This window comes from Rutidosis leptorrhynchoides, chromosome 1 (genome assembly GCF_046630445.1).
Source record: "Rutidosis leptorrhynchoides isolate AG116_Rl617_1_P2 chromosome 1, CSIRO_AGI_Rlap_v1, whole genome shotgun sequence".
NCBI lineage: Eukaryota > Viridiplantae > Streptophyta > Magnoliopsida > Asterales > Asteraceae > Rutidosis > Rutidosis leptorrhynchoides.
The window spans coordinates 640,291,290-640,363,378 of NC_092333.1; the positions used below are offsets into that span (position 1 = coordinate 640,291,290).

General features: G+C 34.8%; 2 protein-coding genes and 1 long non-coding RNA gene across 14 annotated transcripts; 2 read left to right on the forward strand and 1 right to left on the reverse strand.

The window, feature by feature from the left end:
- The first annotated feature begins 6,283 nt into the window (after positions 1 to 6,283).
- LOC139849279 (uncharacterized mitochondrial protein AtMg00810-like) lies at positions 6,284 to 6,769 on the forward strand. The gene has a single exon (XM_071838939.1). The coding sequence runs from the start codon at positions 6,284 to 6,286 to the stop codon at positions 6,767 to 6,769; it is 486 nt and encodes a 161-aa protein (XP_071695040.1).
- Positions 6,770 to 31,455: 24,686 nt separating this feature from the next.
- Positions 31,456 to 38,416, forward strand: LOC139885697 (uncharacterized). Of its 12 annotated transcripts, XR_011772042.1 has the most exons (13): positions 31,456 to 32,120; positions 32,367 to 32,452; positions 32,591 to 32,673; positions 32,885 to 33,027; positions 33,969 to 34,077; positions 34,167 to 34,291; positions 35,114 to 35,178; positions 35,738 to 35,878; positions 36,022 to 36,279; positions 36,629 to 36,711; positions 36,837 to 37,140; positions 37,618 to 37,678; positions 37,762 to 38,416. It is a non-coding gene; the product is annotated as an uncharacterized lncRNA (long non-coding RNA). The 12 variants fall into 12 exon arrangements; XR_011772038.1 differs by having other exon boundaries at positions 34,167 to 35,178; positions 35,738 to 36,139; positions 36,226 to 36,279; XR_011772039.1 differs by having other exon boundaries at positions 34,167 to 35,178; positions 35,738 to 36,139; positions 36,238 to 36,279.
- Positions 38,417 to 41,802: 3,386 nt separating this feature from the next.
- LOC139849287 (kinesin-like protein KIN-14I) lies at positions 41,803 to 49,961 on the reverse strand. Its single transcript, XM_071838946.1, has 17 exons — positions 49,895 to 49,961; positions 49,526 to 49,692; positions 49,293 to 49,430; positions 48,623 to 48,847; positions 48,473 to 48,544; positions 48,253 to 48,357; positions 46,764 to 47,558; positions 46,184 to 46,265; positions 45,658 to 45,930; positions 45,466 to 45,572; positions 44,548 to 44,726; positions 44,297 to 44,443; positions 43,980 to 44,215; positions 42,978 to 43,189; positions 42,238 to 42,350; positions 42,039 to 42,154; positions 41,803 to 41,959 (listed from the first exon to the last, which is right to left on the reverse strand). Exons 1-16 carry the CDS (start codon positions 49,959 to 49,961, stop codon positions 42,052 to 42,054), a joined length of 3,021 nt encoding a protein of 1,006 aa, XP_071695047.1. The 3' UTR covers positions 41,803 to 41,959; positions 42,039 to 42,051.
- Positions 49,962 to 72,089: the final 22,128 nt, after the last annotated feature.

Consider the following 72,089-nt stretch of genomic DNA (forward strand, 5'->3'; position numbering starts at 1 on the left):
ATATATTATTGTTATTATCTATAAAAAAAAACTACTACTATCAAAATATAAAATACATAGCCTCCTTATAATTAAAAAGTTACGGAGTACAACGTACAAGTGATAATTTGAGAGAGTTTTATTCATAATATATTTCTAATAAAGTTTAATTTGTATCCATAATTAATTACATTAACTATTATTAGAATTACAAGTTATACTTATTTTTTAAACAATATATTGTCATCTCTTGAATTTTGGTATAAAAATTTAAAATTAATTTTAAATAATTTATATATTATATATAATACTATCTGGGACGAATATTTAATGGTGGCCACGGATGTATTAGAAACAGTCAGAGAGCAATCATGTTGGGTTGTGTACATCAAAGCATGAGGTCGGGTTACTCGTCCCCTCGAGTAGCCCGAGAAGCAATGCTAGCGAATTCGTATTCCATATATAACTCAATAAACATATCAAAATTAACATTCTAATATAAGTATAAGTGTATTGTATTTATTCCTACAATTTTTGTATTTATTTTAATAAAATCGTTGTTGGTATGAGCCCTCTAGTTTGATTATGGTTTAAACGCTTAAAATGTTATGGTGTGTTATTTAAATTTTTAACAAGGGGCATATTTCGATCATCTCCCACTCGGCATCCAATTTCTTAGGACCGGCCCTGTCCATGTCTACCTAAATGTGGATCCTTCTCCAAATGTCCAAAGTTGTTTAGCATTCGGAGAAGACATGGTTAGTAGTCTCGACATTAAAGTTGCATGACACACAACCAATTTGTTTAATCTCTACACACTGACGGAACAAATTTAGACGAGTCGGTAATCTGTCTAAGGCCAACCTCCAAAGGTGAATATTAATCTTACGAGGAATACACTTTACCCACCGGGTGTAAGGTTCAACAGACAGGAGCTGCACAATGTCTATATATACCCTCGTACATGCTACCGAATACTCATTATCTTCGCCCACTTTCCAACACCGTGAGTCTTTAGATTACAATAAGCTGATGTTTCCGATCAAGTAGACCATGTCGTTAAGTAATTTGTTATTCCTTGTGCACCTACATCATCCCGATTCTAGCACCAAGATCACGTTCCATTTACCAATCTATCCACGATTCTACACTCTTTTTGCGATTCGAGATGATACAAACGACGAAATTTATCTTTCAAAATTCCATTACCCCGCAAATTATCTAACCAAAAACGGGTATCTTGACCGTTACCAAATTTAACGCATAGTACATCAGGAGGTAGAAGACCTATTTGCTTGTACTTATAGAAGCTTGCAATTAGATTCACTTCCTTTACGTTGGAACCTGTCCACGAAAGGAATTGATGTCATGTCTATAATTTGTCCGATTTGCAATAATGGTGTTGAACATCAACAACATTTATTTTTTGAGTGTTCGGTCGTTAAGGAAATATGGAGAACTGTTCGAGTGTGGTTAAATTGTGGCATGCCAATTTTTAACTCATGACCGGACGTTCATACTTGGATTGAGAATGTGCAGATTTCTACTTCGTATGTGACGCGTATTACCACGATCATTGTTACTATTCTTTGGGTCCTTTGGAGATTTCGGAACGGCATAGTTTTTAACGATATAGTAATTCGTAGATGTAGTATAATTGATGTTGTTAACTTGTTTGCTTTTCGTTGACTTATGAATAGAGGCAAGGTAGTTTATAATTGGAACTCCTGGCTTCAACAGCCTTTGTAATGTTTTTTCTCTCTTAGCGCTTTGCTAGAGAGCGTTCTATATTAATGAAATATGACTGCCGTTAAAAAAAAATAGAAGCTTGCAATTATATTTGACCAAATCCGTTTTAAACGTAAAATGGAGTCATAAATTCTATGAGTAGCTACATGAATTACCTTCACCAACGTACACCAGATAGAGTCCGGATACATTACAAACACCATATCCATTTACAAATAAGGGACACGTTAAATGCTCGAAGACTCCCAATATTTAATCCACCTTTATCACGCGATGCAAGCACTTGATCCCACTCTATCCAATACATTTTACGGTTGTTTTCGGATCCACAAAAAAAAAAAAAAAAAACGAGCCCAAAGCATCTCAATCTTGTTAATCATCACTTCCATACACCGGGATAAAGAAAGGTAATAAATACCAATACTACCCAAAACTGACTTAATAAGCGTCATCCGACCCCGATTGAAAGAAGATTTGCTTTTCACCCCGATAATATTTTAAGAAATTGATCCTCAAAATTTTTCCAACATGACACCAAATTCATATATATATCAACGCCTAGGGGAAGACCCAAATATGAAAAAGGAAGCTATCCTCTTAAACACCCGAAATCGTTAACACACATATCAATAACCTCGCCCGGAATCCCAATGCTATACAAGTGTGACATTGCTACATTTATTTTCAACCCCGAATACCAATAAAAGTCATTAAGATGGAAAATTGTATTCGACAAACTTACTTTATTCCACTCGGATAAAATTATCGCATCATCCGTGTAAAATAAATGAAAAAAATTAAACGAACTATCACCAATCTTCACCCTACTAATTGCCCCCGAATCCACTTTATAAACATAAATGAAGCATTTTCATAATGATTAAAAAATAAGAAAGGGCTTAGTGGATCACCTTGTCGTAAGTCTCGATGAAGTCAAATTCACCCGTAGAACTCCTGTTGACTAGCACAAGGTTCGAGCGTTTAGAAGGTACATCCGGATCCATGCTCTCCATTGATCTCCAAAACCAAGAATCGCGAGCATATAATCAAGAAATTCCCAACTGACAGTATTGTACGGTTTTTCGAAATCAAATCTCGCTCACAATCAACCGACCATGTAAAATTTGTCCTCCTTTGATGAAAGCGGACTGAACATTACTAATTACTTTATAAATAACCGAAGCGATTCTAGTTGCAAGAATTTTGTAAATTATTTTGTTTTGTACCCCAATTAAGGAAATAAGGCGATAATCCTTAATGGTGGACAGATTCGTGAATTTCGGGATAAGAGTAATAAACACCGATGATGCACCTTTCGGTAATCTACATGTATTAAACAACATGAGTAATTAATAGAGATACGATTGACTTTCATTATTGAGATAATATTATATGTAACTAACTTTTGTAAAGTGTAAGGAATGTATATCCTCTCCTAATTTATAGGATTAAATGCCAGAATAGAGGTTAGGGACTTTTGTATATATATCTCTAAATTCATGGAATACAATCGATGATTCAATTTATCATGGTATCAGGCTATATTTCAAACCCATCATGTTTACTTTTTCTTCTACTCTAAACCTTCACGCCATTTTCTTTTTCCATAATCCTCTACCTAGAATTAAAAAAAAATGTATTTCATACTCACATCCCTCTTTATCTAATTCTATAATCTGAATCATTATTCATACCATCCACATGTTTGTTGATGTCTCATTGAGGTATATTGGTTTTGTGATTGATCGTTACAACTGGTCAAGTTTTATTGGTTATTGAAGTTGTCTATCTCAATATCTCATTATCATCATGATCAACAACTCTCCTATACAGCCTGCTTCTACTCATTCTACTCGTGTCAACTACCAGCACAATCGTGGACGTGGATACAAAGGTGATTCTCGTGGTCAAAGCTCTAATGGACGTGGCAGGGGTCGCCGTTACTCGCCAAATAATTCTTCTCAACAGGTTTCTCCTTGGCCTTATAACCCATGGACTTGGCAGCCACTTTATTGGGCCTCTGCCCCATGTCCATATCCTAATACTACTTGGCCCAAACAATCTGCATTAGGCCCATCTCAGCCCGGTATTCTTGGGCCTCGCTCACAGGCTTATGTGAACTCTGTTGTATCGTATACTCCTACTGACATCGAGTCTGCGATGTATACAATGAGCCTTAACCCTCCTGATGATAATTGGTACATGGATACGGGTGCCACATCTCACATGACAGCTTCTCAAGGTAAGCTTATGTCTTATTCTCAATCTAGATGCCCAAAATATATTCTTGTTGGCAATAGACATAGTATTCCAGTTCATGGTTCGGGCACTTTATCTTTTCCTACTAAATCTCGTCCTCTATTATTATCTAATGTGCTTCATTCTCCTTCTCTTATTAAAAATCTAGTTTCTGTACTCCATTTATCTATTGATAACCATATATCTATTGATTTTGACCCATTTGGTTTTATTGTAAAGGAATTTTCAAAAGGGACCCCAATCATACGATGTAATAGCACCGGCGATCTCTACCCTTTTCATCCATCTGTGTTGCGTCAACTCAATTCCTCGTCCACAACTCCGTCTGCATTTACCATTTTATCTCAAGATTTATGGCATTCTCGACTTGGACATCCAAGCGTTCATGTCTTAAACTCTCTTAGAAATAAAGATTTCATTTCTTGTAATTCTAGTTCTAGTAATAAAGTTTGTCAATCTTGTGTTTTTGGCAAACAAACAACATTACCTTTTTATGCTTCTAATTCTACAACTTTTGCTCTCTTTGATATTATACATTCTGATTTGTGGATGTCTCCTATCTTAAGTACATGTGGACATAAATATTATATTCTTTTGCTTGATAATTTTACGAATTATTTGGGGACTTTTCCTCTTGGCCATAAGTCTCAAGTGTTTTCTGTTTTTCGCAATTTTCATACTTATATTGCAACCCAATTTAATTCTTTCATTAAAAGTGTTCAATGTGATAATGGCACCGAGTATAATAACAATCAGTTTCATCAATTTTGTTCCAATCATGGCATGCGTTTCCGTTTCTCTTGCCCGTACACCTCATCTCAAAACGGGAAAGCTGAACGAAAAATTCGTGCGATAAACAATATAATGCGAACTTTGCTAGCTCACTCTCAAGTTCCCGCTGAATTCTGGCATCATGCACTTGCCTTAGCCACCTATCTACTCAATATTTTGCCTACAAAAATACTTCAAAATCGTTCCCCCACCTAAGTTCTTTATCACCGCACTCCCACTTATCAACATCTTCATGTCTTTGGTTGTCTGTGCTACCCTCTCCTTCCGTCTACTACAATCAACAAGCTTCAACCTCGATCTACACCATGTGTATTTCTCGGTTACCCACCAAATTATAGAGGTTATAAGTGCTACAATCTATCTACTAAACAAATTATAATCTCCAGGCATGTTGTTTTTGATGAAACGTCTTTCCCGTTTGCTTCCGCATCTACGCCCAAAAAGGATCCATATTCTTTTCTTCATAATGGCTTTCATCCACTTCACTATCTTTCTGTTAATTATACTCCACAGCCCAACTCATCAAATGAGCCTACATCTACTGTTGGGCCTAACTTGTCCTCATCTCTTCTCTTGGGCCTGATCACTACTCTCAAACGCCTAACCCACCATCTGTTATTAATAATTCTACTTCTCATTCCATGTCTACAAATAATACGTCCAATTCTCAATCCACATCTCCTTCTGTGTCTAAAACTAATATATCCCATTCTACTTGTTCCAATAACACGTCAAATTCTAATACTCCAGATGTTACTTCTCAACCCGCTCCCATTCGAACGATGACAACTCGTAGCATGTCCGGTATATTTAAACCTAAAGCTCCATATAACCTCTCTGCTACTTCTAATAACTACTCTATTTCTCCTCTACCCTCTAACCCTAAAAGTGCTCTAGCTGACCCAACTGGAATCGTGCCATGGTTGATGAATATCGGGCACTTGTTAATAATAAAACATGGGTTCTTGAACCTCGTGAATCTAATATGCAGGTTATACGCTCAATGTGGATATTTCGACATAAAATGAAATCGAACGGATCCTTTGAAAGCTACAAAGCTCGGTTAGTTGGTGATGGAAGTTCACAACAGCTTGGTATTGACTGCCATAAAATGTTTAGTCCTGTTGTCAAACCCGCAACAATCCGTACCGTGCTCAGTATTGCCGTCTCTAAATTATGGTCTATTCACCAACTTGATGTGAAAAACGCTTTTATTCACGGTCATCTTAAGGAAACCGTTTACATGTATCAAACGTATGGTTTTTGGGATCCTACACATCCTAATCATGTGTGTCTTCTAAAGCGGTCACTTTATGGATTGAAGCAAGCCCCTCGGGCTTGGTATCAACGATTTGCTGAGTTTGCTACTATTATTGGTTTTACACATAGCAAGAGTGACCATTCTTTATTTATCTATCATAAAGGTCATGAGATTGCATATCTTCTCTTGTATGTTGACGACATCGTGCTCACTACATCTACAACAGCCTTATGAAGTCACCTTATGTCTCTTTTCTCACGAGAATTTGCGATGAAAGATCTTGGTCTGTTGCACTCATTTCTTGGTATTCAAGTGACTCGCCAAGCTACTGGACTATTTTTAGATCAGAGGGCATATGCTAAAGACATAATAGAAAGGGCGGGATTGAGTTCATGTAATATGGTTCATACTCCAGTAGACACACAACGAAAATTAAATAGTCAAACTGGTGATCCTTATCACAATCCTACTGAATACCGAAGCTTGGTGGGTGCATTGCAATATCTAACTTTTACTAAGCCCGATATATCGTATGCCATTCAACAAGTATGCTTACACATGCACGCTCCTACCAACATTCATATGATCGCTGTTAAGAGAATTATTCGGTATATTCAGGGGACGTCACACTTTGGTTTATTTATTTCAAAATCTACAGCCCACAACTTGGTCTCATATACGGATGCCGATTGGGCTGGATGCCCCGACACGCAACGATCTACTTGTTAGGATATTAGGACCCAAACAACGCAAGTAATTCTACAAGATTACTTGCCGAGTAGTGATACTATCAAGATCACTCAACCCACTTAATGAACGAAAGATTAAAATGCAAGAAATGTAAGAACGACACAAGATATAACGTGGTTATATGCAATCGTTGTGATTGCTTTAGTCCACGGACCAACTAGAGATAGTTTATTTACTGAATATTTGAGAGTGGTGTGTTACAATTGCATACAATGAGTTCTATATATAGGAGAAGACAAGAACACCATGACAACTAGCTAGGAATCTTCATCATGTCAAGTAATCGTCTTGTTTACCAACTAGCCATGCTTTCCACCTTGTAATGGCATGATCACATCCCTAATTTTAGGTGAAAAGTGTTCAACTTTGCACCTAAAGTGAAAGGTAGACAAAGCATGCTCGTATACCACTTGTGCAAGTTGCCAAATTGCTGTCAGAAGGGTGATGCGCCGCATCTGAAAGTGATGCGCCGCATCACTTTGCCTTTCCACGTTTACAGATTCAAAACTCGACTGTAGGTTCAATGTTTCAGCTCCCAATGCGCAGCATCGATGGAGGATGCGCCGCATCCCTCCTCTTTGATGCGTCGTATCCCTCGAAAGCCCGGCATCTAAAACCTTCGGCATAAAACACTCCATGAATGCGCCGCATCCATGTCATGATGCGCCGCATCGATGCTCAGAACCATGCTTCTTGTTGTTTAAACGTCTCCATACTCCAACAAATCTCCCACTTGGAGACTTTGAACAAAACGCCAATTATATCAATGAATTAACCAAGAACATTAAACCACCTTCGATTACTGCTAAATACTATTTGGTACACGCATGCTCAACACATACTTCGGATGAGTAGACTTTCGATAAAAGGTCTTCAATACTACTTGTTAAACTTGTAACACCATTCAAATCTCTAGTTGGGGTCTTCTCTCATCAAGTCATGAGAAGACCAATTGAGGTAATACAAAACCTCAATTTCTCCGTCGTAACCACCTTAGTAAACATATCGGCAGGATTCTTCGTACCAAGGATTTTCTCCAAGAATAAAGTGCCATCATTTATATGTTGTCGAATAAAATGATACCTTATCTTGATGTGTTTCATTCGACTATGAAACACCGGATTCTTCCCAAGATGAACTGCACTTTGATTATCACAATACAAGACGCAATAGTCTTGTCTTTTACCTAACTCGCCTAAGAAGTTCTTCAACCACACTAGCTCTTTAGAAGCTTCCGCAATAGCCATGTATTCGGCTTCGGTGGTTGACAAAGCAACACTCTTTTGTAATGGAGATAACCAACTAATCGCCGTCTTCCCCATTGTGAAAACATAACCCGTAGTGCTTTTCCCCGAATCATAACATCCACCCAAATCAGCATCTGCATAACCTCTAAGTATGAGATTGTTCTTAGAGAAACACAATCCCATATTAGAAGTACCTTTCAAATAACGAAGCAACCATTTGACCGCTTCCCAATGCTCTTTCCCGAATTAGACATATAACGACTTACAACTCCCATTGCTTGAGCAATATCGGGTCTTGTACAAACCATGGCATACATAATACTACCCACGGTCGATGCATATGGAACCTTTTTCATATCCGTCTTGTCTCTTTCCTTTTTTGGTGATTGACTCTTCGATAACTTTAAGGTGCTTCCCAAAGGCATAGAATGAGCCTTTGAATCTTCCATGTTGAACCTCTCTAATACTTTCTCAATATATTTGGATTGAGACAAGTATAGAGTACCCTTCACACGATCACGTATAATACTCATGCCAAGTATTTGCTTAGCAGCACCAAGATCTTTCATTTCGAATTCTCAGGAAAGTAACCCTCCAACTTGTTAATTTCAGACATGTTAGAACCTGCAAGCGACATGTCATCAACATACAACAATAAGATTTTGTAAGAAGACTTGAATTTCTTCAAGTAGCAACAGTGATCCGCTTCACATCTTAAGAAACCAATCTTCTTCATAAACTCGTCAAATTTCAAGTACCATTGCCGAGGTGCTTGCTTCAATCCATACAAACTTTTCTTTAGCTTACAAACCCACTTCTCTTTACCCTTTACCTTAAAGCCCTCGGGTTGCCTCATGTAGATCTCTTCAACAAGATCACCATGTAAGAATGCAATTTTTACATCTAGTTGCTCAAGATGTAACTCTTCGGATGTAACCATAGAAAGTACCAAACGGATAGTAGTCATTTTAACTACCGGTGAAAATATCTCTTTGTAGTCAACCCCTTCCTTTTGTTGAAAGCCTTTGACTACCAAACGAGCCTTGTACCTTCTCTTGCTATCTAACTCATTCTTGATTCTATACACCCATTTGCTTTGCAATGCCCTTTTATCATGAGGTAACTTCACTAGTGACCAAGTTTTATTCTTCTCAAGTGACCACATCTCTTCTTTCATGGCAAGCTCCCGTTGTATGGATTCTTTTGTCTTCCTTGCCTCAAAGTAACTTTCGGGTTCATCAGTCTCGTTATAGAGCAAGTAGTTTGCTGATGGAGAATACCTAGGATTAGGTTTGGGCACTCTAGTCGAGCGTCTTGGTGTAGGAGTAATCAGAATGGTTGGACCGGTTTCATTTGTATCCTCCTCATCACTAGAACTCGCACTATGTTCGGAATCATCACCGCTTTCCAAACTATCTCCATCATTAGTATTTTCTGACACCTCACAGTCATTCGGCAATTCATTGTTTCCCAAACTCCCACTAGAACCTGCAAGATCATCAATAGAAACATCGTCAAAAGTAACTTGACTCGGTTTAGGACTCCCCGTTTCCGGTTTGCCATAGACCGAATCTTCATCAAAAGTAACATCTCGTGAACGAATTACTTTTCTAGCTTCGTTGTCCCAACAATGATAGCCCATTTCATTCGACCTGTAGCCAATGAAAGTACACTTTTTCGACTTAGCCTCAAGTTTGTCTCTATCCGCATCTTTGGTCTTGACATATGCATTACACCCAAAGACCTTTAGGTGACCATAACTCACCTTTTTACCTTGCCATTCTTCCTCTGAGATTCGGAAACCCAACGGTGTTGAGGGTCCCTATTTATCAAATAAGCCGCCGTATTAACCGCATCCGCCCAAAACATCTTAGGCAAACTGGCATGTAGTCTCATACTCTTAGCCCTTTCATTTAACGTACGATTCATACGTTTGGCGACCCCATTGTGTTGCGGTGTCTCCGGTACCATTTTCAACATTTTAATACCGAGCATTGCACAATGGTCTTTAAACTCAAGACTACCATATTACCCTCCATTATCCGACTTCAAGCACTTAACCTTCAAGTTAGTCTCATTTTCTACCATAGCTTTCCACTTCACGAAAGTATCAAACACGTCAGATTTAGCTTTAAGAAAGTAAACATATACCTTTCGTGTGGAGTCGTCAATGAAGGTGACATAATAGCGAGAACCTCCATGTGATTCTACATTGGTTGGACCAAACATATCCGTATGAACGAGCTCCAATTTCTCCAACTTAGGTGCATTCTCTGATTTCCCAAAAGTCACCTTCTTTTGCTTCCCATATACACATGGTTCGCAAAACCCAAGTTCTACCTTTTTCAAATCCGGAATTCTCCCACTCGAAACAAGCATCTTCATACCCTTCTCACTCATATGCCCGAGTCTTCGGTGCCATAGAGTTGATTCGGACTCAACATTAACCGTAGCAACCACCGTGTCTTCATCAAACACTTTAACCATATAAAGAGTTCCCCTTTTATGTCCACGAGCCACTACACAACTACTCTTAACCACCTTCCATTGGCGGTTTTCAAAAGTAACCGCGTTACCTTCATCATCTAATTTACCAACCGGGATAAGCTTCCTTTTTAAATTAGGAATGTACCTCACGTCCTTCAAAGTCCAATTAGAACCAAGAGTAGTCTTCAATACAACATCTCCAATGCCCTCTATATTAAGTTGTTTGTTTTCGGCCAATCTCACCTTGCCTTGATATGATCGAAAATTATTCGTCATGCTTTTGACATGAGTAGCATGAAATGAAGCTCCCGAATCTAAAATCCAAGAATCTATAGAATTTTTAACACTACACAAAAGTGCATCATCACTTTCCCCTTCGGCCAAGTTTACACATTTCGCGAAACTATTTTTGCAATTCCTTTGAAAGTGCCCCTTTTGATTACAACCCCAACAAGTAACTTCACTTATATCTTTCGATGGATTCCTCTTCTTAGACTTCTTCCTACCCTTCTTCTCACCGCGTTCAAATTTCCTACCCCGTTTGTCGGTACTTAACAAAGAACTGGAGGTTGATTCTCCCGAGTTTCTCCTACGAGTATCTTCACCAATAATCAAATCCCTTATAGCTTCAAACGCTAGCTTAGTAGTTCCCGTAGAGCTACTAACCGCGGTAACCATACCCGACCTACTTTCCGGTAATAATGAAAGCAAGATAAGTGCTTTTAGTTCATCATCAAACTTAATCTCTACCGATTCAAGCCTTGAAACAATATTATTAAATTCATTGATATGATCCGTTGCACTCGTACCTTCCTTCATCTTACAATTGATGCATGAGAAATACCTTATTTGCAGCGGTTGGTTTCTCATACATGTTAGAGAGTGCTTTCAAGCAAGCAAATGTCGTCTTCTCATTCACAACGTTATATGCAACGTTTTTAGCAAGTGAAAGACGAATAGCACCCAAAGCTTGATGATCCAAAAGTGTCCAATCGGCATCGTTCATGCTTTCAGGCTTGGTCTCTAATAAAGGTTGGTGTAGCTTCTTTTGATACAAGTAATATTCAATTTGCATCTTCCAAAAGCCAAAGTCTCTCCCATCGAATCGGTCGATTCTAAACTTTCCATCTTCCGCCATCGTTCCCTTAACGAAACCTTATGCTCTAGATACCAGTTGTTAGGATATTAGGACCCAAACAACGTAAGTAATTCTACAAGATTACTTGCTGAGTAGTGATACTATCAAGATCACTCAACCCACTTAATGAACGAAAGATTAAAATGCAAGAAATGTAGGAACGACACAAGATATAACATGGTTATATGCAATCGTTGTGATTGCTTTAGTCCACAGACCAACCAGAGATAGTTTATTTACTGAATATTTGAGAGTGGTGTGTTACAATTGCATACAATGAGTTCTATATATAGGAGAAGACAAGAACACCATGACAACTAGCTAGGAATCTTCATCATGTCAAGTAATCATCTTGTTTACCAACTAGTCATACTTTCCACCTTGTAATGGCATGATCACAGCCCTAATTTTAGGTGAAAAGTGTTCAACTTTGCACCTAAAGTGAAAGGTAGACAAAGCATGCTCGTATACCACTTGTGCAAGTTGCCAAATTGCTGACAGAAGGGTGATGCGCCGCATCACTTTGCCTTTCCACGTTTACAGATTCAAAACTCGACTGTAGGTTCAATGTTTCAACTCCCGATGTGTCGCATTGATGGAGGATGCGCCGCATCCCTCCTCTTTGATGCGCCGTATCCCTCGAAAGCCCCGCATCTAAAACCTTCGGCATAAAACACTCCATGAATGTGCCGCATCCATGTCATGATGTGCCGCATCGATGCTCAGAACCATGTTTCTTGTTGTTTAAACGTCTCCATACTCCAACACTACTTTGGGATATGCCGTCTATCTTGGTGATAATCTTATTTCTTGGTCCGCTAAACGACAACCTACGATCTCTCGCTCTAGTGCTGAAGCGGAATATCGAGAAGTTGCCAATGTCGTGGCGGAATCATGTTGGCTTCGTAACTTGTTGCTTGAGCTTAGGCGTCCTGTTGCTAAAGCTACTCTCGTGTTTTGTGACAATGTTAGTGTTGTTTACTTGTCCGCGAATCCCATCCAAAATCAACGCACTTAACATATCGAGCTCGATATACATTTTGTAAGAGACAAAGTTGCACGGGGGAAGTTCGTGTCATGCAGGTTCCTACAAGATTTCAGATTGCGGATATTTTTACTAAAGGATTACCTCGTCTTCTCTTTGAAGAGTTTCGTTCCAGTCTCTGCGTTCATCCGTGAAATGTCCCGTTCTTATAGATTAAAAACGTTCCATATTAATTGATTTCGTTGCGAGGTTTTGACCTCTATATGAGACGTTTTTCAAAGACTGCATTCATTTTAAAACAAACCATAACCTTTATTTCATCAATAAAGGTTTAAAAAGCTTTACGTAGATTATCAAATAATGATAATCTAAAATATCCTGTTTACACACGACCATTACATAATGGTTTACAATACAAATATGTTACAGCAAAATAAGTTTCTTGAATGCAGTTTTTACACAATATCATACAAGCATGGACTCCAAATCTCGTCCTTATTTAAGTATGCGATAGCGGAAGCTCTTAATAATCACCTGAGAATAAACATGCTTAAAACGTCAACAAAAATGTTGATGAGTTATAGGTTTAACCTATATATATCAAATCGTAACAATAGACCACAAGATTTCATATTTCAATACACATCCCATACATAGAGATAAAAATCATTCATATGGTGAACACCTGGTAACCGACATTAACAAGATGCATATATAAGAATATCCCCATCATTCCGGGACACCCTTCGGATATGATATAAATTTCGAAGTACTAAAGCATCCGGTACTTTGGATGGGGTTTGTTAGGCCCAATAGATCTATCTTTAGGATTCGCGTCAATTAGGGTGTCTGTTCCCTAATTCTTAGATTACCAGACTTAATAAAAAGGGGCATATTCGATTTCGATAATTCAACCATAGAATGTAGTTTCACGTACTTGTGTCTATTTTGTAAATCATTTATAAAACCTGCATGTATTCTCATCCCAAAAATATTAGATTTTAAAAGTGGGACTATAACTCACTTTCACAGATTTTTACTTCGTCGGGAAGTAAGACTTGGCCACTGGTTGATTCACGAACCTATAACAATATATACATATATATCAAAGTATGTTCAAAATATATTTACAACACTTTTAATATATTTTGATGTTTTAAGTTTATTAAGTCAGCTGTCCTCGTTAGTAACCTACAACTAGTTGTCCACAGTTAGATATACAGAAATAAATCGATAAATATTATCTTGAATCAATCCACGACCCAGTGTATACGTATCTCAGTATTGATCACAACTCAAACTATACATATTTTGGAATCAACCTCAACCCTGTATAGCTAACTCCAACATTCACATATAGAGTGTCTATGGTTGTTCTGAAATATATATATAGATGTGTCAACATGATAGGTCGAAACATTGTATACGTGTCTATGGTATCTCAAGATTACATAATATACAATACAAGTTCATTAAGTTATGGTTGGAATAGATTTGTTACCAATTTTCACGTAGCTAAAATGAGAAAAATTATCCAATCTTGTTTTACCCATAACTTCTTCTTTTTAAATCCGTTTTGAGTGAATCAAATTGCTATGGTTTCATATTGAACTCTATTTTATGAATATAAATAGAAAAAGTATAGGTTTATAGTCGAAAAAATAAGTTACAAGTCGTTTTTGTAAAGGTAGTCATTTCAGTCGAAAGAACGACGTCTAGATGACCATTTTAGAAAACATACTTCCACTTTGAGTTTAACCATAATTTTTGGATATAGTTTCATGTTCATAATAAAAATCATTTTCTCAGAATAACAACTTTTAAATCAAAGTTTATCATAGTTTTTAATTAACTAACCCAAAACAGCCCGCGGTGTTACTACGACGGCGTAAATCCGGTTTTACGGTGTTTTTCGTGTTTCCAGGTTTTAAATCATTAAGTTAGCATATCATATAGATATAGAACATGTGTTTAGTTAATTTTAAAAGTCAAGTTAGAAGGATTAACTTTTGTTTGCGAACAAGTTTAGAATTAACTAAACTATGTTCTAGTGATTACGAGTTTAAACCTTCGAATAAGATAGTTTTATATATATGAATCGAATGATGTTATGAACATCATTACTACCTCTAGTTTAGTAGGTAAACCTACTAGAAGTGACAAGAAATGATCTAGCTTCAAAGGATCTTGGATGGCTTGAAAGTTCTTGAAGTAGGATCATGACACAAAAACAAGTTCAAGTAAGATTTTTACTCGAATTAAGATAGTTTATAGTTATAGAAATTGAATCAAAGTTTGAATATGAATATTACCTTGAATAATAAAGATAACCTATTGTATATAACAAAGGTTTCTTGATCTTAGAAGATTACTTGGAATGGATTAGAAAGCTTGGAAGTAAATTAGTAAACTTGAAGGGATTTTTGAAGTGTTCTTGAAGTGTTCTTCCTATGATGATTATAGCTTGATTCTTGAAGTGATTTTTGATAAAGATGATGATTAACTACTGGAAAAATACGTTCATAATAGTGTGTGTGTGTGTGTGTGTGTTGAGAGAGAATTAGAAAGAGAATTGGAAGTGAAATGGAGTGAATGATGAGTGGTAATTGGTGAGTGGTGAGTGGGGTTAAAAGGAGTTCTAGTTAGTTGACTAGCTCATGGTAGAAGTTAAAATTGATTAGTCATACATGACATAATCAAGAGTGGAATCCCATGCTAGTTCCTATTGGTATATACCCATAGTAAGTACGTTTTGAAGCTATGTATAATACGGGTAAGAATACGACTAGAATTCTTGATGAAAGAAAAGAATGGGAAAGTAACTGTAACCATTTTCGTTAAGTATGAGTGTTTTGATATATGTCTTGAAGTCTTCCAAAAGTATTTTAATACATCTAAATACACTACATGTATATACATTTTAACTGAGTCGTTAAGTCATCGTTAGTCGTTACATGTAAGTGTTGTTTTGAAACCTTTAAGTTAACGATCTCAATTAATGTTGTTAACCCATTGTTTATTATATCTAATGAGATGTTAAATTATTATATTATCATGATATTATGATATATTAATATATCTTAATATGATATATATACATTTAAATGTCGTTACAACGATAATCGTTACATATATGTCTCGTTTCGAAATCCTTAAGTTAGTAGTCTTGTTTATATGTATATAACTCATTGTTAATACACTTATGGAGATACTTACTTATCATAATCTGATGTTAACCATATGTATATCCATATATATCATCATGTCGTTTTTACAAGTTTTAACGTTCGTGAATCGCCGGTCAACTTGGGTGGTCAATTGTCTATATGAAACATATTTCAATTAATCAAGTCTTAATAAGTTTGATTGCTTAACATGTTGGAAACATTTAATCATGTAAATATCAATCTCAATTAATATATATAAACATGGAAAAGTTCGGGTCACTACAGTACCTACCCGTTAAATAAATTTCGTCCCGAAATTTTAAGCTGTTGAAGGTGTTGACGAATCTTCTGGAAATAGATGCGGGTATTTCTTCTTCATCTGATCTTCACGCTCCCAGGTGAACTCGGGTCCTCTACGAGCATTCCATCGAACCTTAACAATTGGTATCTTGTTTTGCTTAAGTCTTTTAACCTCACGATCCATTATTTCGACGGGTTCTTCGATGAATTGAAGTTTTTCGTTGATTTGGATTTCATCTAACGGAATAGTGAGATCTTCTTTAGCAAAACATTTCTTCAAATTCGAGACATGGAAAGTGTTATGTACAGCCTCGAGTTGTTGAGGTAACTCAAGTCGGTAAGCTGTTGGTCCGACACGATCAATAATCTTGAATGGTCCAATATACCTTGGATTTAATTTCCCTCGTTTACCAAATCGAACAACGCCTTTCCAAGGTGCAACTTTAAGCATGATCATCTTTCCAATTTCAAATTCTATATCTTTTCTTTTAATGTCAGCGTAGCTCTTTTGTCGACTTTGGGTGGTTTTCAACCGTTGTTGAATTTGGATGATCTTCTCGGTAGTTTCTTGTATAATCTCCGGACCCGTAATCTGTCTATCCCCCACTTCACTCCAACAAATCGGAGACCTGCACTTTCTACCATAAAGTGCTTCAAACGGTGCCATCTCAATGCTTGAATGGTAGCTGTTGTTGTAGGAAAATTCTGCTAATGGTAGATGTCGATCCCAACTGTTTCCGAAATCAATAACACATGCTCGTAGCATGTCTTCAAGCGTTTGTATCGTCCTTTCGCTCTGCCCATCTGTTTGTGGATGATAGGCAGTACTCATGTCTAGACGAGTTCCTAATGCTTGCTGTAAAGTCTGCCAGAATCTTGAAATAAATCTGCCGTCCCTATCAGAGATAATAGAGATTGGTATTCCATGTCTGGAGACGACTTCCTTCAGATACAGTCGTGCTAACTTCTCCATCTTGTCGTCTTCTCTTATTGGCAGGAAGTGTGCTGATTTGGTGAGACGATCAACTATTACCCAAATAGTATCAAAACCACTTGCAGTCCTTGGCAATTTAGTGATGAAATCCATGGTAATGTTTTCCCATTTCCATTCTGGGATTTCGGGTTGTTGAAGTAGACCTGATGGTTTCTGATGCTCAGCTTTGACCTTAGAACACGTCAAACATTCTCCTACGTATTTAGCAACATCAGCTTTCATACCCGGCCACCAAAAATGTTTCTTGAGATCCTTGTACATCTTCCCCGTTCCAGGATGTATTGAGTATCTGGTTTTATGAGCTTCTCTAAGTACCATTTCTCTCATATCTCCAAATTTTGGTACCCAAATCCTTTCAGCCCTATACCGGGTTCCGTCTTCCCGAATATTAAGATGCTGTTCTGATCCTTTGGGTATTTCATCCTTTAAATTTCCTTCTTTTAAAACTCCTTGTTGCGCCTCCTTTATTTGAGTAGTAAGGTTATTATGAATCATTATATTCATAGATTTTACTCGAATGGGTTCTCTGTCCTTCCTGCTCAAGGCATCGGCTACCACATTTGCCTTCCCCGGGTGGTAACGAATCTCAAAGTCGTAATCATTCAACAATTCAATCCACCTACGCTGCCTCATATTCAGTTGTTTCTGATTAAATATGTGTTGAAGACTTTTGTGGTCGGTATATATAATACTTTTGACCCCATATAAGTAGTGCCTCCAAGTCTTTAATGCAAAAACAACCGCGCCTAATTCCAAATCATGCGTCGTATAATTTTGCTCGTGAATCTTCAATTGTCTTGACGCATAAGCAATCACCTTCGTTCATTGCATTAATACACAACCGAGACCTTGCTTTGATGCGTCACAATAAATCACAAAATCATCATTCCCTTCAGGCAATGACAATATAGGTGCCGTAGTTAGCTTTTTCTTCAATAACTGAAACGCTTTCTCTTGTTCATCCTTCCTTTCAAATTTCTTCCCTTTATGCGTTAATGCAGTCAAGGGTTTTGCTATTCTGGAAAAGTCTTGGATGAACCTTCTGTAGTAACCAGCTAGTCCTAAAAACTGGCGTATGTGTTTCGGAGTTTTCGGGGTTTCCCACTTTTCAACAGTTTCTATCTTTGCCGGATCCACCTTAATACCTTCTTTGTTCACTATGTGACCGAGGAATTGAACTTCTTCCAACCAAAATGCACACTTTGAAAACTTAGCGTACAATTCTTCCTTCCTCAATACTTCTAACACCTTTCTCAAATGTTCACCGTGTTCTTGGTCATTCTTTGAGTAAATAAGTATGTCATCAATGAAAACAATGACAAACTTGTCAAGGTATGGTCCACACACTCGGTTCATAAGGTCCATGAACACAGCTGGTGCATTAGTTAAACCAAACGGCATGACCATAAACTCGTAATGACCGTAACGTGTTCTGAATGCAGTCTTTGGAATATCATCTTCTTTCACCCGCATTTGATGATACCCGGAACGTAAGTCAATCTTTGAATAAACAGACGAGCCTTGTAGTTGATCAAATAAGTCGTCGATTCTCGGTAGTGGGTAGCGGTTCTTGATGGTAAGTTTGTTCAACTCTCAGTAGTCGATACACAACCTGAATGTACCATCTTTCTTCTTGACAAACAAAACAGGAGCTCCCCACGGTGATGTACTTGGTCGAATGAAACCACGCTCTAAAAGTTCTTGTAATTGGCTTTGCAGTTCTTTCATCTCGCTGGGTGCGAGTCTGTAAGGAGCACGAGCTATTGGTGCAGCTCCTGGTACAAGATCTATTTGAAATTCAACGGATCGATGTGGGGGTAATCCCGGTAATTCTTTCGGAAATACATCGGGAAATTCTTTTGCAATGGGAACATCATTGATGCTCTTTTCTTCAGTTTGTACTTTCTCGACGTGTGCTAGAACAGCATAGCAACCTTTTCTTATTAGTTTTTGTGCCTTCAAATTACTAATAAGATGTAGCTTCGTGTTGCCTTTTTCTCCGTACACCATTATGGGTTTTCCTTTTTCTCGTATAATGCGAATTGCATTTTTGTAACAAACGATCTCTGCTTTCACTTCTTTCAACCAGTCCATACCGATTATCACATCAAAACTCCCTAACTCTACAGGTATCAAATCAATCTTAAATGTTTCGCTAACCAGTTTAATTTCTCGATTCCGACATATATTATCTGCTGAAATTAATTTACCATTTGCTAATTCGAGTAAAAATTTACTATCCAAAGGCGTCAATGGACAACTTAATTTAGCACAAAAATCTCTACTCATATAGCTTCTATCCGCACCCGAATCAAATAAAACGTAAGCAGATTTATTGTCAATAAGAAACGTACCCGTAACAAGCTCCGGGTCTTCTTGTGCCTCTGCCGCATTAATATTGAAAACTCTTCTGCGGCCTTGTCCATTCGTGTTCTCCTGGTTCGGGCAATTTCTAATAATGTGGCCCGGTTTTCCACATTTATAACAAACTACATTGGCATAACTTGCTCCGACACTACTTGCTCCGCCATTACTCGTTCCGACACCATTTGTTCCTTTCGTTCTATTAACCCCTGGTCCGTAGACCTCACACTTCGTCGCGCTATGACCATTTTTTTTACACTTGTTGCAAAATTTGGTGCAGAACCCCGAGTGATTCTTTTCACACCTTTGGCATAGCTGCTTCTGATTGTTGTTGTTGTTGCGGTTATTATTGTTGTTGGGATGATTGTTGTAGTTGCTGTTGTTGTTGTTGTTGTTGTTGTTGTTGGGCCGTTTGTTGTAGTTGCGATTGATGTTGCGATTGTTGGGATAATTGTTGCGATTATTGTTGTAATTGCTGTTGTTGTTGTATTGGTGATTCTTATCACCGTTTTCCTCCCACTTTCTTTTGACTTGCTTTACATTGGCCTCTTCAGCAGTCTGTTCTTTAATTCTTTCTTCAATCTGGTTCACTAGTTTGTGAGCCATTCTACATGCCTGTTGTATGGAGGCGGGCTCGTGTGAACTTATATCTTCTTGGATTCTTTCCGGTAATCCTTTCACAAACGCGTCGATCTTCTCTTCCTCATCTTCGAATGCTCCCGGACACAATAGGCACAATTCTGTGGATCGTCTTTCGTACGTGGTAATATCAAATCCTTGGGTTCGTAACCCTCTAAGTTCTGTCTTGAGCTTATTGACCTCGGTTCTGGGACGGTACTTCTCGTTCATCAAGTGCTTGAATGCTGACCACGGTAGTGCGTACGCATCGTCTTGTCCCACTTGCTCTAGATAGGTATTCCACCATGTTAACGTAGAACCTGTGAAGGTATGCGTAGCGTACTTCACTTTGTCCTCTTCAGTACACTTACTTATGGCAAACACCGATTCGACCTTCTCGGTCCACCGTTTCAATCCGATCGGTCCTTCGGTTCCATCAAATTCCAAAGGTTTGCAGGCAGTGAATTCTTTGTAGGTGCATCCTACACGATTTCCTGTACTGCTAGATCCAAGGTTATTGTTGGTATGTAGCGCAGCCTGTACTGCGGCTATGTTTGAAGCTAGAAAAGTACGGAATTCCTCTTCATTCATATTCACGGTGTGTCGAGTAGTCGGTGCCATTTCCTTCAAAATAGTCAAATGGAACAAGTTAATCATACAGAATATTAAGAGTAGTTAATAGTATTTCGTAGCATAATATGAACTCATTTATAAAAGCTTTTTCTTCATATTAGCGTTTTATAAGTTTAAATTCGGGTAGTACCTACCCGTTAAGTTCATACTTAGTAGCTAATATACAATTCAACTACTACAATTCTATATGAAAAACTGATTATAATAATATTTCGCGTTCAAACTTTTATACAATATTTTACAAACTTACAATACCGCTTATTTTACATAAAGCATGAAATATAGCACACAATAACTTTGATACAAGATAGTTGTGAAGATAATTCTAGCTAGTACACAAGTCGTTCAGCAAAGGCAATAAAGACACGTAATTCATACGTCCAGAAACAAGTCATGCATTCTAGTTTTACTAGGACTACTTCCCATCCTTGGTCTTGTGGAACATAACCGTTATGGCCGTTGATAAGACAGCGTGTTGTAACGTCGTCAAAGGGACGAGGGTTACGTAATGTCCAACAGTCTTGTAATAACCTAAAAACCTCATTTCTTACCCCAATTACCGACTCCGTCACTTGTGGGAACGTTTTGTTTAATAGTTGTAGGCCGATGTTCTTGTTCTCACTTTGGTGAGAAGCGAACATTACTAATCCGTAAGCATAACATGCTTCTTTATGTTGCATGTTAGCCGCTTTTTCTAAATCACGAAGTCCAATATTCGGATATATTGAGTCAAAATAATTTCTTAACCCATTGCGTAAAATAGCATTTGGGTTCCCCGCAATATATGCGTCAAAGTAAACACATCGTAACTTATGGATTTCCCAATGTGATATCCCCCATCTTTCGAACGAAAGCCTTTTATAAACCAAGGCATTCTTGGAACGTTCTTCGAATGTCTTACAAACTGATCTCGCCTTAAATAGTTGTGCCGAAGAATTCTGACCGACTTTAGACAAGATTTCATCAATCATGTCTCCGGGTAGGTCTCTTAAAATATTGGGTTGTCTATCCATTTTGTGTTTTTATACTGTAAAATAGACAAGAGTTAGATTCATAAAAAAAAATACTTATTAGTACAAGCAATTTTTACATATATCATAAAGCATAAGCACACTATATTACATATATTACACCACACGAATACAACTATCTTATTCCGACTCGCTTGTTTCTTCTTCTTCGGTTTTGGTTCGTTTTGCCAAGTTTCTAGGGATATATGATGTTCCCCTAATACGAGCCGTAATTTTCCACATTGGTTTAGAAAAACCTGGTGGTTTAGAGGTTCCCGGGTCATTGTTACAACTTAAGGACTTCGGGGGTTGACGATACATATAAAGTTCATCGGGGTTGGAATTAGATTTCTCTATTTTTATGCCCTTTCCCTTATTATTTTCTTTTGCCTTTTTAAATTCAGTTGGGGTAATTTCTATAACATCATCGGAATTCTCGTCGGAATCCGATTCATCGGAGAATTGGTAATCCTCCCAATATTTTGCTTCCTTGTCGGAAACACCATTGACCATAATTAACCTTGGTCGGTTGGTTGAGGATTTTCTTTTACTTAACCGTTTTATTATTTCCCCCACCGGTTCTATTTCTTCTTCCGGTTCCGATTCTTCTTCCGGTTCCGACTCTTCTTCCGGTTCCTCTTCGGGAACTTGTGAATCAGTCCACGAATCATTCCAATTTACATTTGACTCTTCATTATTATTAGGTGAGTCAATGGGACTTGTTCTAGAGGTAGACATCTATCACATAATATCAAACACGTTAAGAGATTATTATATCACATAATATTCATATGTTAAAAATATATAGTTTCCAACAAAAATGTTAAGCAATCATTTTTAAAGAAAACACGGTCGAAGTCCAGACTCACTAATGCATCCTAACAAACTCGATAAGACACACTAATGCAAAATTCTGGTTCTCTAAGACCAACGCTCTGATACCAACTGAAATGTCCCGTTCTTATAGATTAAAAACGTTCCATATTAATTGATTTCGTTGCGAGGTTTTTACCTCTATATGAGACGTTTTTCAAAGACTGCATTCATTTTAAAACAAACCATAACCTTTATTTCATCAATAAAGGTTTAAAAAGCTTTACGTAGATTATCAAATAATGATAATCTAAAATATCCTGTTTACACACGACCATTACATAATGGTTTACAATACAAATATGTTACAGCAAAATAAGTTTCTTGAATACAGTTTTTACACAATATCATACAAGCATGGACTCCAAATCTCGTCCTTATTTAAGTATGCGATAGCGGAAGCTCTTAATAATCACCTGAGAATAAACATGCTTAAAACATCAACAAAAATGTTGATGAGTTATAGGTTTAACCTATATATATCAAATCGTAACAATAGACCACAAGATTTCATATTTCAATACACATCCCATACATAGAGATAAAAATCATTCATATGGTGAACACCTGGTAACCGACATTAACAAGATGCATATATAAGAATATCCCCATCATTCCGGGACACCCTTCGGATATGATATAAATTTCGAAGTACTAAAGCATCCGGTACTTTGGATGAGGTTTGTTAGGCCCAATAGATCTATCTTTAGGATTCGCGTCAATTAGGGTGTCTGTTCCCTAATTCTTAGATTACCAGACTTAATAAAAAGGGGCATATTCGATTTCGATAATTCAACCATAGAATGTAGTTTCACGTACTTGTGTCTATTTTGTAAATCATTTATAAAACCTGCATGTATTCTCATCCCAAAAATATTAGATTTTAAAAGTGGGACTATAACTCACTTTCACAGATTTTTACTTCGTTGGGAAGTAAGACTTGGCCACTGGTTGATTCACGAACCTATAACAATATATACATATATATCAAAGTATGTTCAAAATATATTTACAACACTTTTAATATATTTTGATGTTTTAAGTTTATTAAGTCAGCTGTCCTCGTTAGTAACCTACAATTAGTTGTCCACAGTTAGATATACAGAAATAAATCGATAAATATTATCTTGAATCAATCCACGACCCAGTGTATACGTATCTCAGTATTGATCACAACTCAAACTATACATATTTTGGAATCAACCTCAACCCTGTATAGCTAACTCCAACATTCACATATAGAGTGTCTATGGTTGTTCCGAAATATATATAGATGTGTCGACATGATAGGTCGAAACATTGTATACGTGTCTATGGTATCTCAAGATTACATAATATACAATACAAGTTCATTAAGTTATGGTTGGAATAGATTTGTTACCAATTTTCACGTAGCTAAAATGAGAAAAATTATCCAATCTTGTTTTACCCATAACTTCTTCTTTTTAAATCCGTTTTGAGTGAATCAAATTGCTATGGTTTCATATTGAACTCTATTTTATGAATCTAAACAGAAAAAGTATAGGTTTATAGTCGAAAAAATAAGTTACAAGTCGTTTTTATAAAGGTAGTCATTTCAGTCGAAAGAACGACGTCTAGATGACCATTTTAGAAAACATACTTCCACTTTGAGTTTAACCATAATTTTTGGATATAGTTTCATGTTCATAATAAAAATCATTTTCTCAGAATAACAACTTTTAAATCAAAGTTTATCATAGTTTTTAATTAACTAACCCAAAACAGCCCGCGGTGTTACTACGACGGCGTAAATCCGGTTTTACGGTGTTTTTCGTGTTTCCAGGTTTTAAATCATTAAGTTAGCATATCATATAGATATAGAACATGTGTTTAGTTAATTTTAAAAGTCAAGTTAGAAGGATTAACTTTTGTTTGCGAACAAGTTTAGAATTAACTAAACTATGTTCTAGTGATTACGAGTTTAAACCTTCGAATAAGATAGTTTTATATATATGAATCGAATGATGTTATGAACATCATTACTACCTCTAGTTTAGTAGGTAAACCTACTAGAAGTGACAAGAAATGATCTAGCTTCAAAGGATCTTGGATGGCTTGAAAGTTCTTGAAGTAGGATCATGACACAAAAACAAGTTCAAGTAAGATTTTTACTCGAATTAAGATAGTTTATAGTTATAGAAATTGAATCAAAGTTTGAATATGAATATTACCTTGAATAAGAAAGATAACCTATTGTATATAACAAAGGTTTCTTGATCTTAGAAGATTACTTGGAATGGATTAGAAAGCTTGGAAGTAAATTAGTAAACTTGAAGGGATTTTTGAAGTGTTCTTGAAGTGTTCTTCCTATGATGATTATAGCTTGATTCTTGAAGTGATTTTTGATGAAGATGATGATTAAATACTGGAAAAATACGTTCATAATAGTGTGTGTGTGTGTGTGTTGAGAGAGAATTAGAAAGAGAATTGGAAGTGAAATGGAGTGAATGATGAGTGGTAATTGGTGAGTGGTGAGTGGGGTTAAAAGGAGTTCTAGTTAGTTGACTAGCTCATGGTAGAAGTTAAAATTGATTAGTCATACATGACATAATCAAGAGTGGAATCCCATGCTAGTTCCTATTGGTATATACCCATAGTAAGTACGTTTTGAAGCTATGTATAATACGGGTAAGAATACGACTAGAATTCTTGATGAAAGAAAAGAATGGGAAAGTAACTGTAACCATTTTCGTTAAGTATGAGTGTTTTGATATATGTCTTGAAGTCTTCCAAAAGTATTTTAATACATCTAAATACACTACATGTATATACATTTTAACTGAGTCGTTAAGTCATCGTTAGTCGTTACATGTAAGTGTTGTTTTGAAACCTTTAAGTTAACGATCTCAATTAATGTTGTTAACCCATTATTTATTATATCTAATGAGATGTTAAATTATTATATTATCATGATATTATGATATATTAATATATATTAATATATCTTAATATGATATATATACATTTAAATGTCGTTACAACGATAATCGTTACATATATGTCTCGTTTCGAAATCCTTAAGTTAGTAGTCTTGTTTATATGTATATAACTCATTGTTAATATACTTATGGAGATACTTACTTATCATAATCTGATGTTAACCATATGTATATCCATATATATATATCATCATGTCGTTTTTACAAGTTTTAACGTTCGTGAATCGCCGGTCAACTTGGGTGGTCAATTGTCTATATGAAACATATTTCAATTAATCAAGTCTTAACAAGTTTGATTGCTTAACATGTTGGAAACATTTAATCATGTAAATATCAATCTCAATTAATATATATAAACATGGAAAAGTTCGGGTCACTACAGTCCGGGCCTCGCTTCGACTGAGGGGGAGTAATAGAGATACGGTTGACTTTCATTATTGAGATAATATTCTATGTAACTAACTTTTGTAAAGTGTAAGGAATGTATATCCTCTCCTAATTTAGAGGATTAATTGCCAGAATAGAGGTTAGGGACTTTTGTATATATATCTCTGAATTCATGGAATATAATCGACGATTACAATTCATCAGTAATCGACGTCACCAGATCAACCTTCAACCAGTCCCAATATTTTTTCAGAACGTCAAAAGAGAAATTGTCCGGACCCGGCGACTTGTCATTTTCGCACTCCCACACGAAGCTGGGGATCTCTTCTTCTGTAACCGATCGTTGAATTAAATAAGTGTCGATTTCTTGAAGCTTCACCATTGGAGCAAAGTTGGCTGCTTGTCCACAATTAACATCCTTGGCAAATTTCGAAGCATAAAATTCCTTAAAAGCATTTTTAACAATAATTAGATCCGTAACCCAAACTTCATTGAACGAAATACGTTTGATATTCTGCTTATTTCAGCAATGATTTAAGATACGTGAAAAAATTTTCAAATTCTCGTCGCCTTCTATATTCCATTTAACTTTCACTTATTGAATCAAATCTTGATCCTCATGTTTTGGGAGATCATAGAGCGCATTTACAAGTGTTTTTCTTTCTTCCGGTTCTTCTATGTTAGCTGCTGCATTATCTACCTTTAATTTAATATTGTTCAGCCTTTCGGCGATAACTGCAGCTCTCGACTTTGCTCCGTGCACGATGGTTATTCACCCATAGTTTAATATTATATTTTCAAAACCTTTAATATATAATTAAAATCCACCTCCTGGAAAAAAAAATTTGAAATATCACCACTTCATTGATAAGGTCATTAAACCGAAAAAAACCATAATTGAAAACAGTTAAAAGGAATTGGCCCAAAATCCATTTTGTTATCGTGAAACAAAAGTGGCACGCGATCCGAAAAACCACGAGGTAACGCATCAAGCTTCATATCCGAAAACATCTCTAACACATTACTTGACACCAATACCCCATCAATCAAGTCGACTCATTTTAGTGACCGACTTATTCATCCACTATACTTATGTCCACCACGGGTTATCTAGCAAATTTGCATTACTCACAAACACGTTAAAATAAATTGGCCTCATCACGGTTGAAGGTGGAAGCAAAACGATCCTCTTCATTTCTAACCTCATTTAAATCACCGAATAACACGAACCTCATTTGAATAAAATAGGAGCATTTTTATCGTTTTATAACAATCAGACAAGAATCTTGAGTCTAAAAGACACTGGCGAAACTAGGATTTTTTCCACGGGGGGAAAAAAAAGTTAAACCGTAGCAATTTTTTTTGACAAAAATTGAAGATTTTGGGACAAAATTTGGAGATTTTGGGGCAAAATTTGAAAATTTTGGGGCAAAAGTTGGAGAATTTGGGGCAAAATTTGAAGGTTTTGGGGCAAAATATGTAGGTTTGTGTGGAAAAAAAAGAAAAATCCACCGGGGACAAAGTCGAAAAACTCAAAATTTTTACACTGAAAAAAACTCCACTGGAAGTTTAGAAAAATCATACATTATTACTTAACCAAAAGTTGACCAAAACAAAGTCAACAGCATCCACTATTAAATGTATCAAAAGAGAATGCAAGTTATTGTTTAACAAAAGCTGCCATCATAAATATGCAGACTCTCTAAGCACAGCGGAAGCAATCAATCAAGAACCTGAGAATAAAACATGCGAGTAACTGTCAACAAAAATGTTGAGTGAATTATAGGTTTAATATTGCAAACAATATTTAATTTAAACCGTAAAAATTTATGTTTGAAAACATAAAAACTCCTTTTTGGACCACAAAAATTATATGCTAGAAAACATATAAAAGCATTATTCCATTTTCCGTGAGCCACCTGGTAACCACTTAACCCTTTATTTACCCTTCCCAAACACAATAAATAATATACACCGAACAAGTGTATCTACAACAAAATACGAAGTACTAAACATTTCGATTATAAATTGCTAGCGCGACTAGCTCGAAATGGGGTTGTCAAACCCGATAGATCTATCCATAGGATTCGCGTTCACCAGTAGAAATCAGTGATTACAGTTACCAGACTAGGGAATATTTTTGTTCAACCCACAATGAATAATTCAAACCAACTTCCACTTGTGTCCAATATGAAAAATAAAATGCATGTATTCTCATCCCAAAAGATTTAAAAAAAAAAAAAAAAAATGGGACTATAACTCACCTTAAAGCAAATGAAGTAACCACACAAAAATGCGAACAGCAAATGAAGTAAAGTGATCAGGAATGATCACAACGCCGACCTATAAATAAAGCAGGTCGATATAAATAACTAACTTAGGTCAAGTCTTAGTATGATAGCTATTGTACATGTTGCAAATAGACGTAGAACAATACTCAATATGCATCGGTTTGATTGGAACAGTGCACGGACACACACACTTTCTATTTTTAGAAAGTTTCTATTTTTAGCATGTTTCTATTTTTGGAAAGTTTCTATTTTTGAAAAGTTTCTATTTTTGGAAAGTTTCTATTTTTGGAAAGTTTCTATTTTTGGAAAGTTTCCAAATTTATAAAGTTTCTATTTTTAGAAAGTTTTAAGTTATGAAAGTTTCCTTATTTAGAAAGTCAAAAAAAGTCAACTGAAAGTCAAAGTCAACCGAAAGTCAACTCAAAAGTCAACCTTGGTCAAACATAGTCAACGTTAATTTTAAAAGTGTAAGTTGTAATAATAATGTAAGTTATAATGTTAATTAAAGTTAAATATGTATAATTATGTCATAACATAAGTTTAACTAAATTAAAATGAATTATTAAAGTTAACATAAGTTTAAATGATATAATTAATATAACATAAGTATTTAATTAATTAATTAAATATTAGTCATAACATAAGTATTATTAATTAATAATAAATTTTAAATCATATCATAAGTATTATTAATTAACAATGAATTATTAATCATATCATAAGTTTCTAATTATAATTATTAAATCATAAGTATTTAATTATAATTAAATAATAACTAAGTCTTATAATAATTAAATAATTAATTAATCCTTATTATAAGTCTAATAATAATAATCTCATAATATAAGTTTAATACTTATCATAAGTAATTAATAAATGATATAATAAATATATATCATAAGTCTTAAATTAAATTAATTACTTTTTATATCATAAGTAATTTATTAATAATGAAAATCATTATTTTTATCATAAGTCATAATTAATAACCATAAGTTTTAATTAAAAGTTCATCGGGTCATAACTTGAGCCCCGGGAATCAGTTTTCGGCGAGTCTTATATATATCTTCGCCTAACCAACTCACCCGAAACCTTAGTGTGCTCAAGAACACCCCAAGAACAGCAAACAAGTCGTGACTTACAGCCACTAATCAGTTTGGATCTTCAATCCGCTCAAAAACGTGTTTTAGTCATAACGGGTGATCCGTGGCTCGGATTTCGATGACCCGAACATGAAAGTTCATCTCATCATCATTCCTAACCCACTAGTACACCCTAAAGACTCTCAAAATGATCACAAAGTCGGACCATACCTGTACCAATTCGTTTTCACAATTTAATCTTAACAATACACCATTTTAATCATATCTTAAGCTCCGGGAATCGAAACGACATGAATCCGAAGTCTAAAATTAATGTCTTGATGAGAGGAGCTCATCTAGATACTTTATTTTAACTTTTATATCAGTCACAATATCAGAAATACATGAAATAGCTGCTGTCCCAATTATATCAAACCGAAAACATGTGTTTTTGAGTAATTCTACGCATACAAACAATATTACAATAACAAGTAATCATCATACTATTAAAATAGACATCAAATACAGAAAAATAAAGAAAAATTAAAAGTTCTAGGGTTAGGGTTTATACCCTAATCAATAATCAACAAGTATAATCGCGTAGAGAACGGAATGAGAAACGCGTTGGTGTTAATTGTTTCTTGATCCAAGCAATGATTTGATGAAGGATGATGATGATGGTGGTGGTATTGGCGACGGTAAGGGGAAAGGGAGAAGAGAGGAGAGAGCACAAAAAAAAATAGTTAGGTTTTGAAATAATGTGTAAATGAAATTTCTAAATGGAAGAATCAAGGGAGTTTACTCCCTCCCCCATGAGGCTTCGACCGAATTTTGTAGTGTGGTGGGCCCCACTTAGCCCAAATTACTTAAATGTTATTTTCTTGTGGCCCGAAAGTCCGATCGAACCCCGAAACGCGAAAACACGCTTACGCGATTAAAAATCCGGAGAGATAACAAATACGCGACAAAAAATAAATATAAATACTATATATAATTATATGATCTTAAAATATCATATTTAAAATAATTAGGATTTAAATATCCCAAAAACTCGACCGTTGGTTTGAAAATCGAAAAGATTCGCCGGATAGAAATCCGCGACACGTAGAAACGTATAACTCAAAATATGAATACAAATATTCACATAACACATAATAATTAATATATTATTATTAAAATAATAATATAGGTCATAGAAATGACGTAGCACAATTAACAGTTAACGGTCGTTAAATAATTAACGGTAAAAGATAACGGAAAAAGTAGGGTCGTGACACTTTCGCCACTGCTAAAAGATATTTACACCATCAAATTATTATTCATATATATATATATATATATATATATATATATATATATATATATATATATATATATATATATATATATATATATAACAACAACAACAACAACAACAACAACAACAAAACCCAATACCACATGAATGGTGTATGGGGGAGGTGAGATGTAGACAATCCTTCCCCTATCCGAGAATAAAGACAAGTCGTTTCTCCACCCAGAGTGACACACTCTCAAGAGTAGAGAAAGTCATTCCTCTCTTTATTCGACGGATAAAGAGATTGCTTCCGAGAGGACCTCCGACCTTTAAGTAGAGAAAAGTTTTTAAAAAAAATTAAATAAAAATATTAAAATAATAGACGCCATGAAAATGGTAGAATCAAATTTTCATAGGTTTTAAATCCTGCTTGGAACTTAATTTAGGCTCTAAGAGTCAGTCAAGTCGCCAATAAATCGACGATTGATGTCGACTCAATAGAGCCATTTATATATATATATATATATATATATATATATATATATATATATATTAAAGTAAACACACAATTAAGTGACAAATCCCCTTAAAAATAAATCCTAGCCATCCAATCTTTTAACCATCTCTAATCACAACCATTCATTTCAAAACCAATCCTTAATCACGTGATAATCCTTGGATTAAGAGATAATCAGACAAAATTAGCCTTCAAAACTAAAAAACGTACTGGGTTTAGCCCTAAAATTAGGGATCATTCCATCTCAAATTCATTTGCAAGCTACGCAGTCTTCTTCAACCCTTCAAAACTCTCTCATCTCAAATCAGTAACACTCAGCTAATCAACAATATCTATATCACTCAGCTAATCAACAATATCTATATCACTCGGTATTCATCAGATTCAAAATCTCTAAATCACATATCCGATCAAACCCGATGAATATCACTTGGGTCTTTTTCAGAATAAAACCACGATCCATTCTTCATCATCAACATACATAATCGATTCAACACCCACTAATGGTTTCTTTAAATCAGTGATACAGGTGGAGTACAACTCCAAACTGAGATGTTGTATCATTAGTGTTTCGTTTTCAATTGTAGAAAGGGTCGACAAAGGGAATCGATATCATCAACAGTTGTACTAATCACTCTGTTTTGAGTACTAATTTTTGTTTAATTCGAAGAACTGGGAGTTTATTTTGATATTGTTAAGTTCTTAATCTTTAAAATTTTCTTTTGTTTTTTGATTAATACGATTCTGTTGTTTTATTGATTAAAATTACAAGGGTTTTATTTATAAATTTAAGTTTTGCATGTTTAATGTGTAACATTAATGGGTTATTTTCTCTTGATTCTTTTGTGGCATGTGATTGAATGTAGATAGTGTAGTGGCTGGAAAGAAAAAGAGTATAGGGTCAGTTTGTTTGGATTTTAATTTTTGGGTTTTCATTGAGGTTATTTGGCATTGATCGAGTTGGAATCGAAGAGGAACCAGCAATGTTCACATGATTTGAGGTGGGCTTTATATATTTGTATGTTTTAGGCTATAACATATACTCAATCATTGCGCCTCTGATTTTTTATAGCTAAAATCTAATTTACTTATGGTCACATTTATTCATAGAGTGTTAAACCACAGGTTTACTTTGTATTTAAAATCATAAATATCCCATTCTTATTGTTATTTGTGTCATTATGCTAATTGGATTTTGTAATTTTTGTAGGGAATATTGATAAATTGGTAGTTTGTTGGGTGTACAGGTTACCATGGCTGTTGGAGGCTACAGTGGCATTCAAGTCGACAATCGGAGATCACACTGTTCTTGTCGATGATTGGTACAAAAGAGGTACCATGTTAACTCTGAAAAACTTAATCTTTGGTAGTCAAAACTACTATATTTGGAAATATAAACTGATTGTTAAGTACTATGAATGTGACATGTGATATTGCTTTGAAACTGATACTGTATGTTTTTGATTTGTAGGATCTTTTGGTTGGTTAAAGGATGTTCATTATGGTAGAGCCTAAATGTCCGTAGTCTTGATGAAAAACTATTGGTCCTCCGATGTAAGTAATCTTTGGGTCTCCTCCTTTTCATATGAATGTTTGAATTTACAACAAGTTTAGAATACTTTTTGTTTGGGTTCTTTGATGTAAGTCCTCAAATGGAATTCAATTTCAACACGATGGCTAATGATTGAAACTGATTTTATTTTTTATTTTATTTTTTTGCAATCTAAATTTTTTATGTTTCTGTACCTAAAAAATGTTGTTACAGACCTAAAATAGAATCAAGCAGGTTGATATTGGTGGAAAAAGTATTGGTACAAGTGGATTCAGTATGATTGATCAAGACGCAGAATTTCTATGATATTTACATTCATGCCATCGACATACAATTATACAAAGAATGAAAGAAAGGTATAATTTTTTTGTATATGGTAATCTTCCAATTAGGGACCAACCCATTGAAATACATGCCTATGGAATGACTTTACAATTACATGCTTAGTATTACAAGTTTTACTCGATGTTCTTTTGTCTCGACTGAAAAAGACCCTGGATGATCTATCATATGGTATCAGTTTAGGGTCATAGGAACCCTACTGAACGCATTCCTGCACCGACAAATTCCTTAAAATATGACTCAAATTTCATTCTAAGCTCATATATAACTGTATATAAAATTTCCCATATAAAGTATGTACTACGTCTTTGTTATCTACATTATAATTCATATTCTTTTGGTAATTATATGTAATTACTTATTACTCCGTAACATTTAAGTGCTTTTTAAAGAGATTGTTTCTGTATCTACCCATACCACATATGACCAATTAGGTAGGTAATATGATGATAATACTACTGTTAAGAAGTTATTTAGTTATTATTACTATATATAGGTAACATGATTATTGGTAAGATGAAGACCTTCATCCTAATGAATTATTTGATTATATTTTCTAAAAAGATATAGTTCATTTTAAATCGTTTCTCAATATATCTTTTACTAAACAACCTAACAAATACTCCGTACTATATATATAATATCATATTACTAGAATAATTCGATATTTGATTTGTACCTTACAAAAACTCCGCAAATTTTTATGTGTGTAATTTATACACCACTGTGGTAATTTATGTGTGTAGTTTATGTCATAGATCTTTATGAACTCAACATTGATGCATGGCCGCTTTCTTTAGACAGGGAGAAAGTGGTCATGCAATGAACATATTAATTGCAGGCATAAAAATTTGTGTACTGAATACATATATATATATGTAAACTTATATACTGAGATAAGGATCATACAAGTGGAAGAAATCTAATAATATCTTCCACTTTTTTTGTTATCAAGCTCGAGGTTTAGGTACAAGGTTCAACCTTCCCAATTTGATTGTGATGATGCTTACTTTAGTTTTGTTTTTGTCCTGAATCGCATTCGTGTTATATACTTCAGGTACAAGGTACAATTTACTTAACCATGAAGCAATTTACATTATATTATATAATAATTAATAATGAATGCTTATATGGACACTGTAAATGGGTGCAGTTTGACTACACTACGTCAAAGTGTAACAGTGTAACGGAATGAATAACAAATCTTAAGATTTGGGAGATTGAAGAGGATGTGTTCTTTGGCTTATGATAGGGGTCTTGATGTTCGTGATGTGTATGGTATGTGTTGGATGTTCTTTACATTATTAAATATCACATAAATTGGTGCAGTTTGACTACGTTATATTTCTGTTACGAACATCTCCGTCTATGGTATGTGTTGACTACATTTTCTTAGCAATTACTTTTCTTTTCAAAATTATTCTTCTATTTTTGTTGTTTTGTTGTTCATCATCTATACTACATATACAAATATATGTTTTTATGTTTAAATTCATGGATTGATCAGCATGGTATGTGACCATAAAGATAAATTTCTCATGATTATGATGAAAGCCTTGAACATAGAACCTAACCTGCTCTATACAGTTTAGGAAAACAGGTTAAACGAGTATCATTTTGACAATTTGAGTTGGTGGGTTGGTTTTTATATAGAAAATGAGTTATTAATTTGTTTCGGGTTATCAGACTATCTCAATAACTCAAACTGACTCAAAAAATAGAACATGTTGGCGGGTGGAGAATCCCAGTTTTGATCCTTGACTTTTTGTCTCATTCATGGTATTGACTTGAGGCCATTACAAAGCTGATTGTTATAACCTTACTATACGATGTTCAATATACATACTTGATACTCCTATTACTATTGAAATTCGGATTTCTAGAATGATAATTTAAACTAATATCAATATCAGGACAGAGTAAGTGATCAGCATGCATTAGATCTTAAAAATGAATCGGTATTGATTTTAATCTGTATCTATTTGAAGAATCCACTAAGAAGGCTATCTAAACTTTTATTAATTAAATTATTGCTATGGATGTGGATTGCTATATAATATTGATGTCGCTTTTCAATTGTGTTGACTTATGTACCTGTAGATTCATGGTGTAAAGTTGTCTACGCAGATTTATAGCTATTACTATGGTCAACAAACATCCTTGAGGTGCTCTGAAGAATATAGATATGGATTATCTTACTTCAAGTTATTGATATGCCATTATTTTTCGATTATGAAAATTTTAAATTGAATATACTAAATTAGTTATATTTTTTATCTTTATTTTTATTTTATGTCTTTGTTTAAATTACAATTCCATTAAATTTTATGGATTTATAGCATTTTACTCTTATACCAAATGATTAGAGGTTTACATGTGCAGATGGGGTTTCTAATTTTGAAAAATTATACTCTCTCGATGCATGTGGGTGAAATGAAAAAAAAAAAATGCTCATGACCATAATTAGTTGCCCAAGTTCTATATTTTAAGTTTAGCAATCCCTGGTTCCATCCAATGCTATACCTATGTCCAATTCTCTAACTAAATGTGATTATCAATGTAATTTTTAAAATGAGATAGTTGCTGCTAAGACTATGGAAGAATGAGTCAGTCATATTTGTTTGGACCATTTTTGCACTTTGTCTTAGTTGTATTTGGGATTTTTATAATTAAAGGATGTGTATTAATGTTGATCGTTATATATAGAAATCATTTTAAGCGTAGGTGTCAATATGGGTCAAACGACAAGGAAACTTATTGACGAAGATCACGGTGTCACCAAAGAATTTCTCACACTGGCTCCTTCTAAAGCTTCACGCTTCAACTCAGCCGCATTCGAGATCAAAAGATTTTTCTCCTTATAAAGTGAGTATTCTTCAAACTGTTGTTGATATCATATTTGACATATTGGTTGACTAAATTGTTTGACTTTTTGTGTAGAGTGAGATGAGTGATTCATGTGAGAGTAATGTTCAAAGCTGAAACAAATATTTCTTACTTTTTTCTAGCAGAAACATCCATGGAAACTTCAATTGTGTTGAGCATATGTAAAGAATGTAGAAGTTTCACTTATATGTCAATTTCCATTCCGTCTAGGCCCGGCGATTCAAAAATGAATGATGTTATGTGAGTTGTATTTGGAATTAATTATTTGGTATTAATCTTTATATTAATATATTAATATAATAATATACTAATGACGTATGAGGAAGATATGAATACAGTTTCTCCATGCTGCATGAAACTCAATACCACATTCTGTGAAGGTAAGTTTCTATTATGCTTGGTAACTGATCTAATTTTTTAGGCGTAATAAATTCACCATTCCTCTATAAGATGACTTAGCATTATCTTATATTTTTTAAATAAATAAATCATTATCTAAGTCATAAAAAAATAATGAACATTCTAATGATGATTGAATGCTTAGCATTATTTTAGCCTTTCTATATTCATTAAATGCTTATAAATATAGTTGTAAATATGGTGGACCAAATAAATCTTAAGGGTTGTTGTTTTGTTGTTGTTGTGGTTAAGACACTTAATAGATCAGAATGTTCATGAGTATCTCTATTTGCAGTTTACCAAGTTATCGGTTGTTTTTTATTCATCCAGGGGAGGTTTGGCTCCACATATAAAGTCTCTGAGGCCACCATGGTTTATGAAGTTAGATACAAATCTGGTTTCTTGCACCTGGGGTAAAAATATTTGTAATATATTGTGCAACAGAGTTGGTTTATAACTTGGAACTCAAATGCTAATGATTGTTTGGGGTGTTTGACTATTTTTATTCAAAACTCATAAACTGATGTTTTATGTACAGGGTAATGGGAATCATTGTAGTGGAGCACCTCAACGAAAAAACAATGATTGAAGGGAAACGCTTAATACGGGTCTGGGTATGCAGTCAATACGGGTCCAAGTCAAATTGTGTACATTATTATGGGTCAGAACAACGCTTCTTATCGCATCTTGTGAGAATTTCGATATGAGCATCAGATTTGTCCTTCTCTGTCTACTATTGTTTTTATTATTTAATGATTAATTAATTAATGTGTTCGCCTTTTGGTCCATTTTCATACGGTGTAATAAGGTGTAGCCTGTGGAAGATTCAAGTGGACTAAAAGGTTAGTAGTATATATCTTACAATATCCCTTTGAAGTTTCCATTGGAAAACAGTAAGGGGAGACAACCTTTATTTTGTGTTAACTAAGAGATCGTCGTTACTACAAATAAAATATCTTTATTAATTCCTTTTTTTCTTTTTCTTTTCTTTAATGTGGCTAACTAAAATTAACCTTCTTCGTTTTTCTTCTAAATAATCATCATTTTGTTATTTTACATGACATATGAAACTTGGTGAGACCTACTTTAAATAGAAGTCGACTGATACTTGGTGAAACAACGAATTGGTTATCTTTTAAACACGAAAAATGTTTCACTTTTAAAGAAAAAGAACCTAATAGGGATCAACAAGTTAATGTTGTTTTGTGGGTGAAAGGGTCAGCTTGACTAGATCCAAATTTTAGGACGTCAGATACAAAGAAAGAAATTAGTTTGTCTACTTTTGATTAAAAGTCTTCTATGACCCCCATTTGCTGCAGGTCATACATTGCAGACCTTAATCTACAAAGATCAAAGCCCCAATCATGACTTCTCAAAAATGTGAGTGTACTTTTAATTCAATATGTGATTTTGTGCTTTACGCCATAAGAATTGGTCTCTCAATATAGGTTTACATAATTTAGAGATCAGTGCCATGGTGTTTGTGTAATTAGTCAATTTCGTGTTCCAAAAGGAGAAAACAGTACAACAGAGCAGTACCAAAATCAGTGGATATATACGAACGGGCTTCTCGCAGTCATCTTATCTTTTGGTGTCCTTATTACTTCTATGAAGAGTAGAGGTGCTAGGTCTTGGCGTTATGGTACATGGTAGTTATGAAGTTTTATAGCAGATTATGGGTTCCCACTTATGGTGTTGGCTTGGATCGCATTATCTTATGTAAAGCCATCCGAACTTCCTCATGATGTCTCTAGGAGACTTTTATGCCCTCTACCGTGGGAGGCTGGTTCGTTATCCCATAGGACCGTCATCAGGGTATAAAACTGCTTAGTAAATAACATTGCAAAAGATACATTTTGAGTTACAGGTGGCAGTTCGACCCTTTTAATATTATATGGGTTGATTTGGGTTATGTCATGACTCATCTGTAAATGTGTCAAACATGTATAATATATAATTTAGCCTAAAAGGAAACGGGTCAAATGAGTGAACGCAAACAACTAATAAAACTGACCCAAAAAAATTTTACGTGGGAAGGGCCTTGAAAAGAACAAAACAGAATTCTCGGTGCTTCAGGGTGTGCGTTTTTCTTTTCGTCTTCTTCAAGTACAACATTATCTCCAGATGAATATGAATACTGAATGAAAAGTTTTCAAGTACTATAGTTTTTATTTTTGTTCACCAGGACTCCAAAATCATCTTGGTAGCTTGGTAGATTAAGATAATTCGCTATCATCTATTTTTTTAAATTTAAATTCTATATTAAATGAAGATATGATAGATGTTTCACATCTATTCTTCTATGTGTCCAATGCGGGTTAATTGGTGAAAACCAACTAACCTTGTGTAGAAGTGGCTATGAGAAGTCTCTGTTGGCAAAAGACAATTGAAATAGAGAAAAACTAATGTTGTTTATCTCATGTAAAAGATTTATCATTAGTATCTCAGTCTTTGATTTGTTAAGTTTAACTTATGTATTAAAGGGGAACTATCCTACAGATTCTAAAGCTGACGAGGTTACCCTTTTGTTTCAAATTTCATTCGATTACTCATATTAAATCATTTTGCATTTTGTTACATTTCAATCCAGTTAATGACAAAACTCTTGAGTTGATAGTCTATCTACCAAGTTGTATTGAAAGAATTACAATATCATCTTTGCACAATTAGTATCACAATTCTTTACCTGCTACACGAGAAATTAAAGTTGAAGACTTTAAGGATGATGAGGTAAGAGGAGATGGTGTACAAAACCAGAATCAGTCTTCAGCTCATGATCAGCCAACTCAATTTTCAACAAACGAGGTTCATATCAATCCAAATCCAAACCCTAATGATGCTCTTTTGTTCACATTTCCGATTCGTAAAGCGAGATGATTGGTATTTTTCTACTAACACTTTTTTGTTTCTTTAAATGCTTTGAAATATTTTTTTGACCACATCCTCTTTTATTTAAGTAAATTGCATAAAGTAGATTATCTATAATTGTAACTTATACTTATATGATATAAAGTTACTTATTTACCAACGGTTTCTTATTAATTTTCAGCGAATTTCAAATGAATGGTACGGTCTACGAGCAGGGGTGAATATAGAGTTAAAGGGGTGGGGTCCTATGACCCAACTAATGTATACATTTTTCATACGATATACTCTTCAAATCGTATATGACACCACTAAATTTAACTAGATGACCCCATATATTTTAAAATCGATGTTTTTTTTTTTTTTTTGAAGTAAACAACCATCAAGTGTCCTTTAAATATAATTAGCTTTGAAATTTTTTTTAAGACCCGGTAACATTATCATCCTGGATTCGCCACTGTCTACTAAGAGTTTTCCCTGGCTCAAGTGTTGATGTTGTCAATATTGATGCAAGTACGGGCTTTATAGTGGAGAAAGGAAAACAACAGCCAAGGTAGTATTCAGAGGATGGAGGCAATTTATTAGCATAATGAGTTGGCTGATGGAGATCTATGTACGGTGACCTACGATGTTAGCCAATTAACGTTCCAACTAATTGAAGTAATGAGGATTCTTTAAAATTAACTGTTTGACAACAAGAAATAAAGTTTTGGTTAGTTTTTCACTGTTTTGTTCATGTGTGACGTGTTATAAGTTTGCTATGTGCTTGGAACACTCATTATCATACTTTTAATTTGCATTGCTATATATATATATATATATATATATATATATATATATATATATATATATATATATATATGTTTGCATTTTTAATTTGCATTGCTACATTGGATGTAGTAAAAATAAAGATGTAGCTAAACTCTAATACATTATTGAAATTCTTAATATTGTTTTTACACTCATAAAGTCCCGCGAATTCGCGGGTCCTCAACTAGTATATATATATATATATATATATATATATATATATATATATATATATATATATATATATGAGTATATGACGCAAATAATTTATTTTTTTTAATAGCAGTATCGCCCTCACCTAGAGGGGATTTAACCACCTTCGCGGTCATATGACATCCACACACGCGTTAGGAGGAAACCCAAATCACAACCATGGCAATACGGTTGAAGGTTGGGAAAACCCTCTCCGAGAAGCTAAATGCTGGTAGTACCATGGCTTGGGAATCGAACATGCGCTTACTCGTTGAGAACAAACATGCCGCCCCTTCGTATACCACTCAGACAATGCCTGAGTGGTTATAACGCAAATAAATGTGCAAATGGGCAATGCGACACTAACAACTCCCAATGTAATTTTATTACGTTTAAAGTTAGTAAATTCGTTAAATATCATGTAATATTGGAATTGGATATTGGTATATCAAATAACGATGAATTTACAACTTATTAATACACATTTGTAATGAATTTATTATTAAAACAATGATGATGAATTTATTTTACCACATTAAAAAATATCTTGCACTCTTGTGTACAATAAGGACATGAATCCTCACAATGATTTTATTGGAGGTCCATACTACCATACGCATTTTGTAGCCTATCGGTCTCACCTTCGAAAGCTGCAACTTTATTAGTATAACTACTATGGGGTATCTAAGGGACCAATGAGAGCGCGCTATGTGAAAATCACATGCGATTGAAAAAAAAAAATTCAAAAATTTTTTTTTCGAATTTTTTTTTTTTTGAAAACTTTTTTTTTTTCGAAATTTTTTTTTACAATCACATGTGATTATGCATGTACAATCCAATCACATGTGATTGTACAATTCAATCACATGTGATTGTGCAGGTAAATCACATGTGATTGTATAAAAAAATTTGAAAAAAAAAAGTTGAAGAAAAAAAATTTCGAAAAAAAAAAAATTCGAAAACTTTTTTCTTTGAAAATTTTTTTTTTGAATTTTTTTTAATCACATGTGATTTTCGCGCCACATGACGCGCTCTCATTGGTCCCTTGAATCTCAACTTAATTTATGAATTCAAATGAATATTCCTCATTATTTTAAACTAACAACATGCTTTGTATTATACGTATATTTATATTTATTCTTACTGAAAATGATACATTTTATTAGTTTATGGAGTAGAAAAAAAGGATAAGATGAACCATACTGTTCCAATTCTAAAAGTAACACACTTACACTACTTGGCTAATGGCTAAAAAGATGCTTATTTTATGGCAAATTTAAAACTAAAACACAAAACTGTTAATATGAAATACTTGTAGAAAACGGAGTTACTGAGAGCATGGTAAGTTTTAATTTGTAAAGTAATACCAATTGTCAAATTTTGATCAATTTTACTAAGTTGATGGAGCAATTTATCAAAATTAAAACATTAATGTACAAAGATATTGATAGTACGCTTTCAAACAACGTTGGGCCGCACAAGCTCAACTAAGACAGATATCTGGGTTGGTTTCAATCAAACCTTTTAAACTTTTAGTTAAAAGATTAACTTTTAAATTATAAAAAAAATTGAAACCAATACAAACAACACACAATGTAGAATCAATCAATTAACTACGAATATATATATATGTTTACATTATTTACACACAAAAATGAAAGCAACATCTGTAACATCAGCACCTCTGCTGATCGAAAACTATGAGATATTGCCACTTCCATATACACACACACAAAAAAACACCTTTTACGATCTACAATTCGCAGTATCCGCTACTTGAATGGCACTGTAATTCTTAAAACATCGAAAAAACATTAAACACAATATCATGTCAAATCAAATAAGAAGGCATGAAAGTATAAGTTGTAGTCACCTTAAAATTTAGCTCATTTTCCCACTTTCTTTTTCTTGGTATCAGCAGCCGTTGACGATTTACCCAACTTGGAAGCTGCCACAGCACCGGTTGCTGCTTTTTTGATGCTTGCACTCCTGATAAAAAATCAAAAAGTCAACACAAAGAAAAGGGATGTTGTTTGACCTTACATTGACCAATAAATGGTTAATGATCATACTTGGCTGGTTGCTTTGAAGCTGAATTCTTGTTTTTCGAAGACGCACTTTCATCATCATCTTCTGCATCTCCAAAAGCAGAATCTTTTCCACTTCTTGGTGAACTCATTGCTAACTGCATCCCCATAAATTCAACATTCATAATACGAGCAGTGGCGAAAGCAGAAATTTTTTTCACCGGGGGCAAAAAAAAGTTTGGGTCAAGGGCTTTTGGGTTGAGGGCAAAATCTGGAAGCTTTTGGGCAAAATATGAGGGTTTTTGGGGGCAAAATCAAATTTTAAGCCTGAAAATTTCAAATTCACTAGGGGCAAAATAAAAAATTCGAAATTTTAAGCATGAAAAAGCCTAGAAATTTAAAATTGAGTGGGGGCATCTGCCCCCCTCCCCTATGCTGTTTCCGCCACTGAATACGAGTTATGTTACTCGAAGGTAGAGATGGAAATTTCAAACAATTTGCTTACAAATGGGTTGATCTAGGAAGTGTTTTATATCAAAGTTTACATTCAATGCATAAAGCCTCTTAATTTGTTCTATTTAAAAAATTAAATTATTATAACAAGTAATGTTGTCATGGGAATCATATAATTACGCATTCAGTATTTCTAAAAACTGATAATGTGATAGCCGGTCAACGTCAACCCAACCTGACTTGGGGGTGTACCAGAGATTTGACCCGTTTAACCCACCTTGATCATCTTGTTATACTAATAAAAAATATAAGAGAGGATGTTTGTTACTCACATCTTGCCATTGAGGGTCTCCTGCTTCTTTCTTGGCTAAGGCTGCTTTTAATAAACAAATCTGTTCTTTTAACTCCCTTACATCAGAAGATTTACCGGCCCCACCTTCAAGAGTCGAAAATCTTTCAACAAATTTAAACGTGTTTAGTGTTTCTCCAGCCTCATCAATATCAGGATGTACATGAACAAACATCAGGATCTTTGCTTGCGCTCCTACCAATCCAATAATCGCAAACCTTACTCAATACAACATCATCATTTTTATTTTATGTATAAAAAATTACAAGTGAGGAGTGATCAGGGATGGAAATAGAGTAGGCGCGGGAGAGGGGGTGGATCTGAAATTTGTAAGCTTAAAATTTTGGATTTTTTTTTTTTATTTTGCCCCCAACCCAAAAGTCTATGACCCAAAAGCCTCAATCTTTTTCATTGTTGGACTCTTTACTTTGAAGAAAAAAAGTTGTATTTTGCCCAAAGCCTCCATATTTTGCCCCCAACCCAAAAGTCCATGACCCAAAAGGTTGTATTTTACCCCAACCCAATAGCCCCTGACCCAAAAGGTTGTATTTTCATGGAAGAATGGAAGAAAAAAAATTTACAGTGAATGTGAGCGCTTTTAAAAATAATTTCACCCCCGGTGAAAAAAAATCATGTTTCCGCCACTTGGTTTGATGGGTACGGGTCATAATGGGAGTGAAGGTCAAAGTGAGTAATTTGGGAGGATCAAAAAGACTGAAAGAGTCGAGCTAAGCAAATAATTAGCTGGTTGAATATGATTTTAATGTACAACATTATACGGATAACAATCTAAGCATATATAATTGTAATATACTGATATTAGGGGACGCATAACCAATACTGACCCATTTGACCCCTCACCTTGTAAATTATAACCTTTTAATTTACCCCGTTAAAGATGAAACATAACCCCAATCAACCCATTTATATATAAATGGGTCGAAATTGTCACCCCTACTTATGAACAAGATCATATGAAATATACCAAGAGCATCCTGGAGCAATTGAGTAAGTTTGCAAGACTTGTAAGGAACACGAGAGCTTTTATTGGCAAGAGCTACCAAAACATCCCCTAAAGCAGAAAGTGATTTTTGTATGTGTGCTGCTTCATCATCTGACGTGTCGAGTCTTTCGTTTCCAGCAAGGTCAACTAGATGCATGCAACCTCTAGTTGTGGTCCCCGCAGTCAAGTCTTTCCCGAAAACATGAACCGTAAGAAAACTACACAAGATAACATAATTTACATTTACATTTACATTATTAGGGTATCAAAAAGAAATTAGAAAATTGATAAACGTTCACCTGTGGGAACGACTACTATGATCATTAGCTGCACGGTTTTTTTGACAAAGGTTCATCAGATGTATAACTTCATCAGTTGATGAAACTGGTACAAGATTTGCATCAGGTAAATTTATGCCCTTCTTTGCACCGTTAACTACGTCTAATGTAGCAATTTGTCAAGAAAAAGAACAAAATTTTTGCAATACAAAAGCAAACTAGTTATTTTTTTGAAATCAAACGAGTATAATAGTTGATAATAATAAGGATATATTTTGTTAGATCCATCTTCAACAAGAAGATCCCTGATTTCATCGTTATAAATTTCAACCATATTAATAGAAATCTCATAGGCCGTGAGGTTCTTTCTTTCATCCATGATTAGGAATAGATCATTTAATGCCTTGTAGCCTACACCCATTGTTTCTGGTGTTACGTCATCCGGTCCGGTCTACAAACACAAAAGTCAATGAATGTCAACCAAACAATAACTTTAAGAAATAAAAATATAATATAAGAAAACAATGTGTAAGTTTTTCCGGACCTGTTTGAGCCATTACTATACCTGGCAATTGAGACCCAAACTCTCATATTTGGGTCAAATGGGTCAAACTTTTGGGTCAATTCGGTCTTGAAAAAAAATAGGCCTGACAATGTAAACCAAACCTTAATAAAGGTCCTATGAGTTTTTCTTCAACCTATTGGGTCTTATATAAAATATAAAAGAATGGGTCAAATGGGTATTAAATCCGAAAGTTCAATAAATAGAGACATGTCTAATGGGTCTTGTGAATGAGTCAAATGGGTTGAGGATAACAAAATTCATCTTTCAATCATTTATGAAAACATTAATGGTTATATCAATTATTATTATGTATATTAATATTTGCTTATATATAATAAAAAGAAATATAAATATTAATAATAACAAATACAATATAATAAATGTAAAAGTATATGACATGTTTGACCTATTTGACCCATTACCCGTTTTGACCAGTTACCCAAACCGACCCAACCTGACCCGTTTGGACCCGTTAAATTTTTTTACCCGTTTGACCCATGACCCATTTCAACCCAAAGCCATTTTGACCCGTTACCAAAACCGAACCAACCTAACCCGTTTGCCATGTATAGCCATTACACACATATTTTGCCAGTTGTAATCAAATCATAAATGGAATTCTTACCAACGTGTAAGTTTTACCAGAACCTGTTTGACCACATGCAAATATACAAACATTGAACCCATCAAGAACTGAACGTATCAACGGTTGTGTGTCTGAGAATACCTCCTCTGCAAGATCAGAATAACCAAACTCATGTTGGTTAACTAGTGACTGAAACACGTGTCATAATTTAATAAAGATATCAATAATAACCTTGAGTTGAAGATGGACCAAAAACTTTATTGAACATTGATGCTTTTCGACCCTCTTTTCCAGATTTAGTAGGAATAATAATTGCCACGGTCTCTTCATCCATGTAATCGACACTTGTTACACGATTTTCTTGTCCACGTAAAAAAGGCCTCACTCTACAATAGACTCTGATACTTCCTTTTAGGTCCTGCACTTGATTGTATAGCTTCCTATTTTCTTCTAGAACCTTCTTGTACCCTGCTGCAGCTTGACATAAAGTGCCCACGTACTTTCCTGTATATTATAACCCCCCATTTGTTATAAAACTAATTTGATAGTTGAATCACATGTTGGTTGACCCATTTCCAGCCCGTTGGACCCATTTGACACGTTCCTTTTTAACTCAATATTTTGATTTGAGCCATTTAACCAGGTTAAGATAAATCACAACCCAAAGTGACCTTATTCATAGGTAAGTGAGTTAAAATTTCCACCTCTAATTCTTAGTTTCTTACTTAAAGATGTATGTTTGTATATGAATTTGTACCTAGATTATCAGCCTCCCCTTGACAGTTTGACTGCATCGATTGTATGTCTGTTTTTGCAGAGGAAATAATACTTCTGAAACCCTGAATGACAGAACAAAAGAACTATCAGACATGTACTCCCAGTAACAATTAGCTATGTCTATGGTAATTAAAGCATCTTATTTGATAAAAAGGACAAGCTTTTGATGATGTTATTTGCTTAAATACTTTTCAAATATCTAACTGTTCTTCAGCAGAGACCAAAAAAGGAGATACTGCATGTTGCTTAGTCTACATTTAAAAATGTAAATGAATAAGTGATGAATATTCTTTATCTCTAACACATCAAACAGAAGGTTCCAAAAGTTCCCATATGGCATTTTCAATGCGTAAAGTGTCATAAACCATTTTATTTAAATATGGGTGTCATCACAGTTGAATCATTAAATTAAATTTTCATAAAAAGGACAAGCTTTTTTGGAGGTCAGACTGATCTCCTATGTTTCCTGACCCGCCCATTTTGTCACGACTTCTGTGCTACTCATTAATAATTAATATGGGGTTAAATAACAGAATTTGATGATGTTAGATCTAGTTTACCTCTAATTCATTATCTTGTTGATCAACTAGCTCCTTTCGCTTTGTAGTGTCTACATTTAATTTGCTATATTCATCCATTTTTGTTTTGAATTCCTCTTTTTTTTTCGCCCTTTCTTGTTCTCGTTCTTTTTCGATACGTTCTAACTCTTCCTCCGCCTGTCTAATTTTGTCCTCTTCTTCTAATAATTCCCTCTCTCTATTAATTCGTTCGAGCTCCTTTGCAGACATTTCCTCCATTTTAGCCTTTTCTTTAAGTGCTAACAACTCTTTTTGTCGTTTAAGTCGTTCTTGCTCCTTTTTTTCCTTTCTCTCTTTTTCTTTTTGTGCTTTTAATTCTCTTTTGGCTTGTAATTCTTTCTCTTTTTTGATGCGTGCTTGCTCCTTTGCAGCTCTAGCCTCCTCTTTCTTTCTTTCCCTTTCTTTTTGTTTTAGTAATTCTTTCTCTTTTTTAATACGTTCTTGCTCGGCTTTAGCTTCTTCCTCCTGTTTTCTAGCCTTTTCCTTTTGAGCTTCTAATTCTTTTTCTCTTTCTATGCTTTCTTTTTCCTTTTGAGCTTCTAATTCTTTTTCTCTTTCTATGCGTTCTTTTTCCTTTTGAGCTTCTAATTCTTTTTCTCTTTCTGCGCGTTCTTTTTCTCTTTCTGCGCGTTCTTTTTCTCTTTCCGCGCGTTCTTTTTCTCTTTCCATGCGTTCTTGTTCCTTTGCAGCTATATCTTCCTCTTGCTTCTGTGTAGCTTGATCATCATCTATAGTACCGTCTTCTTCTTTTATGTTCTTTTGGATTGGTTCTTTCTTCTTCTCATTGTTTAAATAGAGTACAGAGTTAGTTTGGTAAGTACAAGGGGCTAAAAGTTAAATTCAATAATAATCGCAGCTCTCATTTGACTGAGTTTATCCCCGATTTTCGGATTTTTTCCTATCTTTTGGCCGTTGACCGAGTTAACTCGGCCGTTAACGGAATTTTTGGCCGAGTCGGGGCCCGAGAACTCGGCAGCAAATTGAAACTGAGAACTCCCGAGTTCTCGGCCGAGTTGGCCGATATTTGCAACACTGGTTTAGAAGGATATTGTGTGATATTGAATAATCAGAATCAAATAATCAACTGAAATATAATAAACTGTACAAGTTAATGTTTAGATATGCTTCTGATGCTTAAATTTGTAGAATAATAATATGTACAGTGAAAAGCTATTGAGTGTTTAAGTTGTAACCATTTAACGAATAAGAAAACAGAGGTGACCAAAAAAGTTTTTTTTTTTTTTTTTTTCCCCGGATAACCTTTGTCACATATGAATAGAGTTCTGTCAAATTAGGTTGATAGAATGGGTGAAAAAGTCACTGTGAATACATTATGTTTTACTTTTAGATATCAGTATTAATATTAATGCAGCTTATATGAACCCATTTTTCCAATTTGATTATTTAGATCCGTAAAATCCTTAATAATGAGACATAATTACTTTTTATCCAAACGCTAAAATGATGATACCTCGTCCATACTATTGGAATTCTTTTCCTTGTCGTCTTTAGTCGTATGAATACCCAATCTTCCTTCAAATTCCTCTTTGACTTTATTCAATATATTTTCAACAATCTGTAGTACATATTTAAAATTATCTACATAATCTTGATATATTAAGAAACTGGTGGTATATCATATATGGTATATACTGCAATACTGCATAGTAATGAAGTAAAAGAAAACTCACAACGGGGATGTCTTGTTCGTCTTTATTCTCAAGAAGATCACAAACAATATTGTATAGTGGCCCAGAATCACCCTGCAAATCACACACTTTTTTTTATCATATGCTCAATATGATCTTTTATATCCAAATTATTATCAGATAGAAGTAAACCTCATCGGTAGGATCATCTTCATCCACAAATTGATCCGTTATATCTGTCGACATAACACTGCTAAGAGAATGGGTTCTTGACAAGGAAGCAATACTTGGTGCTGAACTTCGGCGAACAAATGACCTCGCAGGTGGTTTCGATGTCCATGAAAATTTCCCATTTGTTGCTTCACTGAAAGCCTTCATGGCTAATACAGTATTCACCACTTGTGAAAAGTCTCCCCCCTACAACACATTAAGGGTGTGTTTGTTCACTTCGTAATGGAATGATTCATTGTTTACTTCTTAATGGAATGATTCATCGCTAAATGTTGAACATTCATCATTCAGTGCGTTGATGCTGAATGATTCAGATATTCAGTGCTGAACCATTCAGAGCTGAAATACTCTCCTAACCATTAAGCACATAAATTTTATGTAATATCCTCTTTAAATCATATGAAGAACACTTATTAAATAATCGTATCTTAGTTTTTATTCATATCAAGGTTAATAAGGTAATTTTACATCATTAACATTGCTCATTCACAATGATTACCAAACAGCTTATTGTTATTCAGAACCGAACTCATTCAGAACCTATGAATCATTAACCATTCAGTTTGATCAAACGCACCCTAAAGTACCATCATCAGATATCGAAATGAAAACTTGCTAAAAGGACAACTACCTGTTCTAAATCAGACGGGTCAAAAGGTGGAATTCCCATTTCATCTACAGCTCCAAGAAAATTCTTAACATTTTCAAAGTAAGCAGATTTAGCTGCTGCATCAGGCGTATGAAAGACAGCCGATGGTGCGTTTATAACCTACACATCGTTAATTCAACCCTCATATCGATAACCAAATACGAAAAGCAATAAAGAGAAAAAGATCGAGAAGGAAAAGGCGAAACTTTTATTACTTTTGAAACAGCTCCAGGTTTGATCTTGTTAAGTACATTACAAAGGATCATCCCGCTTCTTAATCCGAGCCTAAAATCTTCTTCAGATGGCTCGGCAGGTAAATCTCTTGCAGCCACTACCCCAATTCTTTTTCTTAACCATGTTGCTGCATCATATCTGTCTGTTGCTGAAATAAATCCAAACATACAACCCAATAAAAGATCCAATTTTTAGTTCTTTTTCTCACAGGCATTATAACAAACACATGGTGTGCATTACCAAATCTCAAAGAGAGAGATGCAATACGACATTGTTTATGTATGCATCATCAACAAATGATCAAAATTAACAAATTGATTGAATTGAAAGTAATCTAAAAAAAAACTTACGATCTTCTGCATCCATCATGCATTCATAATCATCATCTTCCAGCTCTATTTCTGTTGATCCCGCCATTTTGTGATTAACAAACAATGTGTTCAATTTCTTCTACACCTCGTCCAAATTCCAAATTACAATAATTTGAGAAAGAATTCTGAAATATAATAAAAGTAATTTGTGGATGAATAATTGTGCGTGAATTAATTGTTTTACACCGAAGCTTGTTTCAACCTCTTGAAGGGAATCAGGGGATGGTTTATAATTTTTTCGTTTTCCCCGCCATTCATCTTCATTTTGTTTAAGTTGTTGAAATTAAATATTGATATAATATAATATTATAATTATAATATTATAATTATAATATAATGTAATATAATATAATATAATATAATATAATATAATATAATATAATATAATAGGGGCAGAATCAATCGAAAGTAATCAATCGGTGGAAACGGGGGAAGCAAATTTTTTTTTTTTTAGAATTTTTTTTTCAGCCATCAAGATCACACGAAAATATGAACATTTAAAAATGACACTTCGTGATGAATGTTATTATTTAGGTGGGAAAACGATCGACAAAAATAACATTCAAGATAATATTGATCGTGAAGAATGTTAACGTTTTCTTTTCATGTTTTGTGAAGTAAAATTTAGCCCAATTTAGAGTTTAGGGTTTATGTTTAGGGTTTAGGTGTTTTGGGTTTAGGGACTAAATCCAAAACACCTAAACCCTAAACCCCAAACCCTAAACTCTGAACCGTTCGTGTTAAAAACTCAATCTAAATCCTAAATCTAAACCCTAAACCTAAAATTTCTAAACCCTAATATCTAAACCCTATAAACCCTAATATCTAAACCCTAATATCTAAACCTAAATATCTAAAACCTCAACATACGCTCGAAAAACACGATACTTGTTATATATTACTTATTCGAGCGTTTTTCCGCCAAAATAAAAATATTTATCACAAAGTGTCTTTATTAAATGTTCGTATTTTCATCCAATCTATAATGTTCGTGAACAAAGTTTTTTCAAAAAATGAAAAAAAAATTGTTTCCCTCCGCTTCTCCCCGATTGGTTACTTCCCCCTTAATCCTACCATTAATATAATATAATATAATGTAAGACCCGAATATTTTTCCTTGTAAATATGTGTGAATGAGTTATTCAAGTTGTGGGGTTTACGTTGTATATAATTAAAAGACAAAAGAAGCTGAACTGGGCATTTGGCGCGCCGCGCCACTACGGGCAGACAGATTTCCTCTTCTTTTTAAATTAGATATTTCGAGGACAATTTGGTAAAATCACTTAAGGGCCGAATTAAATGCCTTAGATCAGTTTTGGGAGCTTCATTTACTCCATTCTCACCCACCTTATCACTTCCAACTTAATTCTAGAGTGAGAGTTAAATTGTAGAGTGAGAGAGCTCAAATCAAAGAAGAAGAATGTGGTTTCGGGTCTAAGTGCGTGTTTTAAAGTTGTTCATCTACTCACTAGCTACGTTTTGATTGTGGTGGTAAGTCCTAAACTCGATTTCCTTAATTTAAAGTGTTTAAGGGTTAGGGTTTGGGCTAGCGATGAACCAAAGACCCATTTTGTTAGTGTTTGGGGGTTTTGGGTGAATTTGGGTTATGTTGACTCAAGGATGACTAACTAGGGTTTTTCAAGTATTAATTGTTGTTAATAAACCTTAATTATATATATATATATATATATATATATATATATATATATATATATATATATATATATATAAACCTTAATTAGTTAGTAATTGCTAGAACACCTATATTATATGTAAATGGGTGTTGTGTAGGTTAGTGAATGACCCGAAATGGGCGTGTTGACCTTAAATGGGTCAAAATGGACCTAAGTGAGTAAATGTTTGTGATTAATGCATAAACCTAGTGTTAAAAGGTGTTTTAAGACCTAACTTGGCTAATGATTAGGGTTTTGGCAAAGGATGACCCAATTATGGGGTTAAGTGTCCAAATGGGTCAAAATGACCTAGTAGTGGTGAGAGTTGTGAGTTTGACCAACTTGAATAGTTGATTGATTATATGTACTTTGTAATAGGTGCGTTACCTTGAAGTTCCAAGCTTGAATTTTATCGATTCACCGAAGGCGTAAGGTGAGTGGAATAATTATGCGTGTAGGTATATAATGTATTTATTTGTGTAGAATGGATGTGGCATTGTCGCGTTGTTAAGACACCACGTTCTATGTAACGAGTAGTATTGTCGCGTTGTTTAAGACACTACTCATTGTTTGATTGACATGTGGCATTGTCGCGTTGTCTAAGGCACCACATTGTCATGGGAGTGGATGTCGCGTTGTTTAAGACACCACTCATCATTTTGATTGGCATGTGGATTCGTCGTGATGTTCAAGACGCCACATTGTCATGGGGGTGAGTGAGTCGCGTTGTTTAAGACATCACCCGGGGAATTAGTGATTACGCGTCGTTTAAGTAACACTAACGGATGTTATGAACTCCAACGGCCTTTTAAGTACCGTTCCCTTGCTTGATTGGTTAACCATGGTTATAAGAATGTTGTGTTAGCATATTTAATTATGAACTATATGCTATTGGCATTGCTAGCTCCTTATGAATTTGCGGTTATTGGTATATGCTTAATGTTTTGCATGGTTGTCGAATTGCTAGCTCGTGTGCGATAATGTGTAAGTGATGCAAGTAAGTAGATTATATATGTATGTGTATAATTATTGCATTCACTAAGCCTTGCTTACCCTCTCGTTGTTTACTATTTTTATAGGTTCGGTTGTGGACAAGGGTAAGGGCATTATCATGGAATAGAGATCCCGCTTTGTTGATTAGGGGACGCTTTTTGGAAGTATTAGTTCTTGGAGTTTGACCGAGACTTGGGTAGTTTAATCCCAAACGCCATGCTCGTAATGTAGTTTGGTACTTAAACTTTTTGGCGGTCGAAACTCATATTTTGTATTAAACTCGTAAATCGGCCAATGTGGGCCCCATCATGTAAAGCTTGTTTTTATGTTTGAATCGTGTTAGTTTTACATATTTGAAAATGTTGGTGAAAGCGTTCGGTCTAATTATGACGGGAAGTAGTCGATCTTTTTCGCGTTTAAAACTTTTTTGGACAGACCAGTTTGGCGCGCCGCGCGGCCATCTGGCGCGCCGCGCCACATGCTGAACAGGAAAATAATTTTTTTTTATTTCGTATTTTAACGCGGGTTGTTCGTGGTTTGGTTTGGGTTGTTATAAGTGGTATCAGAGCATGGTCTAAGGGATTTAGGCGACTTGAGATAGGTGCCTAGACTTAGACTTTATTGTGTGTACGCTTTACGTGGGACTTGTAGGACTTTGGGCCGGATCGGGAATTGTTAGTACTTGGGTTTATGTTAACTAACCTCGTTCTAATTGTTTTGTGATATGTTTTACAATCATCAAGCGAGATAGACGTTGTACTAGCAAGTTAATGCGACGTGCTCGCGTAACAATGATTAGCTACCATTGTTACGGGCGCAAATCGTGACGAACAAGCAATGTATGACGATTGTTGAGCAAGATGGAGTAGTGTGGTGTATGTGTATATACATACGTGTTATGTCCTTTTGTTTCGCCGTTTAACCTATTTCGTTTTATAGAATGAAGATGAGAAATGGACACGACACCGATAATGGGGGCACGAGTGAGGACCCCGAGTTCACGGCCAAGGTTGAGGCCATCTTTAAACGTCAAAAGGCGGAATATCTTGAGGAGATTAAGAAGATGTTTCTAGACTCGATTGACGAGCAATTAGTCAATGTAGTCAAAGAGCAAGTCAAGGCCGTTCTTCATGATGATAATGTAGGAAGACGGGACTTTTTCTATAAGAACTTCAAGGATTCTCAACCTCCCACTTTTGAGGGCGAAAGAGATCCTCTTAAAAGTGCCCGTTGGATCTCCGATATGGAGGGGGCTTTCCGTACTTGCGAATGTCCTCTCGATAAGAAGACAAGGTACGGGTCTAGCATGTTAAGGGGCGATGCTAAGTTATGGTGGGACGCGAAAATCCATCTTTATGGTGAAGTGCAATGCATGGACTTCACTTGGGATGAATTCAAGACGGAGTTTTTTGACGAATACCGAACTCCGGCCGATCTTACAAGGCTTAAGGACGAGCTACGTACCTTGAGGCAAGGGTCGATGGATTTGAACACTCTCAAATCCGTGTTTTTGTCCAAGACCCAATTTTGCCCGGAGTATGTCGGGAATGATAAGATGTTGAAAGAAGATTTCTATCGAACCTTGAACGATAGTTATCAAGAAAAGATTAGTGTGAACGTGGTGAAAAGCTTCGATGAGTTGTTTAACATGGCTAAAGGTTTTGAAGCACTTGTGTTGAGAAAGAGTAGTTTTACTTTTGGTAAGAGGAAGTTCGAAGCTACTAGTCATTCGAACAAGAAGAGTAAAGGTGCAACCGAGAGCGTCGGTAGTGTGAAGAAGAGTGCTCCGGGGGAATTTCGTTATTCTTGTCATAATTGTGGGCGAAGGGGGCACATGGCCCGTGATTGCACCAACCCACCTTCTACAACCAAATTTACTTGTTTCAATTGTGGTAAAGAAGGGCACAAGAGGCCCGAGTGTCCCGAGTTGCGCAATGATAATGTCAAGCGGATAGAGAAGGCGGCAGGTACGGCTAGGGGTCGTAATTACTTGATGACGAACGAAGAAGCCAAACAATCCAATGAAGTCGTTTCAGGTACTTTCATGGTTAACTCTAATCCGGCGCGGATACTTTTTGACAGTGGTGCTAATTTGTCTTTCGTGTCTCCAAGATTTGTGCCTAAGTTAAATAAACCGCTAGTAAAGTTAAGCCGTCCGGTAGAAGTTGAAATAGCGGATGGCAAGACGGCGCTAGTGGTTGATGTGTGTAGAAATTGTAATGTTGTGTTTGGTGCCGAAAGTTTTGAAATTGATCTCATCCCGATGACCTTGGGCGATTTTGATGTTGTCATTGGTATGGATTGGCTCGATCGTTATAGAGCCGATATTGCATGCCATGATAAGTTTATTCGTGTAAAGACCCCAAGTGGGGGAGAGTTAATTATTCATGGCGATAAGCGAAGGAGACCGGTGCCGATATGCACTTTTGCACGGGCACGTCGTTTCGTTGTTATTGGTGGCATGGCTTTCCTTGCTCATGTTGTTGATACTCGTAATGAGCCACCACCCATTCATGAAATTTCGGTGATTAATGAATTTGAAGACGTTTTTCCGGACGAGTTACCGGATGTTCCGGCGGAAAGACAAGTTAAATTTCGCATTGAGTTGGTTCCGGGGGCTACCCCCATTGCTAAAACTACTTATCGTTTAGCACCGACGAAAATGCAAGAGTTGTTAAATCAAATCCAAGAGTTGCTCGAAAAGGGTTTTATTCGACCGAGTGCTTCGCAGTGGGGCGCTCCGGTATTGTTCGTAATGAAGAAGGATGGTAGTATGCGGATGTGCATCGATTATCGGGAGTTGAACAAAGTGACGATCAAGAATCGTTATCCTTTGCCTAGGATTGATGATCTGTTTGACCAACTCCAAGGTGCAATGTATTTCTCTAAAATCAACCTACGGTCCGGCTATCACCAAATGCGGGTCTGTGAGGAAGACATCGAGAAAACGGCTTTTCGAACGCGTTATGGGCATTTTGAATTTGTGGTGATGCCTTTTGGTCTTACGAATGCACCGGCGGCATTCATGGATCTTATGAACCGAGTGTGCCAACCTATGTTGGACAAGTCGGTAATAGTGTTCATTGACGACATACTAGTCTACTCAAAAAGTATGAACGAACATGAACGTCATTTGCGTGAAGTATTGAAGACGTTACGAAAGGAGAAGTTGTATGCAAAGTTCTCCAAATGTGAATTTTGGCTAAGGGAAGTTCAATTCCTTGGTCATATTGTGAACAAAGACGGCATTCAAGTAGATCCGGGGAAGATCGAGACGGTGAAGAGTTGGGGACGACCGACTACGCCTACGGAAATCCGAAGTTTTCTCGGATTGGCCTGTTATTATCGTCGGTTTATCCAAGACTTTTCTAAGATTGCTTCTCCATTGACGAAATTGACGAGGAAGAATGCTAAATATAATTGGGAAAACGAGCAAGAAATTGCTTTTCAATTGTTAAAAGAGAAGTTGTGCCAAGCTCCGGTGTTAGTATTGCCGGAAGGTGTGGAAGATATGACGGTTTATTGTGATGCTTCTCTAAACGGGCTCGGGTGTGTTCTTATGCAAAGGGGTAAAGTCATCGCTTATGCCTCTCGACAATTAAAGGAACACCAGACGAGGTACCCGATTCATGATCTAGAGATGGCGGCGGTTGTGCATGCGTTGAAAATTTGGCGCCATTACTTGTATGGTGTCAAGTGTACGATTTATTCGGATCATAATGTAGTGACCCGAACTTTTCCATGTTTTTATATATTAAATGAAATTAATATTTACATGATTAAATGTTTCCAACATGTTAAGCAATCAAACTTGTTAAGACTTGATTAATTGAAATAGGTTTCATATAGACAATTGACCACCCAAGTTGACCGGCGATTCACGAACGTTAAAACTTGTAAAAACTATATGATGACATATATATGGATATATATATAGTTAAGATGATATTATGATAAGTAAACATATCATTAAGTATATTAACAATGAACTACATATGTAAAAACAAGACTACTAACTTAATGATTTTGAAACGAGACATATATGTAACGATTATCGTTGTAACTACATTTAATGTATATATATCATATTAAGATATATTAATACATCATGATATCATGATAATTTAATAATTTAACATCTCATTTGATTTAATAAACAATGGGTTAACAACATTTAACAAGATCGTTAACCTAAAGGTTTCAAAACAACACTTACATGTAACGACTAACGATGACTTAACGACTCAGTTAAAATGTATATACATGTAGTGTTTTAATATGTATTCATACACTTTTGAAAGACTTCAAGACACTTATCAAAATACTTCTACTTAACAAAAATGCTTACAATTACATCCTCGTTCAGTTTCATCAACAATTCTACTCGTATGCACCCGTATTCGTACTCGTACAATACACAGCTTTTAGATGTATGTACTATTGGTATATACACTCCAATGATCAGCTCTTAGCAGCCCATGTGAGTCACCTAACACATGTGGGAACCATCATTCGGCAACTAGCATGAAATATCTCATAAAATTACAAAAATATGAGTAATCATTCATGACTTATTTACATGTAAACAAAATTACACATCCTTTATATCTAATCCATATACCAACGACCAAAAACACCTACAAACACTTTTATTCTTTAATTTTATTCATCTAATTAATCTCTCTCAAGTTCTATCTTCAAGTTCTAAGTGTTCTTCATAAATTCTACACGTTCTAGTTTCATAAAATCAAGAATACTTCCAAGTTTTCTAGCTTACTTCCAATCTTGTAGAGTGATCATCCAACCTCAAGAAATCTTTATTATTTACAGTAATGTATCTTTCTAATACAAGGTAATACTCATATTCAAACTTTGATTCAATTTCTATAGCTATAACAATCTTATTTCGAGTGAAAATCTTACTTGAACTTGTTTTCGTGTCATGATTCTGCTTCAAGAACTTTCAAGCCATCCAAGGATCCTTTGAAGCTAGATCCATTTTTCTCATTTATAGTAGCTTTATCTAGAAAACTTGAGGTAGTAATGATGTTCATAACATCATTCTATTCATACATATAAAGCTATTTTATTCAAAGGTTTAAACTTGTAATCACTAGAACATAGTTTAGTTAATTCTAAACTTGTTCGCAAACAAAAGTTAATCCTTCTAACTTGACTTTTAAAATCAACTAAACACATGTTCTATATCTGTATGATATGCTAACTTAATGATTTAAAACCTGGAAACACGAAGAACACTTTAAAACCGGACATACGCTGTCGTAGTAACACCGCGGGCTGTTTTGGGTTAGTTAATTAATAATTATGATAAACTTTGATTTAAAAGTTGTTCTTCTGGGAAAATTATTTTTCTTATGAACATGAAACTATATCCAAAAATCATGGTTAAACTCAAAGTGGAAGTATGTTTTCTAAAATGGTCATCTAGACGTCGTTCTTTCGACTGAAATGACTACCTTTACAAAAGCGACTTGTAACTTATATTTCCGACTATAAACCTATACTTTTTCTGTTTAGATTCATAAAATAGAGTTCAATATGAAACCATATCAATTTGATTCACTCAAAACGGATTTAAAATGAAGAAGTTATGGGTAAAACAAGATTGGATAATTTTTCTTGTTGTACCAACGTGAAAATTGGTAACAAATCTATATTAATCATATCCTAGCTAACTTATATTGTATTATATATGTATTCTAATATATTATGTAATCTTGGGATACCATAGACACGTATGCAAATGTTTTGACATATCATATCGACCCATGTGTATATATTATTTGGAACAACCATAGACACTCTATATGCAGTAATGTGGGAGTTAGCTATACAGGGTTGAGGTTGATTCCAAAAATATATATACTTTGAGTTGTGATCTAGCCTGAGACGTGTATACACTGGGTCGTGGATTGATTCAAGATAATATATATCAATTTTTTTTCTGTACATCTAACGTTGGACAACTAGTTGTAGGTTACTAACGAGGACAACTGACTTAATAAACTTAAAACATCAAAATGTATTAAAAGTGTTGTAAATATATTTTGAATATACTTTGATATATATGTACATATTTGTTATAAGTTCATGAATCGACCAGTGGCCAAGTCTTACTTCCCGACGAAGTAAAAATCTGTGAAAGTGAGTTATAGTCCCACTTTTAAAATCTAATATTTTTGGGATGAGAATACATGCAGGTTTTATAAATGATTTACAAAATAGACACAAGTACGTGAAACTACATTCTATGCTTGAATTATCGAAATCGAATATGCCCCTTTTTATTAAGTCTGGTAATCTAAGAATTAGGGAACAGACACCCTAATTGACTCGAATCCTAAAGATAGATCTATTGGGCCTAACAAACCCCATCCAAAGTACCGGATGCTTTAGTACTTCGAAATTTATATCATATCCCAAGGGTGTCCTGGAATGATGGGGATATTCTTATATATGCATCTTGTTAATGTCGGTTACCAGGTGTTCACCATATGAATGATTTTTATCTCTATGTATGGGATGTATATTGAAATATGAAATCTTGTGGTCTATTGTTACGATTTGATATATATAGGTTAAACCTATAACTCACCAACATTTTTGTTGACGTTTAAAGCATGTTGATTCTCAGGTGAATATTAAGAGCTTCCGCTGTTGCATACTAAAATAAGGACAAGATTTGGAGTCCATGTTTGTATGATATTATGTAAAAACTGCATTCAAGAAACATATGTCGATGTAATATATTTCTATTGTAAACCATTATGTAATGGTCGTGTGTAAACAGTATATTTTAGATTATCATTATTTGATAATCTACGTAATGCTTTTGAAACCTTTATTGATAAAAATAAAGGTTATGGTTGTTTTAAAAATGAATGCAGTCTTTGAAAAACGTCTCATATAGAGGTCAAAACCTCGTAACGAAATCAATTAATATGGAACGTTTATAATCAATATGAACGGGACATTTCACATAAGAACTTGAAACATCTTTTCACTCAACGAGATTTGAATTATCGTCAACGTAGATGGATGGATGTGGTGAAAGACTACGATTGTGAGATACTTTATCATCCGGGTAAGGCGAATGTTTTTGCGGATGCGTTTAGTCGAAAGAGTCAACATCCGGCGATAAAAGTGGGATCATTATGTTTGATTATTTCCAACGATTTTCTTGAGAAGCTTGGCGAGATTCAAATAGAGGCTTACGTTCACAACAAGCATGCGGAACGAATCGTGGGCCAATCGGAGTTCATTACTATGGGCCCGCGTGGTTTGTTGTCTTTTCAAGGAAGGGTGTGGGTGCCTAGGATGGGTGATTATCGACAAGTGCTACTTGATGAAGCACATAAGTCAAAGTATTCCATTCACCCGGGCGCGACGAAAATGTATCTTGATTTAAGGAAAGATTATTGGTGGCCGGGCATGAAGCGTGATGTTGTAAAATATGTTGAACAATGTGTTACTTGTTTGCAAGTTAAGGCCGAGCACCAAAAGCCGTATGGTAAGTTGCAACCGTTAGAAATCCCGAAATGGAAATGGGAGCACATTACCATGGATTTCATTACAAAGTTACCAAAGATGGCGAGAACCCAATTTGATACGATTTGGGTGATAGTTGATCGTTTGACGAAAAGTGCTTTGTTTCTTCCCATTAAAGAAGCGATATCGTCGGAGGCCTTAGCTAAGTTATTTATCAAGGAAGTGGTCTCGCGACATGGGGTTCCTATTTCTATTATTTCGGATCGAGATACCCGTTTCACATCTCGATTTTGGGAAAAGTTTCATGAAGATATGGGTACGCAATTAAAGTTGAGCACGGCGTATCATCCTCAAACGGACGGTCAAACAGAACGTACGAATCAAACTTTGGAAGATATGTTACGGGCGTGCATTATTGATTTCGGTGGTAGTTGTGTGATGACCCGAAAATTTCTGACCAAATTTAAACTTAATCTTTGTATGATTAACATTTCCGACACGATAAGCAAAGTCTGTAAAACTGAATCTCAAAATTTTTGAACTACTTTTATATATTTAAATACCCTTCGGTTATTTTCGACGATTCGCGAACAATTATATGTAAATAGATACATATATACTATAACTTGAAAAGGTAACAATGTATTAATTATTTGATACCGTACATTAAACTTATTGGTTTAAATATCAATTTGAATATATATGATAAGTTGAAATATTTATTATTAAAATTTATTTATAAATAACTTCCAATGTGTATTTAAAAACTGATTTATGTATATTAAAAAGATATATACATATATATAATTTCAAGTTATTTAGTAAACGATAGTAACATTTTCAAATTGCTACAGTACCCAAAATGCTACCGTGTTTTTGAAAATCACTATTTGCTACAGTGAAATTGGCTTTGCTACAGTGAAATTGACTTTGCTACAGTACCCAAAATGCTACAGTAACTTTGCTACAGTGGTATAGTTTATGGATGATTTAAGACTATATTTTGACAAAGGTACGATTCACGAAACGTAAAGTACAAGTTTTCTCAGTATACGATAGGACGTTCGAAAAATCGAAACCGGGACATAAGTCGAGTGACGACGTACGACTTATCGAAATGAAAATTACAAGTCAACTATGCACGTGAATATAATATATTATATATATAATTAATATAAATTATATATAATATATATTATTTTTAAAATATGTCGACAAACTTGATGACAAACAATATGTGAGCTGGAAGGGGAGGCCATACGATCGCATGGCCACATGCCTTCAAACCCATGCGATCGCATGGCAGTGTTTGTCAGGCCACATCTATAAATTCCAGTGTTTTCTCTCGATTAAAATCACACACATACACAAATATATATACTCCGTAATATTATTTATTTATTTATTTATTATTATTATTATTATTATTATTATTATTATTATTATTATTATTATTATTATTATTATTATTATTATTATTATTATTATTATTATTATTATTAAGATTATTATTAATCGTATTATTTTTTTATTATTAGTGTTATTATTTTTGCGATACAAAAATAATAATGTACATAAAATATTACGACGGATTGCTGTCCAAGTAATTTTTAAAACGAGTTTCCGAGCGAGCTAGAGTTAAGGAAAACATGGGTTATTGCCAAGGAAATTATGGGTAATGTTCGGGGGTATTTTTGTGAATCAAACCTCGTGTTTATCATCTCCGATGCGTCTACGTGCTTTCCTGCAATATTGTATATCAATATTAAACTGTGAGTTTCATTTGCTCCATTTTTAATTGCTTTTGCAATATACACTTTTGGGCTGAGAATACATGCAATTTATTTTAAACGCAATGGATACAAGTACATACTCAATTCTACACTAAGTCTAAACCGAAAATCCCTTAGCTTTGGTAACTAGTAACTGCCAGTACATAGGATGTGGACTGGTGGGCGCGAATAATAGTATATGGATCCATAGGGCTTGACATCCCCGTCCGAGCTAGAGCGCTAGCCTTTTAACGGACGTGTGTTATTTGAGTTTAGGACACGTTGGTTTGCGTGTATTAAAACGAATGGGGTATTTATCATTATAACGTTAAAGCTTAGTTACCAGGGTGCTCTGTTATGTAGAATCTATTGATAAACGTTTCTGGATGAAACAACTGAAATCTTGTGATCCATTTTTATATAATCTATTGATAAACGTTTCTGGATGAAACAACTGAAATCTTGTGATCCATTTTTATATAATCTATTGATAAACGTTTCTGGATGAAATAACTGAAATCTTGTGATCCACTTTTATATACAGATTATGCGAAACACTAAAACTATGAACTCACCAACCTTTGTGTTGACACTTGTTAGCATGTTTATTCTCAAGTTTCCTAGAAGTCTTCCGCTGTTTGCTTATATGTTAGACAAGCTATGTGCATGGAGTCATACATGGCATATTTTTCAAGGAAACGTTGCATTCACCAAATCATCACCATGTATCTTATTTTGACTGCATTGTCAATGGAAGTACTATTGTAAACTATTATTTACAGTGATTGTCTATATGTAGAAATTATGAGATATCGAAAACCTTTGATTTAAATATTCATTTATGGTGTGCCTTTTCAAAAGAATGCGATGTTTACAAAACGTATCATATAGAGGTCAAATACCTCGCAATGAAATCAATGAATGACGTATTGTCCATATGGATTTGGAGCGATCGTCACACTAATGAAGTCGCCGTTATCCTTTCGTGTATGAATCCTGAATTTACGCGTGTTACTAGAAAGTTGCAGAATACGAGTTCGTATGATGAAAACTTGGTACCATTAAGAAGTTTGCCTAAGAATGATTCAAGTATAATGCACAAGTAGTCAAGTAAGTGCTATCTATAGCAAATGTATGTCAGAATGCAATGGCTAACTATCCGGTTGTAGTCTAGATTCACTAATGCGTCCTAATGACTCTGTCAGACACACTAATGCACATCCTAGATCCCTACAACCAACGCTCTGATACCATCTGTAGCGACCCGACAAAATTGTCATTGACGGCGCCACTAACTTAGGTCCCGTTACATGGTCGTAGTCCCTATATGAGACTCGTTTGACCAAAATTACGTCGCATTCATTTGAAAAGTACAAGACTTGCAAAGTTTAGTTTGCCAAACGGATTGACTACAAGTTTAAGTTTACAAAAGTATAATGTATAAATGAAATAAACTTGCGACATAATGTAAGTTGAAAATCACGGTTGCTATAAATAGCGTAAGTCTGTAGACAAAAGTTTGAATCCAAAGGTGCTATCACTAGCGTATGTATGTATGTATGCTTGACTCCAAGCACGAAATCAAAGTGTATGCATGTATGCTTGACTCCAAGCAAGTATGAGTGTACACGGAAGCATGTAACAAATAGCCAAGTATGAACCTGAGAAACATATAGAAAACTGTCAACGAAAAATGTTGGTGAAATCATAGGTGTTTTAGTAAATGTTGTATTTGAACCACAAGATTTAATATAAGATGATTATCCAAATCATTTGCATTCCAAAGTTGTTGTTTGTATCCCGGGCACCCAATTATCAAACTTAACTGTTTTGCACCCTTTGCGTAGTGTTAGAACATACACTAGACCCTAAAATATATTTCATCCACTAACGGTAGCGAACCGTCCGAATGAGGCTCGTCAAGCCCATGTGATCACATAATATAAGTTCACGTTTACACCCTGCAAGTGTAACTAATGATAATTGAATTGAGGCTTTTTGTTCAAACCCGTACGTGGAATGTTCGTTTTCGTACTTGTGTTCAAGTGTAAAAGTATGATACGTATATGTTTCTCATCCCATAGTTTAAAGCATAAAAGTTGTTGAAAGAAGGGACTATGATCTCACCTCGAGTGCACGAGTATAAATGTACTTCACAAAGTAAACGTGTGCATGCAAGTTGCTTAGTCTTGACCTAAACAAGTAAGTTGTATCAATACCGGGTAAGACACAAACAAGGTCGGTCGAAATGTGCTCAATTAGTCCTATGGCTCGTTACAACTCGATTAAATATAGCATGGGAATCACGTTGTCAAGTTTCATGCAAGAATCAAGTATAAAATAAGATTAGAACGATTGCATATACGTTTGGTTAAGTTTAACTAAAAGTCAAACTCGGTCAAGTCAAAGTCAACGAAAAAGTTAACATGTTCGGGTCGGGTCCCGAACTATTTTTCTGTGCTACTTATGTAGTGACCCGAACTTTTCCATGTTTATATATATTAATTGAGATTGATATTTACATGATTAAATGTTTCCAACATGTTAAGTAATCAAACTTGTTAAGACTTGATTAATTGAAATATGTTTCATATAGACAATTGACCACCCAAGTTGACCGGCGATTCACGAACGTTAAAACTTGTAAAAACGACATGACGATATATATATATGGATATACATATGGTTAACATGAGATTATGATAAGTAAGTATCTCCATAATTATATTAACAATGAGTTATATACATATAAACAAGACTACTAACTTAAGGATTTCGAAACGAGACATATATGTAACGATTATCGTTGTAACGACATTTAAATGTATATATATATCATATTAAGATATATTAATATATCATAATATCATGATAATATAATAATTTAACATCTCATTAGATATAATAAACAATGGGTTAACAACATTAATTGAGATCGTTAACTTAAAGGTTTCAAAACGACACTTACATGTAACGACTAACGATGACTTAACGACTCAGTTAAAATGTATATACATGTAGTGTATTTAGATGTATTAAAATACTTTTGGAAGACTTCAAGACATATATCAAAACACTCATACTTAACGAAAATAGTTACAGTTACTTTTCCATTCTTTTCTTTCATCAAGAATTCTAGTCGTATTCTTACCCGTATTATACACAGCTTCAAAACGTACTTACTATGAGTATATACCAATAGGAACTAGCATGGGATTCCACTCTTGATTATGTCATGTATGACTAATCAATTTTAACTTCTACCATGAGCTAGTCAACTAACTAGAACTCCTTTTAACCCCACTCACCACTCACCAATTACCACTCATCATTCACTCCATTTCACTTCCAATTCTCTTTCTAATTCTCTCTCAACACACACACACTATTATGAACGTATTTTTCCAGTAGTTAATCATCATCTTCATCAAAAATCACTTCAAGAATCAAGCTATAATCATCATAGGAAGAACACTTCAAAAATCCCTTCAAGTTTACTAATTTACTTCCAAGCTTTCTAATCCATTCCAAGTAATCATCTAAGATCAAGAAACCTTTGTTATATACAGTAGGTTATCTTTCTTATTCAAGGTAATATTCATATTCAAACTTTGATTCAATTTCTATAACTATAAACTATCTTAATTCGAGTAAAAATCTTACTTGAACTTGTTTTTGTGTCATGATCCTACTTCAAGAACTTTCAAGCCATTCAAGATCCTTTGAAGCTAGATCATTTCTTGTCACTTCTAGTAGGTTTACCTACTAAACTTGAGGTAGTAATGATGTTCATAACATCATTCGATTCATATATATAAAACTATCTTATTCGAAGGTTTAAACTCGTAATCACTAGAACATAGTTTAGTTAATTCTAAACTTGTTCGCAAACAAAAGTTAATCCTTATAACTTGACTTTTAAAATTAACTACACACATGTTATATATCTATATTATATGCTAACTTAATGATTTAAAACCTGGAAACACGAAAAACACCGTAAAACCGGATTTACGCCGACGTAGTAACACCGCGGGCTGTTTTGGGTTAGTTAATTAAAAACTATGATAAACTTTGATTTAAAAGTTGTTATTCTAAGAAAATGATTTTTATTATGAACATGAAACTATATCCAAAAATTATGGTTAAACTCAAAGTGGAAGTATGTTTTCTAAAATGGTCATCTAGACGTCGTTCTTTCGACTGAAATGACTACCTTTACAAAAATGACTTGTAACTTATTTTTCCTACTATAAACCTATACTTTTTCTGTTTAGATTCATAAAATAGAGTTCAATATGAAACCATAGCAATTTGCTTCACTCAAAACGGATTTAAAATGAAGAAGTTATGGGTAAAACAAGATTGGATAATTTTTCTCATTTTAGCTACGTGAAAATTGGTAACAAATCTATTCCAACCATAACTTAATCAACTTGTATTGTATATTATGTAATCTTGAGATACCATAGACACGTATACAATGTTTCAACCTATCATGTCGACACATCTATATATATTTCGGAACAACCATAGACACTCTATATGTAAATGTTGGAGTTAGCTATACAGGGTTGAGGTTGATTCCAAAATATATATAGTTTGAGTTGTGATCAATACTGAGATACGTATACACTGGGTCGTGGATTGATTCAAGATAATATTTATCGATTTATTTCTGTACATCTAACTGTGGACAACTAGTTGTAGGTTACTAACGACGACAGGTGACTTAATAAACTTAAAACATCAAAATATATTAAAAGTGTTGTAAATATATTTTAAACATACTTTGATATATATGTATATATTGTTATAGGTTCGTGAATCAACCAGTGGCCAAGTCTTACTTCCCGACGAAGTAAAAAATCTGTGAAAGTGAGTTATAGTCCCACTTTTAAAATCTAATATTTTTGGGATGAGAATACATGCAGGTTTTATAAATGATTTACAAAATAGACACAAGTACGTGAAACTACATTCTATGGTTGAATTATCGAAATCGAATATGCCCCTTTTTATTAAGTCTGGTAATCTAAGAATTAGAGAACAGACACCCTAATTGACGCGAATCCTAAAGATAGATCTATTGGGCCTAACAAACCCCATCCAAAGTACCGGATGCTTTAGTACTTCGAAATTTATATCATATCCGAAGGGTGTCCCGGAATGATGGGGATATTCTTATATATATGCATCTTATTAATGTCGGTTACCAGGTGTTCACCATATGAATGATTTTTATCTCTATGTATGGGATGTGTATTGAAATATGAAATCTTGTGGTCTATTGTTACGATTTGATATATATAGGTTAAACCTATAACTCACCAACATTTTTGTTGACGTTTAAAGCATGTTTATTCTCAGGTGAATACTAAGAGCTTCCGCTGTTGCATACTAAAATAAGGACAAGATTTGGAGTCCATGTTTGTATGATATTGTGTAAAAACTGCATTCAAGAGACTGATTTCGATGTAACATATTTGTATTGTAAACCATTATGTAATGGTCGTGTGTAAACAGGATATTTTAGATTATCATTATTTGATAATCTATGTAAAGCTTTTTAAACCTTTATTTATGAAATAAAGGTTATGGTTTGTTTTAAAAATGAATGCAGTCTTTGAAAAACGTCTCATATAGAGGTCAAAACCTCGCAACGAAATCAATTAATATGGAACGTTTTTAATCAATAAGAACGGGACATTTCAGTTGGTATCCGAGCGTTGGTCTTAGAGAACCAGAAAATTTGCATTAGTGTGTCTTATCGAGTTTGTTAGGATGCATTAGTGAGTCTGGACTTCGACCGTGTTTTCTTTAAAAATGATTGCTTAACATTTTTGTTGGAAACTATATATTTTTAACATATGAATATTATGTGATATATTAATCTCTTAACGTGTTTGATATTATGTGATAGATGTCTACCTCTAGAACAAGTCCCATTGACTCACCTAATAATAATGAAGAGTCAAATGTAAATTGGAATGATTCGTGGACTGATTCACAAGTTCCCGAAGAGGAACCGGAAGAAGAGTCGGAACCCGAAGAAGAATCGGAACCGGAAGAAGAATCGGAACCTGAAGAAGAAATAGAACCGGTGGGGGAAATAATAAAATGGTTAAGTAAAAGAGAATCCTCAACCAACCGACCAAGGTTAATTATGGTCAATGGTGTTTTCGCCAAGGAAGCAAAATATTGGGAGGATTACCAATTCTCCGATGAATCGGATTCCGACGAGAATTCCGATGATGTTATAGAAATTACCCCAACTAAATTTAAAAAGGCAAAAGAAAATAATAAGGGAAAGGGCATAAAAATAGAGAAATCTAATTCCAACCCCGATGAACTTTATATGTATCGTCAACCCCCGAAGTCCTTAAGTTGTAACAATGACCCGGGAACCTCTAAACCACCAGGTTTTTCTAAACCAATGTCGACAACGACGGCTCGTATTAGGGGAACATCATATATCCCTAGAAACTTGGCAAAATGAACCAAAACCGAACAGGAAGAAACGAGCGAGTCGGAATAAGATAGTTGTATTCGTGTGGTGTAATATATGTAATATAGTGTGCTTATGCTTTATGATATATGTAAAAATTGCTTGTATTAATAAGTATTTTTTTATGAATCTAACTCTTGTCTATTTTACAGTATAAAAACACAAAATGGATAGATAACCCAATATTTTAAGAGACCTACCCGGAGACATGATTGATGAAATCTTGTCTAGAGTCGGTCAGAATTCCTCGGCACAACTATTTAAGGCGAGATCAGTTTGTAAGACATTCGAAGAACGTTCCAAGAATGCCTTGGTCTATAAAAGGCTTTCGTTCGAAAGATGGGGGATATCACATTGGGAAATCCATAAGTTACGATGTGTTTACTTTGACGCATATATTGTGGGGAACCCAAATGCTATTTTACGCAACGGGTTAAGAAATTATTTTGACTCAGTATATCCGAATATAGGACTTCGTGATTTAGAAAAAGCGGCTAACATGCAACATAAAGAAGCATGTTATGCTTACGGGTTAGTAATGTTCGCTTCTCACCAAAGTGAGAACAAGAACATCGGGCTACAACTATTAAACAAAACGTTCCCACAAGTGACGGAGTCGGTAATTGGGGTAAGAAATGAGGTTTTTAGGTTATTACGAGACTGTTGGTCATTACGTAACCCTCGTCCCTTTGACGACGTTACAACACGCTGTCTTATCAACGGCCATAACGGTTATGTTCCACAAGACCAAGGATGGGAAGTAGTCCTAGTAAAACCAGAATGCATGACTTATTTCTGGACGTATGAATTACGCGTCTTTATTGCCTTTGCTGAACGACTTGTGTACTAGCTAGAATTATCTTCACAACTATCTTGTATCAAAGTTATTGTGTGCTATATTTCATGCTTTATGTAAAATAAGCGGTATTGTAAGTTTGTAAAATATTGTATAAAAGTTTGAACGCGAAATATTATTACAATCAGTTTTTCATATAGAATTGTAGTAGTTGAATTGTATATTAGCTACTAAGTATGAACTTAACGGGTAGGTACTACCCGAATTTAAACTTATAAAACGCTAATATGAAGAAAAAGCTTTTATAAATGAGTTCATATTATGCTACGAAATACTATTAACTACTCTTAATATTCTGTATGATTAACTTGTTCCATTTGACTATTTTGAAGGAAATGGCACCGACTACTCGACACACCGTGAATATGAATGAAGAGGAATTCTGTACTTTTCTAGCTTCAAACATAGCCACAGTACAGGCTGCGCTACATACCAACAATAACCTTGGATCTGGCAGTACAGGAAATCGTGTAGGATGCACCTATAAAGAATTCACTGCCTGCAAACCTTTGGAATTTGATGGAACCGAAGGACCGATCGGATTGAAACGGTGGACCGAGAAGGTCGAATCGGTGTTTGCCATAAGTAAGTGTACTGAAGAGGACAAAGTGAAGTACGCTACGCATACTTTCACAGGTTCTGCGTTAACATGGTGGAATACCTATCTAGAGCAAGTGGGACAAGATGATGCGTACGCACTACCGTGGTCAGCATTCAAGTACTTGATGAACGAGAAGTACCGTCCCAGAACCGAGGTCAATAAGCTCAAGACAGAACTTAGAGGGTTACGAACCCAAGGATTTGATATTACCACGTACGAAAGACGATTCACAGAATTGTGCCTATTGTGTCCGGGAGCATTCGAAGATGAGGAAGAGAAGATCGACGCGTTTGTGAAAGGATTACCGGAAAGAATCCAAGAAGATATAAGTTCACACGAGCCCGCCTCCATACAACAGGCATGTAGAATGGCTCACAAACTAGTGAACCAGATTGAAGAAAGAATTAAAGAACAGACTGCTGAAGAGGCCAATGTGAAGCAAGTCAAAAGAAAGTGGGAGGAAAACGGTGATAAGAATCACCAATACAACAACAACAGCAATTACAACAATAATCGTAACAATTATCCCAACAATCGCAACATCAATCGCAACTAGAACAAACGGCCCAACAACAACAACAACAGCAACAACAACAGCAACTACAACAATCATCCCAACAACAATAATAACCGCAACAACAACAACAATCAGAAGCAGCTATGCCAAAGGTGTGAAAAGTATCACTCGGGGTTCTGCACCAAATTTTGCAACAAGTGTAAAAGAAATGATCATAGCGCGGCGAAGTGTGAGGTCTACGGACCAGGGGTTAATAGAACGAAAGGAACAAATGGTGTCGGAACGAGTAATGGCGGAGCAAGTAGTGTCAGAGCAAGTTATGCCAATGTAGTTTGTTATAAATGTGGAAAACCGGGCCACATTATTAGAAATTGCCCAAACCAGGAGAACACGAATGGACAAGGCCGCGGAAGAGTTTTCAATATTAATGCGGCAGAGGCACAGGAAGACCCGGAGCTTGTTACGGGTACGTTTCTTATTGACAATAAATCTGCTTACGTTTTATTTGATTCGGGTGCGGATATAAGCTATATGAGTAGAGATTTTTGTGCTAAATTAAGTTGTCCATTGACGCCTTTGGATAGTAAATTTTTACTTGAATTAGCAAATGGTAAATTAATTTTAGCAGATAATATATGTCGGAATCGAGAAATTAAACTGGTTAGCGAAACATTTAAGATTGATTTGATACCAGTAGAGTTAGGGAGTTTTGATGTGATAATCGGTATGGACTGGTTGAAAGAAGTGATAATCGGGAGTTAGGGAGTCTTAAGAATTTTTTTTTAAACTGTTTACATAGTCATTTGACCTTCGACTGCTCTCGACGATTCACGAACAATTAATTGTAAATAGATATGTGTGTATGTATATATAAATAATAATATCATTTGATGTATTATATGTTGTTGTTATAAAAAAATTAATAAATTAAAAATAGGATATTATAATAATTATTATTTGAAATATATTTCTATATATAATTAAAGTATATTAAAAATAAATATTAAATGATTGTAATACTCGGTTGATGTTTCGATTGATATTAAATAAATTAAATTCAAACTTATGTACATTTAAAAAAAAAAGGTGATCCGAAAATGAGTTATATAAGTTATAGGCTTATTAAAAGTATATATAGGATCTAATTATTTAATTTTAACACTTTTTATATTTTACCCATAAATGAGAGGGACAGTTGATGTAATATTTATTTATTAAATTAATGACTGAATTTTATAACATGAGAACCTAAATAAATAAAGATGCTTAAATTAAAAATTTGGGATTTTTCTGTGGACATTTTATCCGCCACTAATTAACAACGGGGTACGATTTAGCATTTCCAAGTAAGGTTGTCGGTAGAAAACTCCAATAGAGGAGGCTGCTTCACTGTGTGATACTGTTTCAAATTGAGTCCACTTGTGTGATTCTGTTCCAAATTGGGTCTACTAATAGATTACATATCAATATAAATATAATATATATATAGTTACATATATTTTGTGCAGATATATATAGAGTATAGATATTCATGAACTTCACCACTTCACCCTTTTCCCCATCATGAAACCATACAACCACCATCCGTCTCCAACCGTCCACCAATAACTGCCACCTTGCACACCCAATCACCACCACACTAAACCACTCTGAATCACCATTCGACAACCCACCGTCACAATTTCACTTTCATAACCACCACCTGCAAACCATATTGTTTCTTATATTTCCTTCTGTTTTTGTCA

Excerpts from the sequence above, each read along its gene's own strand:
- LOC139849279 (XM_071838939.1), top strand. The coding sequence starts at position 6,284 with ATGTCTCTTTTCTCACGAGAATTTGCGATGAAAGATCTTGGTCTGTTG.
- LOC139849287 (XM_071838946.1), bottom strand. The coding sequence starts at position 49,961 with ATGGCGGGATCAACAGAAATAGAGCTGGAAGATGATGATTATGAATGC. Across the intron at positions 47,559-48,252 it reads ATTCCAATAGTATGGACGAG|AAGAAAGAACCAATCCAAAA; the intron begins GTATCATCATTT and ends AACAATGAGAAG. Across the intron at positions 44,727-45,465 it reads CTGGTAAAACTTACACGTTG|ACCGGACCGGATGACGTAAC; the intron begins GTAAGAATTCCA and ends TTGTGTTTGTAG.